General features: G+C 47.7%; 1 protein-coding gene across 1 annotated transcript; it reads right to left on the bottom strand.

Annotated features, from left to right (window-relative positions):
• Nucleotides 1-17,058: 17,058 nt before the first annotated feature.
• LOC143801955 (inter-alpha-trypsin inhibitor-like) lies at nucleotides 17,059-56,158 on the bottom strand. The gene is made up of 6 exons (XM_077281290.1): nucleotides 55,866-56,158; nucleotides 40,580-40,771; nucleotides 35,489-35,665; nucleotides 29,914-29,976; nucleotides 23,984-24,062; nucleotides 17,059-17,168 (listed from the first exon to the last, which is right to left on the bottom strand). Exons 1-6 carry the CDS (start codon nucleotides 55,924-55,926, stop codon nucleotides 17,114-17,116), a joined length of 627 nt encoding a protein of 208 aa, XP_077137405.1. The 5' UTR covers nucleotides 55,927-56,158; the 3' UTR covers nucleotides 17,059-17,113.
• Between the last annotated feature and the right edge of the window lie 15,931 nt (nucleotides 56,159-72,089).

The raw sequence follows: 72,089 nt of genomic DNA, 5'->3' as shown, positions 1-72,089 counted from the left end.
TATGGACTTGAATTGTTGCATTATCATTGCATATTGTTTTCTTCTCTCTCTCCTCTTTTCAGGTTCCATGTCGGCATTAGACAGCAACGATTTATCACGTCTCACAGAGACATTGTGAAATCTGAAGATTTCAGATGGGGAATGTTGTGTCTCATGAATGGGAACAGCTTGTTTTGTGTTTTCTATGTTATGCTTTGTATTTTGTTGTTGCTAGGCGGAAGCCCTGCCTTTTGAAGTCAGCCATACTGGCTTCTAATATTTGAAGATGCTTCGCATGTGAGTACAAGAATCATACAGTTATCTAAGGCATTGAGGGGTAAGGATTTAGAGGCTCATACTGCCTTGAAGACTCAGAATATTCACCCTTCCACTGACTCATCAGGATAATGGCAGATGTTACATCAGAGCTACAAAGATCGCTATCACACCTGTGATACACACACACACACACAGAGGAGGTAATGACAAGCATAGGGGGATGACAGTCCATAGAGTCCTTTCAAGGTCCAAAGCCAGTTGAAATGAGTCACCACCTGGATAATCTGAACATCTCCATGGAACCAAGTGACCAGCTGGTACCAAACCTGGCTTCTCCAAATATATCAATGGTTCAGTTATGGTCAATGGATCAGATCTGTATCCTTCCAACTGGAGCCGAAAACCCTTAAGGTACCTTCACACTCAGCAACTTTACAACGAGATCGACAACGATCCGTGATGTTGCAGCGTCCTGGATAGCGATCTCATTGTGTTTGACACGCAGCAGTGATCTGGATCCCGCTGTGATATCGCTGGTCGGAGCTAGAAGTCCAGAACTTTATTTGGTCTTCAGGTCGGCGTGTATCGTCATGTTTGACAGCAATAGCAATGATGCCAGCAATGTTTTACATGGAGCTAATGACCTGTGAGAACGATAAGTGAGTCGCCGTTACGTCACAGGATCGCTCCTGCATCATTCTGGAGCTGCTGTGTTTGACGTCTCTACAGCGACCTAAACAGCGACGCTGCAGCGATCGGCTCGTTGTCTATATCGCTGTAGCGTCGCTGAGTGTGACGGTACCTTTAGGTTGTTTACTATAGAATGATAGATCCATGTCCCTCATGATGGTGCCATGATGGATTGGATGCAGTGCTGTCTGGTCCGTTGGGTGTTTTGCAGAATGTCCAGCTGTGTCGCCCTCTCTCTCCGCGTCTCTCTGTCTCTGAGTCTCTCTATAGCCAAGTCATGTAATCTATTTTGAGATTTACTCAGTGTCCTTCAGCCCAGCATCAAGATAAGGGAAACAATTGTGATGCGATCAAGTGGCATTACTTGACCATTGAATCTATTTGCAGTCTTTCCCTCTCTGCTTTCGAAGTCAGCAAACTGGTTCCATAATACAAAGCACAATTAGCATATCAGCAAACATTAATAGTCAAAGATAATTGCACACTGTTATAAGAAATATCAGCTTACAAGTCACTATTACAGGCTTACCCTAATAAAAGTTTGTTTTCTTCACCCAATCAACACTTAAATCCAAATGCCAACACACACATAAAAAGTCAATTCTTATTGGTTTGCAAAGCATAGTCGTTTGGGTAATAAAGAAATAATCTGGTTTCTTCACATTGCTACCACACCTTAATTAGCCAGACGTCATATGATTCTGATCATCCTTCCCCACTTATGGGGAACAGTCCACAACATGTCATTAAGCATAGTCATGCATGTAAGAGGTCTCACCTTTATGATACAATCCAGTTTCCTCAGAACATATTCCATGTCCTCCTTACAAAAATAAACTCCACACATAATTGAAGAGTAACAAGTGGTATCCATTGGGTCCACACATGGCTTCTGCTGAATTCCATAGCTCCTGGATTACATTATTATTATTTATTGTTATAGCGCCATTTATTCCATGGCGCTTTACAAGTGAGGAGGGGTATACATAATAAAAACAAGTACAATAATCTTGAACAATACAAGTCATAACTGGTACAGTAGGAGAGAGGACCCTGCCCGCGAAGGCTCACAATCTACAAGGGATGGGTGGGAATACAGTAGGTGAGGATAGAGCTGATCGTGCAGCGGTTGGTTGATCGATGGTTACTGCAGGTTGTAGGCTTGTCAGAAGAGGTGGGTCTTCAGATTCTTTTTGAAGGTTTCGATGGTGGGCGAGAGTCTGATGTGTTGTGGTAGAGGGTTCCAGAGTAGGGGTGATACGCGAGAGAAATCTTGTATACGATTGTGGGAAGAGGAGATAAGAGGGGAGTAGAGAAGGAGATCTTGTGAGGATCGGAGGTTGCGTGTAGGAAAGTACCGGGAGACGAGGTCACAGATGTAAGGAGGAGACAGGTTGTGGATGGCTTTGTACGTCATGGTTAGGGTTTTGTACTGGAGTCTCTGGGCAATAAGGAGCCAGTGAAGGGATTGACAGAGGGGAGAGGCCGGAGAATAGCGGGGGGACAGGTGGATTAGTCGGGCAGCAGAGTTTAGAATAGATTGGAGGGGTGCGAGAGTGTTTGAGGGGAGGCCACAGAGCAGGAGGTTGCAGTAGTCAAGGCGAGAGATGATGAGGGCATGGACTAGGGTTTTTGCAGATTCTTGGTTGAGGAATGAACGGATTTGTGCAATATTTTTGAGTTGAAGTCGGCAGGAAGTGGAAGGGGCTTGGATATGTGGTTTGAAGGAGAGATCAGCGTCAAGGATAACCCCGAGGCAGCGAGCTTGTGGGACTGGGGAGAGTGGGCAGCCATTTACTGTAATGGATAGGTTCGTTGGGGGGGTTACGTGAGATGGGGGAAAGATGATGAATTCTGTTTTGTCCATGTTAAGTTTCAGAAACCTAGCGGAGAAGAAGGATGAAATAGTGGACAGACATTGAGGGATTCTGGTTAGTAGGGAGGTGATATCTGGTCCATAGATGTAGATCTGTGTGTCATCAGCATAGAGGTGATACTGAAAGCCATGAGATTCTATGAGCTGTCCCAGGCCAAAGGTGTAAATGGAGAAGAGCAGGGGCCCAAGGACTGAACCTTGTGGGACTCCGACAGATAGGGGGCGAGGTGAGGAGGTGGTGTGTGAGTGGGAGACACTGAATGTCCGGTCTGTTAGGTATGATGAGATCCAGGATAGGGCCAAGTCTGTGATGCCAAGGGATGAGAGGGTCTGTAATAATAGGGAATGGTCCACTGTGTCAAAGGCAGCCGACAGGTCGAGGAGGAGGAGAACAGAGTAGTGTCGCTTGCTCTTGGCAGTTAAGAGGTCATTGGTGACCTTAATTAGGGCAGTTTCAGTGGAATGGTGTGACCGGAAGCCAGATTGTAAGCGGTCAAAGAGGGAGCAAGAAGAGAGATTCCATTCAATCCGTTAAAGCTGGCACATCTCCTGTAGTTTCCATTTCTTGTTGGTCATATATCCACTCTGGTCTTCTTCCCAAGGCTGAGTTGGTGGGGTTGGACATACTAGCGTCCAAAACCTGCTGTGCATGCCTCATCAATGGTCTGCTGGGTCTGTCTGTATGCCTCCCTGGTTGTGGAGCCCTGGACGGTGTCTACGAACACTAGTCCCCTGCAGCTACTCCAGTTCCATTGGGCTTAGTGTTCCACTGCTACCATCAAGTGTGGGGAAACGGGGGGGTCGGCGGGCGCCCAAGTCTGCTAACCAAAACCGCATGGACCAGGGATTGTTCTGCCTAACGCCTTGAATCCTGTTAAATGTGAGCATAATGCTACTCAGACAACACAGGTCACTATTACAGGCTTGCCCAAACAAAAGTCTGTTTCCTTCACCCACCAGAAATCAAAACTTAAATCCAAATGCCAACATACAGATAAAGTTAATACTTCTTGGTCTGCAAAAAATAGTCATCTGGGTAATTAAGATATAACCTGGTTTCTTCACATACAGTGTAACAGGGTCTACCGTGCTGGAGTACCTCTTTCAGTACCACCCCGTGTTTCAGGAGGTCCACTCTGCTTTGGCTGGAGTCTGAATGAAGGATGCTGGCTGGAATTCCTTGGTTACATGGGCGCATATAAAAGATCACTGCTTCTCCATGTATTTCCAGTATGACAACACTTTACTCACAGGACACCGAATGTATATCACACACGTACAGAGGGCAGGCCCATTGAAAAGCGGCAGGCCAGACATACATTACAATAGCCGCAGGGGGCAGGAGCCTGCCGATATTTACTGTGGGAATTACAAAGGTGGGAGAGGTCAGAAGGGGGATATCTTGTCCCCTCTGCCCAGGGGCACAGCCTGTGGGCTGATGCATTAGGGACATACATCTCACATGGAACCTATTATACATACATATAACTGCACAACATAATCTGGGTGCTAAGGGGTTTCGTAACACGGCTCCCCCTTTTTAGCGACGCGATCGGCATACACAGTCTGATACTTAACGGATCAGTTTCGGGATGACCAAAGTTTATGGGGTTGGTACAAGTTCCGTTTGTCGACTTAGTCCATCGGCGTTACCGTTTTGTTTGCCGGATCTGTAGTGGATGGTGAAGTCCAGAGGTTGTAGGGCTAAACTCCACTGCAGTAATCTGGCGTTGTCTCCGGAGACCTGATTAAGACAGACTAGGGGATTATGGTCTGTTAGGAGGGAAAACTGTCGTCCATACAAATATGGTTGCAACTTTTTGAGTGCCCATACTACTGCCAGGCACTCGATGGCCACACAGCTTACTTCACGGGGCAGTAGTTTCCGACTCAGGTAAGCTACCGGGTGTTCTTGGCCGTCCGGCCCGACTTGGCTCAGTGCTGCCCCCAATCCAAACATAGAAGCGTCTGTGTGAACAAGGAAACGTTTAGTTGGATTGGGTGCGGCCAATACAGGGGTATTGGTGAGGGTGTCCTTTAGCTGGCGGAAGGCTTCCTCACACTCTGGGGTCCAGGTTACCTGGCGAGGTTGGTTCTTATGGATCAGATCAGTAAGGGGCTTGGCTTGTTGTGAATTCCATTCTCGAACTCCCTCCTGTGGTCAAGAATGGTACTTCTGTGAGTTCTGTCCGTGGACTCCCTCTGGTGGCTGAAAGTGGAGCTGCTGGTCTTGAAGCTGCTTTCTCACCTGTCCCCGTTTAGGACTGGGCTGGCTTCTCTATTTAACTCCACTCAGATCGTTACTTGATGCCAGCTGTCAATGTATCAGTACTGGTTCAGATCTCTCTTGGATCTTTCTGATGACCTGTCTACTCCAGCAGAAGCTAAGTCACTGCTAAGCTCATTTGTTGTTCATTTGTGTACTGAATATATTTATTAGTACTTGCTAAGTTCTAGTCCAGCTTGCTATCATGATATTGCCTTGCTAGCTGGAAGCTCTGGGTTGCAGAGTGGCACCACCGCACCGTGAGTCGGTGCGGGGGTTTTTTTGCACACTCTGCGTGGCTTTTTGTAGTTTTTTATGCTGACCGCAAAGATCCCTTTTCTATCCTCAGTCTATTTAGTAAGTCTGGCCTCCTTTGCTGAAACCTGTTTCATTCCTGTGTTTGTGCCTTCCTCTTAACTCACAGTCAATATATGTGGGGGGCTGCCTTTTCCTTTGGGGAATTTCTCTGAGGCAAGGTGAGGCTTTATTTCTATCTTTAGGGGTAGGTAACTCTTAGGCTGTGACGAGGCGTCTAGGCAGAGTTAGGCACGCTCCACGGCTAATTCTAGTGTGTGTGATAATAGGCTTAGGGTTGCGGTCAGCAGAGCTCCCACTTCCCAGAGCTCGTCTTGTTTTGCAGTTTTACTATCAGGTCATTTCAGGTGCTCCTAACCACCAGGTCTATAACAGTACAGCTGGCCTGAAAGTGTTAATGCATCTCAATAGAGGGATAAGAGAAGTTCTGAGACTATTTTTTTTTCTCTGCAGTGTGTTTTGTCTTTCTTTTCCCCTTAACCTCTGGGTGGTTCAGGACTCAGGTGTAGATATGGACATTCAAGGTCTGTTTTCTTGTGTGGATCATCTCACTACAAGGGTACAAAGCATTCAAGATTATGTAGTTCAGAATCCGATGTTAGAGCCTAGAATACAAATTCCTGATTTGTTTTCTGGGGATAGATCTAAGTTTCTGAATTTCAAGAATAATTGTAAACTGTTTCTTGCTCTGAAACCCCGCTTCTCTGGTGACCCCATTCAGCAAGTAAAAATCATTATTTCTTTGTTACGTGGCGACCCTCAAGATTGGGCATTCTCCCTTGCGCCAGGAGATCCTGCATTGCTTAATGTAGATGCGTTTTTTCTGGCGCTGGGATTGCTTTATGACGAACCGAATTCTGTGGATCAGGCAGAGAAAATCTTGCTGGCTTTATGTCAGGGTCAAGATGATGCTGAAGTGTATTGTCAGAAGTTTAGGAAGTGGTCTGTGCTTACGCAATGGAATGAGTGTGCCCTGGCAGCAATTTTCAGAAAGGGTCTTTCTGAGGGCCTTAAGGATGTTATGGTGGGGTTCCCCACGCCTGCTGGTCTGAATGAGTCAATGTCCTTAGCCATTCAGATCGATCGGCGCTTATGGGAGCGTAAGGTTGTGCACCATCTGGCGGTGTCCTCTGAGCAGAGGCCTGAGCCCCTGCAATGTGATAGGACTTTGACCAGAGCTGAACGGCAAGAACACAGACGTCAGAATAGGCTGTGTTTTTACTGTGGTGACTCTACTCATACTATCTCTGATTGTCCTAAGCGCACGAAGCGGTCCGCTAGTTCTGTCACCATTGGTACTGTACAGCCTAAATTTCTTTTGTCCGTCACTCTGATTTGCTCTTTGTCATCCTACTCTGTTATGGCGTTTGTGGATTCAGGCGCTGCCCTGAATTTGATGGACTTGGAGTATGCCAGGCGCTGTGGTTTTCTCTTGGAGCCCTTGCAGTATCCTATTCCATTAAGAGGAATTGATGCTACGCCTTTGGCCAAGAACAAGCCTCAGTACTGGACCCAGTTGACCATGTGCATGGCTCCTGCACATCAGGAAGATATTCGCTTTTTGGTGTTGCATAATTTGCATGATGTGGTCGTGTTGGGTTTGCCATGGCTTCAGATCCATAATCCAGTATTGGACTGGAAATCAATGTCTGTGTCCAGTTGGGGTTGTCAAGAGGTCCATGGTGATGTTCCATTTTTGTCAATTTCTTCTTCCACTCCTTCTGAAATACCTGAGTTTTTGTCGGATTACCGGGATGTATTTGATGAGCCCAAGTCCAGTGCCCTACCTCCTCATAGGGATTGTGATTGTGCTATTAATTTGATTCCTGGTAGTAAGTTTCCTAAGGGCCGACTTTTCAATTTATCTGTGCCAGAACACGCCGCTATGCGGAGTTATATAAAGGAGTCCTTGGAGAAAGGGCATATTCGCCCGTCGTCATCACCGTTGGGAGCAGGGTTCTTTTTTGTGGCCAAGAAGGATGGTTCTCTGAGACCTTGTATAGATTACCGCCTTCTTAATAAAATCACGGTCAAATTTCAGTACCCTTTGCCTCTACTGTCTGATTTGTTTGCTCGAATTAAGGGGGCTAGTTGGTTCACCAAGATAGATCTTCGAGGGGCGTATAATCTTGTGCGTATTAAACAGGGCGATGAATGGAAAACCACATTTAATACGCCCGAGGGCCATTTTGAGTACCTGGTGATGCCATTCGGGCTTTCTAATGCTCCATCTGTGTTTCAGTCCTTTATGCATGACATCTTCCAAAAGTATCTGGATAGATTCATGATAGTATATTTGGATGATATTTTGGTCTTTTCAGATGATTGGGAGTCTCATGTAAAGCAGGTCAGAATGGTGTTCCAAGTCCTTCGTGCTAATTCCTTGTTTGTGAAGGGGTCTAAATGTCTCTTCGGAGTTCAGAAGGTTTCCTTTTTGGGTTTCATTTTTTTCCCCTTCTACTATCGAGATGGATCCAGTTAAAGTCCAGGCCATTTATGATTGGACTCAGCCTACTTCTGTAAAGAGCCTTCAGAAATTCCTGGGCTTTGCTAATTTTTACCGTTGCTTCATCGCTAATTTTTCTAGTGTTGTTAAACCACTGACTGATCTGACCAAGAAAGGTGCGGATGTGGTGAATTGGTCCTCTGCGGCCGTTGAAGCTTTTCAGGAGCTGAAACGTCGTTTCTCTTCGGCCCCTGTGTTGTGTCAGCCAGATGTTTCGCTCCCTTTTCAGGTCGAGGTTGATGCTTCTGAGATTGGAGCAGGGGCTGTTTTGTCTCAAAGAAGTTCTGATGGCTCTGTGATGAAGCCATGTGCTTTCTTTTCTAGAAAGTTTTCGCCTGCTCAGCGTAATTATGATGTTGGCAATCTGGAGTTGTTGGCTATGAAGTGGGCATTCGAGGAGTGGCGACATTGGCTTGAAGGCGCCAAGCATCGCGTGGTGGTCCTGATGGATCACAAGAATCTGACTTATCTCAAGTCTGCCAAGCGGTTGAATCCTAGACAGGCTCGATGGTTGCTGTTTTTCTCCTGTTTCGATTTCGTGGTTTCATACCTTCCAGGTTCTAAGAATGTGAAGGCTGATGCCCTTTCGAGGAGTTTTGTGCCTGATTCTCTGGGAGTTCCTGAGCCGGCTGGTATTCTCAAAGAGGGGGTAATTTTGTCTGCCATCTCCCCTGATTTGCGGCGGGTGCTGCAGGAGTTTCAGGCGGATAGACCTGACCGTTGTCCAGCGGAGAGACTGTTTGTCCCTGATAGATGGACTAGTAGAGTTATCTCTGAGGTTCATTGTTCGGTGTTGGCTGGTCATCCTGGAATTTTTGGTACCAGAGATTTGGTGGCTAGGTCCTTTTGGTGGCCTTCCTTGTCACGGGATGTGCGTTCTTTTGTGCAGTCCTGAGGGACTTGTGCTCGGGCGAAGCCCTGCTGTTCTCGTGCCAGTGGGTTACTTTTGCCCTTGCCGGTCCCGAAGAGGCCCTGGACGCATGTTTCCATGGATTTTATTTCAGATCTCCCTGTCTCTCAAAGGATGTTGGTCATTTGGGTGGTTTGTGATCGCTTCTCTAAAATGGTCCATTTGGTACCCTTGCCTAAATTGCCTTCCTCCTCTGATTTGGTTCCATTGTTCTTCCAGCATGTAGTTCGTTTGCATGGCATTCCGGAGAACATTATCTCGGACAGAGGTTCCCAGTTTGTTTCAAGGTTTTGGCGGTCCTTTTGTGCTAAGATGGGCATTGATTTGTCTTTTTCTTCGGGTTTTCCACCCTCAGACAAATGGCCAAACTGAACGAACCAATCAGACTTTGGAAACCTATCTGAGATGCTTTGTTTCTGCTGATCAGGATGATTGGGTGACCTTCTTGCCATTGGCTGAGTTCGCCCTTCATAATCGGGCCAGTTCGGCTACTTTGGTTTCGCCTTTTTATTGTAATTCTGGTTTCCATCCTCGTTTTTCTTCGGGGCAGGTTGAGCGTTCGGACTGTCCTGGTGTAGATTCTGTGGTGGACAGGTTGCAGCAAATTTGGACTCATTTGGACATTGTCACAGGAGAAGGCTCAACGTTTCGCTAACCGCCGTCGCCGTGTTGGTCCCCGACTTCGTGTTGGGGATTTGGTTTGGTTGTCATCTCGTTATGTTCCTATGAAGGTTTCTTCTCCTAACTTTAAGCCTCGTTTTATTGGGCCTTATAAGATTTCTGAAATCCTCAATCCTGTGTCATTTCATTTGGCCCTTCCAGCTTCTTTTGCCATCCATAATGTGTTCCATAGGTCGTTGTTGCGGAGATATGTGGCGCCTATGGTTCCCTCCGTTGACGCTCCTGCTCCTGTGTTGGTCGAGGGGGAATTGGAGTATGTGGTGGAGAAGATTTTAGATTCTCATATCTCGAGACGGAAACTTCAGTATCTGGTCAAATGGAAGGGCTATGGTCAGGAGGATAATTCCTGGGTTGTTGCCTCCGATGTTCATGCTGCCGATTTAGTTCGTGTCTTTCATTTGGCTCGTCCTGATCGGCCTGGGGGCTCTGGTGAGGTTTCGGTGACCCCTCCTCAAGGGGGGGTACTGTTGTGAATTCCGTTCTCGAACTCCCTCCTGTGGTCAAGAATGGTACTTCTGTGAGTTCTGTCCGTGGACTCCCTCTGGTGGCTGAAAGTGGAGCTGCTGGTCTTGAAGCTGCTTCCTCACCTGTCCCCGTTTAGGACTGGGCTGGCTTCTCTATTTAACTCCACTCAGATCGTTACTTGATGCCAGCTGTCAATGTATCAGTACTGGTTCAGATCTCTCTTGGATCTTTCTGATGACCTGTCTACTCCAGCAGAAGCTAAGTCACTGCTAAGCTCATTTGTTGTTCATTTGTGTACTGAATATATTTATTAGTACTTGCTAAGTTCTAGTCCAGCTTGCTATCATGATATTGCCTTGCTAGCTGGAAGCTCTGGGTTGCAGAGTGGCACCACCGCACCGTGAGTCGGGTCTTTTTGCACACTCTGCGTGGCTTTTTGTAGTTTTTTATGCTGACCGCAAAGATCCCTTTTCTATCTCAGTCTATTTAGTAAGTCTGGCCTCCTTTGCTGAAACCTGTTTCATTCCTGTGTTTGTGCCTTCCTTTTAACTCACAGTCAATATATGTGGGGGGCTGCCTTTTCCTTTGGGGAATTTCTCTGAGGCAAGGTGAGGCTTTATTTCTATCTTTAGGGGTAGTTAACTCTTAGGCTGTGACGAGGCGTCTAGGCAGAGTTAGGCACGCTCCACGGCTAATTCTAGTGTGTGTGATAATAGGCTTAGGGTTGCGGTCAGCAGAGCTCCCACTTCCCAGAGCTCGTCTTGTTTTGCAGTTTTACTATCAGGTCATTTCAGGTGCTCCTAACCACCAGGTCCATAACATTGGCTACGCTGCTGTAATTGGGAACGAATTTCCTATAATACCCCATGGATTCTTGGGGCACCTCCCGATAGGCAAACAGGAGGTGTGGCAAGAATTTCTCCCAGTCCCTGTAGGCCCTGGTAAAAGTCCAAATGAGTTCTTTTAACGTCCCGTTAAAGCGTTCACACAACCCATTGGCTTGTGGGTGGTATGGGGCGCTTCTAAGGGACTTCACGCCGCACAGCTTCCACAGTTGGTTGGTCACCTCTGCTGCAAACTGGGTACCCTGGTCCGAGATAATCTCCCGGGGAAATCCAACCCGTGAGAAAACCTGGAGCAGGGCAGCTGCCACCGTCTCTGCCAGTATGTTAGGTAACGCAACCGCCTCTGGATACCGTGTGGCACAATCTACCACTGTCAATATATACCTTTTCCCTGACTGACTGGGTTTGGCTAAGGGCCCTATCAGATCGACCGCTACTCGGCTAAATGGTTCCTTCACAATGGGGAGGGCGCGTAATTTGGCCTTGCATCGATCTCCCCTCTTGCCAATGCACTGGCAACTGTCACAGGTCTGGCAGTACTGAGTAACATCATAGGTTACCCCCGGCCAAAAGAAGTTTTGTGTCAGACGATGGCTGGTGCGACTGACGCCGAAGTGCCCGGCCAAGGGTATGTCATGAGAGATTCGCAGTAACTCCTGCCTATACTTCTTGGGAACTACCAGCTGTCGTTTTATAGTGGGGCTCGTCCCTGTGTGGTGCTGCTCTGTGATCCAGTAGAGGAGTCCCTGCTTCCATACAAACTGTTCCCCTTCCAGTACCCCTCTCCCCTCCTGTGCCTATCCCTCCAATGAAGGATCCTCAAGTAACTCCCTCTAAAATTCAGCTGGGGTGGCCCAAGAAATGTGTCTGGCTAAGTTAATACGTGTAGGGCTGGGATGTCTTACCTGGGCCTCCTCTGAGTGTGATTCCGCCTCCACAACTCGAGCTTGTCTCCGGGTGGTCACAGGATATGTCTCAGCCAGAGGGGCAACCGAGAAGGCAGATAACATGGGCCCCAAGTCATTTCCCAGCAAGACGTCTGCAGGCAAATCCTCCATGAAGCCGACCTCAACAAGGCCATCCCCGACTCCCCAGTTCAGGTGAATCCTGGCAGTGGGCAGTCGATGTATGGCTCCCCCTGCTACATGGATTGCCACTGTCCGGTCTGTCTTCTCTTGGTCCCGGACGAGATGAGGCTTCACAAGGGTCAAAGTTGCCCCGGAATCTCTTAGTCCCTGCATATGTTTCCCATTAACCCGCACGACCTGTTGATGCTGTTGTCAATTATCTGCCCAGGCTGCCTGCACGGGGTCTACTTCATGCAGCACTTCCTCCATCACTTCCACCCCCTGGTTAGTCATAGCCCCCAATGCCAGGTCAGCTTCGCCTTGGTAGCAGTGTACTGTGGCCCAGCTGAAGGTAGCTGTTCCCGCCTTTGGCCGCTGGGTATGCTGAGTTTGGTTGGCACATTGTCTTTGTAGGTGGGCCAGCTGATGGCAGGTGTGGCATCACGCCCCAGGGGGACTGTAGTAGGCCGGGTTTTTAGCTGGTCCCCCTACAATCTTCGGTGGTTTGGGGGCCTCCAGGTCCATGGGCGGACCCCTAGCGACCATCTTTGATCCGAACAACTGAGGCCTCCTGGCATCATGATGTTCATCGGCCAGACGAGCAGCCTCAAGAGTCGTTGGCCGCCTGTCCCGAAGCCATTCCTGTGTCTCGGGGGTTAGTCCATTAAAGAATCGTTCTAACAAGAAGAACTGGAGGACGTCTGTTGTGAATTCTGCTTCTGGGCTCCCTCCGGTGGTTGTAGGTGGTAATGCAGTTGTCCCTGGGTTGCAGTCCTGGTCAGGTGTATCTGCTGATTGCAGTTCTGACTGGGGTATTTAGGCGTGAAGGATTCATTAGTCCTTGCCAGTTGTCCATGGTTGTTGGGAGGTTTTGGTCCTTGTTTGGTTCCTTCTGCCTTACTGCCAAATCGGCAAAGATAAGTGTCTGGTTTTGTTTTTGTGGCACACATGCTGTGTGCTTAATAATTCTGTGTCTTGTTGGATTCTCTGGAGTGGCAGATATACATTCCATGTCTTTAGTTAGATTGTGGAACTTTTTGTATTATCTGCTGTGGATATTATTGGAAGGGTTTTAATACTGACCGCTTAGTATTCTGTCCTATCTTTCCCTATTTAGCTAGAGTGGCCTCTTTTGCTGAATCCTGTTTTCTGCCTGCGTGTGTCTTTCCTCTCCTACTCACAGTCAATATTCGTGGGGGGCTGCCTATCCTTTGGGGTTCTGCTCTGAGGCAAGGTACATAGTTACATAGTTATTAAGGTTGAAGGAAGACTGTAAGTCCATCTAGTTCAACCCATAGCCTAACCTAACATGCCCTAACATGTTGATCCAGAGGAAGGCAAAAAAAAACCCATGTGGCAAAGAGTAACTCCACATTGGGGAAAAAAATTCCTTCCCGACTCCACATACGGCAATCAGACTAGTTCCCTGGATCAACGCCTTATCAAGGAATCTAGTGTATATACCCTGTAACATTATACTTTTCCAGAAAGGCATCCAGTCCCCTCTTAAATTTAATTAATGAATCACTCATTACAACATCATACGGCAGAGAGTTCCATAGTCTCACTGCTCTTACAGTAAAGAATCCGCGCCTGTTATTATGCTTAAACCTTCTTTCCTCCAGACGTAGAGGATGCCCCCTTGTCCCTGTCTCAGGTCTATGATTAAAAAGATCATCAGAAAGGTCTTTGTACTGTCCCCTCATATATTTATACATTAACATAAGATCACCCCTTAGTCTTCGTTTTTCCAAACTAAATAGCCCCAAGTGTAATAACCTATCTTGGTATTGCAGACCCCCCAGTCCTCTAATAACCTTGGTCGCTCTTCTCTGCACCCGCTCCAGTTCAGCTACGTCTTTCTTATACACCGGAGACCAGAACTGTGCACAGTATTCTAAGTGTGGTCGCACTAGTGACTTGTATAGAGGTAAAACTATGTTCTCCTCATGAGCATCTATGCCTCTTTTAATACATCCCATTATTTTATTTGCCTTTGTAGCAGCTGCCTGACACTGGCCACTGAATATGAGTTTGTCATCCACCCATACACCCAGGTCTTTTTCATTGACGGTTTTGCCCAGAGTTTTAGAATTAAGCACATAGTTATACATCTTATTACTTCTACCCAAGTGCATGACCTTACATTTATCCCCATTAAAGCTCATTTGCCATTTATCAGCCCAAGCTTCTAGTTTACATAAATCATCCTGTAATATAAAATTGTCCTCCCCTGTATTGATTACCCTGCATAGTTTAGTGTCATCTGCAAATATTGAAATTCTACTCTGAATGCCCCCTACAAGGTCATTAATAAATATGTTAAAAAGAAGAGGGCCCAATACTGACCCCTGTGGTACCCCACTGCTAACCACGACCCAGTCCGAGTGTGCTCCATTAATAACCACCCTTTGTTTCCTATCCCTGAGCCAGCTCTCAACCCACTTACACATATTTTCCCCTATCCCCATTACTCTCATTTTATGTATCAACCTTTTGTGTGGCACCGTATCAAAAGCTTTGGAAAAGTCCATATACACTACATCCACTGGACTCCCTTGGTCCAGTCCGGAACTTACCTCTTCATAGAAGCTGATCAGATTAGTCTGACATGAACGGTCCCTAGTAAACCCGTGCTGATACTGGGTCATGAGGTTATTCCTCTTCAGATACTCCAGTATAGCATCCCTTAGAATGCCCTCCAGGATTTTACCTACAGTAGAGGTGAAGCTTACTGGCCTATAATTACCGAGTTCAGTTTTTGTCCCCTTTTTGAATATTGGCACCACATTTGCTATACGCCAGTCCTGTGGTACAGACCCTGTTATTATGGAGTCTTTAAAGATTAATAATAATGGTCTATCAATGACTGTACTTAGTTCCTGCAGTACTCGGGGGTGTATCCCATCCGGGCCCGGAGATTTGTCAATTTTAGTGATTTTTAGACGCCGCGGTACTTCCTGCTGGGTTAAGCAGGTGACATTTAATGGGGAATTTTTGTTATCACTGATCATATTGTCATCATGGGATTTTCTTTTGTAAATACTGATGAAAAAAAGTCGTTTAACATATTGGCTTTTTCCTCATCCTCATCCACCATTTCACCCAGACTATTTTTAAGGGGGCCAACACTATCATTTTTTAGTTTCTTACTATTTATATAGTTAAAGAATATTTTGGGATTATTTTTACTCTCTCTGGCAATGAGTCTCTCTGTCTCAATCTTTGCTGCCTTGATTTGCTTTTTACAGAATTTATGTAATTTTCTGTATTTATTTAATGCCTCCTCACTACCTACTTCCTTTAATTCTCTATATTCTTTCTTTTTGTCCCTTATTGCACCCCTTACAGCTCTATTTAGCCATATTGGTTTCCTCCTATTTCTAGTATGTTTATTCCCATACGGTATATGCTGTGCACAGGTCCTATCCAGGATGCTAATAAACGTCTCCCATTTTCTTTGTGTATTTTTGTGTCTCAGGATATGGTCCCAGTTAACTGCACCAAGATCCTCTCTCATCCGTTGGAAATTTGCCCTCCTGAAGTTTAGTGTCCTTGTCACCCCCCTACTACCCATCAGGTAGTATTCCTATTTCCATCTATAGGGGTATTTAGTCCTCCGGCTGTGTCGAGGTGTCTAGGTTTTGTTAGGCACACCCCACGGCTACTTCTAGTTGCGGTGTTAGTTCAGGTTTTGCAGTCAGTACAGTTTCCACCTACTCCAGAGAAAGTTCATGCGGCTCCAAAGTCACCGGAACATAACAGACATCCTCCTTAGTGGTTGCTTGGCTCCCTTGTACCCACTGTAGCAGTGACCACCGTAATTTACAGGCCCATTTAGTGTGGGTATCGGTTACGCATTTTATAAGTCCGCGGAACTTTTGGCGGTATGCCTCTGGTGTCAGCGCATACCGGGCCAAGATCACTTCTTTGATCCGCTCATAGTCCATACAGTCCTCATCAGGTACCGTGCGATAGGCGTCCGCTGCCCGGCCTGTCAGCTTGCTGGCCAGAATCTGAACCCGTTCCTCCGGCTTCACTTGGTGAAGGGCACACTGCCGCTCAAAGTCCTGCAGAAAGCCATCAATGTCTTTCTCTGCCTCCCCCAACTGTCGGAAGGCATTATACTGGATCTTTTTGTGGCTTACTGTTGAAGGTACCTGGTCGGAGGCCAGAGCTCCCCCTGCTTGCTGACTCTCCTCTCTCCGCTCTGCCATCTCCATCTTGGCTAGCTCTATCCTGGTCCGCTCGGCCATCTTTTCCTTCAGATCAGTACGCACATCAGCCATCTCCTCTCGTATGATCTCTACTGCAGGGTTTGGGCCATAGAACACCAGTCTGTTCTTTACCTCCCTCTGGAATTCAGTCTCCTCCACGTTCACATTGGGGGGCGCTACACTGTCGTGTTCCATGATGGCTGCTATCACATCCGCTTTTGTTTTGTTGCTGGCGATTAACCCTCGGGCTTCCACCAGATATTTTAATGTAGTCCTCTTTAACTTCTGGTAGTTGTAGACGGGGTATCACATCCCGCTGTCTGCCACCAGGGTAACGGGGTCTACCGTGCTGGGGTACCTCTTTCAGTATTACCCCATGTTTCAGGAGGTCCACTCTGCTTTGGCTGGAGTTTGAATGAAGGATGCTGGCTGGAATTGCTTGGTTACATGGGCGCATATAAAATATCACTGCTTCTCCACGTACTTCCAGTATGACAACACTTTACTCACAGGACACAGAATATATATCACACAGGTACAGAGGGCAGGCCTATTGAAAAGCGGCAGGCCAGACATACATTACAATAGCCGCAGGGGGCCGGAGCCTGCCGATATTTACTGTGGGAATTACAAAGGTGGGGGAGGTCAGAAGGAGGATATCTTGTCCCCTCTGCCCAGGGGAGCAGCCTGTGGGCTGATGCATTAGGGACATATATCTCACATGGAACCTATTATACATACATATAACTGCACAACATAATCTGGGTGCTGAGGGGCTCTGCCCCTTGAACAGTATACAAGCTCTGACCTATGTACAGTACGCCGTTATTTATGGCACTATCTACAAGTTCATCCCCTTACTCAGAATAAAATATATATGCTCTGCCTTCATCTACAGTACAACCTACAAGCTCCACAACTCGCTGTTCACACTTTCACACTGTTCACAGATCACACATCGCCTCAGTTTTCACTTTATTTGTAGAAATCTCATATAAAACATTGCATTCTGGGAGATCACTTCATCTCTGTGTCCGGCACCGGCTGGTGCTTCTGCTTCTTCAGTTTCTTCCTGAAAATAATAGAAAATGAGTAAGATGGGAGACGGAGCATTATACAGCAGCTCACTCTGTGGGCTGTAACCTATGGTTGTATGTCAGAGGATTCATGAGGAGGAGCACAGTGGAGTCTGGAGGAGGAGGACAAAATTGGATGAGAAAAATGAGTCTAGAAAAGGAGGATAAAGGAGCCTTGAGAAGGACAGAGGAGTCTGGAGGAAGAGGTGGAGGATAAGTATGTCTGGAGGAGGATTGACAAGGGAGGATAGAGAAGTGTGGAAAAGGAGGACAGAGGAGTGTAGGGTTGGATCAGATCAGAGGAGGAGCCTGCAGGAGGAGGAAGACAAGAGTCTGGCAGCAGACTAAGGTCAGCATCGCGCTCCTGTCGTACCTCTCGGTACTGTTCAGGGCAGAGTACTGCAGTGCGCTGGGCCTCTCTGACCTTACCCAGCACCTGCGCACTGCAGTACTCTGCCCATAACAGGACCGAGAAGTACGCCTGTGCAGGAGCGCGACACGAAGCAAGAAGAAGGACGGCATCGCATGAAGATGGGAGGCGCTGGACCAAGAAGAGCGACACCCATCGGACAGGACCACCTGCCAGGTGAGTATAATAAGTTATTTTTCTTCTCTTACAGGTCGGGTTGGGGGCAGATGTATGGCATTATAGAATTCTGTATATCAGCCCTGAAAGGTGATGGCCGCATCTTATATCGGCCAAAACTGGTGACCGGTAACCTTTAAAACTAATACACATTTTAGTCTTCGCATGTTGCCTCTTACATGTTTTTCACTCTTTTAGTTTGCCGTTTCTATGGTTCCTGATGTAAAGTCATAAACACTTAATGTGGTGTTCACTTTTTTTCACCACTACATGAATTTTATGTAAAGACTCAATATTTCCAGTGTTGGTTTCTCATCAGAGCTCAGAGGTTACCGTAAGTTCTGGGTTTTTGTTAGTCAATTTTTGAAGATCCCAGTGGGGAACATTGTGAGTGAGTCCTTTCCATGGATGAGAAGCCCCCCAAACACTGTGAGTGACCCCCTCCATGGATGAGAAGCCCCCACACATTGTGAGTGACCCCCTCCATGGATGAGAAGCCCCCACACATTGTGAGTGACCCCCTCCATGGATGAGAAGCCCCCGCACATTGTGAGTGATCCCCTCCATAGATGAGAAGCCCCCGCACATTGTGAGTGACCCCCTCCATGGATGAGAAGCCTCCACACATTGTGAGTGACTCCCTCCATGGATGAGAACCCCCGCACATTGTGAGTGACCCCCTCCATGGATGAGAAGCCCCCACACATTGTGAGTGATCCCCTCCATGGATGAGAAGCCCCCACACATTGTGAGTGACCCCCTCCATGGATGAGAAGCCCCCACACATTGTGAGTGATCCCCTCCATGGATGAGAAGCCCCCGCACATTGTGAGTGATCCCCTCCATGGATGAGAAGCCCCCACACATTGTGAGTGATCCCCTCCATGGATGAGAAGCCCCCACACATTGTGAGTGACCCCCTCCATGGATGAGAAGCCTCCACACATTGTGAGTGATCACTCCATGGATGAGAAGCCTCCACACATTGTGAGTGATCACTCCATGGATGAGAAGACTCCACACATTGTAAGTGATCCCCTCCATGGATGAGAAGCCCCCGCACATTGTGAGTGACCCCCTCCATGGATGAGAAGCCCCCACACATTGTGAGTGACCCCCTCCATGGATGAGAAGCCCCCACACATTGTGAGTGACCCCCTCCATGGATGAGAAGCCTCCGCACATTGTGAGTGATCCCCTCCATAGATGAGAAGCCCCCGCACATTGTGAGTGACCCCCTCCATGGATGAGAAGCCTCCACACATTGTGAGTGACTCCCTCCATGGATGAGAACCCCCGCACATTGTGAGTGACCCCCTCCATGGATGAGAAGCCTCCGCACATTGTGAGTGATCCCCTCCATAGATGAGAAGCCCCCGCACATTGTGAGTGACCCCCTCCATGGATGAGAAGCCTCCACACATTGTGAGTGACTCCCTCAATGGATGAGAACCCCCGCACATTGTGAGTGACCCCCTCCATGGATGAGAAGCCCCCACACATTGTGAGTGACCCCCTCCATGGATGAGAAGCCTCCACACATTGTGAGTGATCACTCCATGGATGAGAAGCCTCCACACATTGTGAGTGATCACTCCATGGATGAGAAGACTCCACACATTGTGAGTGATCCCCTCCATGGATGAGAAGCCTCCACACATTGTGAGTGATCCCCTCCATGGATGAGAAGCCTCCACACATTGTGAGTGATCCCCTCCATGGATGAGAAGCCCCCACACAATGTGAGTGATCCCCTCTATGGATGAGAAGCCCCCACACATTGAGTGACCCCCTCCATGGATGAGAAGCCCCCACACATTGTGAGTGATCCTCCTCCATGGATGAGAAGCCCCCACACATTGTGAGTGATCCCCTCCATGGATGAGAAGCTCCTACACATTGTGAGTGATCCCCTCCATGGATGAGAAGCCTCCACACAATGTGAGTGACCCCCTCCATGGATGAGAAGCCCCCACACATTGAGTGACCCCCTCCATGGATGAGAAGCCCCCACACATTGTGAGTGACCCCCTCCATGGATGAGAAGCCCCCACACATTGTGAGTGACCCCCTCCATGGATGAGAAGCCCCCACACAATGTGAGTGACCCCTTCCATGGATGAGAAGCCCCCACACATTGTGAGTGATCCCCTCCATGGATGAGAAGCCTCCACACATTGTGAGTGACCCCCTCCATGGATGAGAGGCCCACGCACATTGTGAGTGACCCCTCCATGGATGAGAAGCCTCCACACATTGTGAGTGATCCCCTCCATGGATGAGAAGACCCCCGCACATTGTGAGTGATCCCCTCCATGGATGAGAAGCCTCCACACATTGTGAGTGACCCCCTCCATGGATGAGAAGCCCCCACACATTGTGAGTGACCCCCTCCATAGATGAGAAGCCCCCACACATTGTGAGTGATCCCCTCCATGGATGAGAAGCCCCCGCACATTGTGAGTGATCACTCCATGGATGAGAAGACTCGACACATTGTGAGTGATCCCTCCATGGATGAAAAGCCTCCACACATTGTGAGTGACCCCCTCCATGGATGAGAAGACCCCGCACATTGAGAGTGATCCCCTCCATGGATAAGAAGGCTCCACACATTGTGAGTGATCCCCTCCATGGATGAGAAGCCCCCACACAATGTGAGTGACCCCCTCCATGGATGAGAAGCCCCCACACATTGTGAGTGATCCCCTCCATGGATGAGAAGCCCCCACACATTGTGAGTGATCCCCTCCATGGATGAGAAGACTCGACACATTGTGAGTGATCCCTCCATGGATGAGAAGACTCGACACATTGTGAGTGATCCCTCCATGGATGAAAAGCCTCCACACATTGTGAGTGACCCCCTCCATGGATGAGAAGCCTCCACATATTGTGAGTGATCCCCTCCATGGATGAGAAGCCCCCACACATTGTGAGTGACCCCCTCCGAGGATGAGAAGCCCCCACACATTGTGAGTGATCCCCTCCATGGATGAGAAGCCTCCACACATTGTGAGTGATCTCCTCCATGGATGAGAAGCCTCCGCACATTGTGAGTGATCCCCTCCATGGATGAGAAGCCCCCACACATTGTGAGTGACCCCCTCCATGGATGAGAAGCCCCCGCACATTGTGAGTGATCCCCTCCATGGATGAGAAGCCCCCACACAATGTGATTGACCCCCTTCATGGATGAGAAGCCCCCACACATGTGAGTGACCCCCTCCATGGATGACAAGCCCCCACACATTGTGAGTGATCCCCTCCATGGATGAGAAGCCTCCGCACATTGTGAGTGATTCTCTCCATGGATGAGAAGCCTCCGCATATTGTGAGTGACCCCCTCCATGGATGAGAAGCCTCCACACACTGTGAGTGATCCCCTCCATGGATGAGAAGCCCCCACACATTGTGAGTGATCCCCTCCATGGATGAGAAGCCCCCGCAGATTGTGAGTGATCCCCTCCATGGATGAGAAGCCTCCGCACATTGTGAGTGATCCCCTCCATGGATGAGAAGCCTCCGCACATTGTGAGTGATCCCCTCCATGGATGAGAAGCCCCCACACATTGTGAGTGATCCCCTCCATGGATGAGAAGCCTCCACACATTGTGAGTGATCCCCTCCATGGATGAGAAGCCCCCGCAGATTGTGAGTGATCCCCTCCATGGATGAGAAGCCTCCGCACATTGTCAGTGACCCCCTCCATGGATGAGAAGCCCCCGCACATTGTGAGTGACCCCCTCCATGGATGAGAAGCCCCCACACATTGTGAGTGATTCCCTCCATGGATGAGAAGCCTCCACACATTGTGAGTGATCCCCTCCATGGATGAGAAGCCTCCACACATTGTGAGTGACCCCTCCATGGATGAGAAGCCCCCGCACATTGTGAGTGATCCCCTCCATGGATGAGAAGCCTCCACACATTGTGAGTGATCCCCTCCATGGATGAGAAGCCTCCACACATTGTGAGTGACCCCTCCATGGATGAGAAGCCTCCGCACATTGTGAGTGACCCCCTCCATGGATGAGAAGCCCCCGCACATTGTGAGTGATCCCCTCCATGGATGAGAAGCCCCCCGCACATTGTGAGTGATCCCCTCCATGGATGAGAAGCCCCCGCACATTGTGAGTGATCCCCTCCATGGATGATAAGCCCCCGCACATTGTGAGTGATCCCCTCCATGGATGAGAAGCCCCCGCACATTGTGAGTGACCCCCTCCATGGATGAGAAGCCTCCACACATTGTGAGTGACCCCTCCATGGATGAGAAGCCCCCGCACATTGTGAGTGATCCCCTCCATGGATGAGAAGCCTCCACACATTGTGAGTGATCCCCTCCATGGATGAGAAGCCTCCACACATTGTGAGTGACCCCTCCATGGATGAGAAGCCTCCGCACATTGTGAGTGATTCCCTCCATGGATGAGAAGCCTCCACACATTGTGAGTGATCCCCTCCATGGATGAGAAGCCTCCACACATTGTGAGTGATTCCCTCCATGGATGAGAAGCCTCCACACATTGTGAGTGATCCCCTCCATGGATGAGAAGCCTCCGCACATTGTGAGTGACCCCCTCCATGGATGAGAAGCCCCCGCACATTGTGAGTGACCCCCTCCATGGATGAGAAGCCCCCACACATTGTGAGTGATTCCCTCCATGGATGAGAAGCCTCCGCACATTGTGAGTGACCCCCTCCATGGATGAGAAGCCCCCGCACATTGTGAGTGACCCCCTCCATGGATGAGAAGCCCCCACACATTGTGAGTGATTCCCTCCATGGATGAGAAGCCTCCACACATTGTGAGTGATCCCCTCCATGGATGAGAAGCCTCCACACATTGTGAGTGACCCCCTCCATGGATGAGAAGCCTCCACACATTGTGAGTGACCCCCTCCATGGATGAGAAGCCTCCACACATTGTGAGTGACCCCTCCATGGATGAGAAGCCCCCGCACATTGTGAGTGATCCCCTCCATGGATGAGAAGCCTCCGCACATTGTGAGTGATTCCCTCCATGGATGAGAAGCCTCCACACATTGTGAGTGACCCCCTCCATGGATGAGAAGCCTCCACACATTGTGAGTGATCCCCTCCATGGATGAGAATCCTCCACACATTGTGAGTGATCCCCTCCATGGATGAGAAGCCTCCACACATTGTGAGTGACCCCCTCCATGGATGAGAAGCCTCCACACATTGTGAGTGATCCCCTCCATGGATGAGAAGCCTCCACACATTGTGAGTGACCCCCTCCATGGATGAGAAGCCTCCACACATTGTGAGTGATCCCCTCCATGGATGAGAATCCTCCACACATTGTGAGTGATCCCCTCCATGGATGAGAAGCCTCCACACATTGTGAGTGACCCCCTCCATGGATGAGAAGCCCCCGCACATTGTGAGTGATCCCCTCCATGGATGAGAAGCCCCCACACATTGTGAGTCATCCCCTTCCATGGATGAGAAGCCCCCACACATTGTGAGTGATCCCCTCCATGGATGAGAAGCCTCCACACATTGTGAGTGATCCCCTCCATGGATGAGAAGCCTCCACACATTGTGAGTGACCCCCTCCATGGATGAGAAGCCCCCGCACATTGTGAGTGATCCCCTCCATGGATGAGAAGTCTCCACACATTGTGAGTGATCCCCTCCATGGATGAGAAGCCTCCACACATTGTGAGTGACCCCCCTCCATGGATGAGAAGCCTCCGCACATTGTGAGTGACCCCCTCCATGGATGAGAAGCCCCCACACATTGTGAGTGACCCCTCCATGGATGAGAAGCCTCCACACATTGTGAGTGATCCCCTCCATGGGTGAGAAGCCCCCGCACATTGTGAGTGACCCCCTCCATGGATGAGAAGCCCCCGCACATTGTGAGTGATCCCCTCCATGGATGAGAAGTCTCCACACATTGTGAGTGATCCCCTCCATGGATGAGAAGCCCCCCGCACATTGTGAGTGATCCCCTCCATGGATGAGAAGCCTCCACACATTGTGAGTGACATCTCCATGGATGAGAAGCCCCCACACATTGTGAGTGACCCCTCCATGGATGAGAAGCCCCCCACACATTGTGAGTGATCCCCTCCATGGATGAGAAGCCCCCACACATTGTGAGTGACCCCCTTGCATGTTGCTGCTTCTGCTCCTATCGCAGCTGTAGGTTTTGTACAGTCGTTTTGTGTCTCAGTCCAGAGTAGAACTCACCTCTGCACCAAGTATAACCCAAGTGTTACCAGAAAAGCGGCTCCAAAGATGACTCCAAACACGATGCCGACAATCAGACCTGCAGGGTCAGAGCAGAACACAGTGATGTCAGACACAGCGCTTACCCAGACCTGTAACATATACAGTTGTGCTCAAAAGTTTACATAGATTTTTTGCATTCGAGGTCTTTTTTCAGAGAATATGAATGATAGCTCCAAAACTTTTTCTCCACTCATTTTTAGTGGCTGCGTGAAGCCATTTATTGTCAAACTGCTGTGTTTTCTCTTTTTACAATGGTGTTATAGATTCCAATATATGTGAATTCTTGATCAATCTCCACCCCATAATACCTGGTTTTTATGTTTTATCCAAAATTCACAAATGCCTGATGTAACCACCAGGAAGGCCAATAGTGGCTTCCACCTATTCCTTACTGTCACCATTGGCCATGAGACTGGAGAAAATTCTGACTCCACTCATGATACATATCACTTCCATCATAAAAGATACCTCGGACTTTCTGGCATAATTCCCACTGTAACAATGGACGTCAACAGTCTCTACACCAGCAGAGATCATGACAAGAACATGGAACCAGTACATCTCTTCCTTGAATTACACACAACCCCAGTCCTGTATGACGCTGTTGAGATCAACCCTGACAAAAACTTTTTTCTGTTGTCTGACCAGTTCTACATTCAAAAAGTTGGTACAGCTATGGGGTCGAACGTGGCACCTCCATATACCAACATTTACATGACATTGTTTGAAGAAAAACACATATACACCCATAGGCTGTATGAAAAACACTTTGTATTGGAAAAGACTCATCGATGATGTTTTTGTGACATTGGTGGTGATGAACTCTCCCTCACAATTTTTTTCAAGAGATCAGTTCCTGTATTCCCAACTTGACCTTCACAATACAGAAAGACATAAACTGAACTTCCTGGATGCATTGGTTTTATTAAAAGAAGATGGTCATCTGGAAATTGATCTATACGCAAAACTAACTGGCAAGAATAGCCTGCTGCATTTCACCAGCTGCCATCCCTCTCAAGTCAAATAGTCTTTACCAAGATCACAAATCATCGGATCAATGTATTGTTACAGATCCTGAGATGAGGACACAACGCGCTATAGAAAAGCAAAATAAATTCGCACAAAAGGGGATACCCACAAAAAACACTAAAGGTGACGTCACCACTGATTCTGTCTCAGAACAAAAACCGCAGAGGATGGCATTTATCATCGCATACCATTCATGAATCTGGAAAAGATTGCATGTGACACCGGTCACTTTGGAGTAAAGCTTATCCGACAATTCCTGAGTTTAACAACCCCCCTTGTTATGCTATATGAAACCACGGAACATCAGAAACATACTAGTGAGGACACATTGGTTCCAAAAGACAGGCACAACGCCAGTTACCAACCCCAACACAGGGAACATTTCCCTGCCTCCACTGTCCACAGTGCTCCAACGTCACAAAGGGTGACACATTCTCTACCCCAGGTCTGGAAAATGTTCTCCAATCGGGATTTTTCACCTATGATTCCACACATGTCGTCTACTTGATCAAATGCCCATGAGGTCTCGGGTTTGTTGGGGAAGCCACCGAACATATTACATTTCAGGTCCTTGAAGACATCACCTTCTCCAGACGTGGTGGTGGTAAGATTCATAAACTGAAAGAAAGGGAGGCGTTGTGGATCTTCACTCTCCAGACACGTCATCCATACGAGGCCCTCCAGCATATCCGTAGATTGTTGCATATATGTTCCTGACAGTTGGGTATGATGTTTCGCTAGTGATGATCTTTAGATCTCTTAGAGATCCCACTATCATTCTACAGATATGGTCTTCCTACTTGGTGACACTTCCTCCTGGTGTGTCTCCTTCCCCCCTTTTCTATTTTTCTTTGATCTATTTCCTACATTTCTTTGTTTCCTAAATCCTCCTCAGGACTTTTAATTCCTCTTCCTTGGTTTCTCCTTTACTTACCTTCCCCTCCTCTTTTTTTTTCTTTCTCTACCTTTCCTGATTTCTTCTGTTTTCTCCACTAACTTTGCATTCTACCCTTGTTTCTTTTCTACATTTTCTTTCAACTACTATTCCTCTTTTTGATACCGTCCCTTTCCTCTCTTACCCTTCATTTGCCCCAATTTTTTCCTTATTTTTTTCCTTTTCTCCTTTTGTTGCCTATTTTTTTCTCCGTCTGTTTTGGGACCATCTAAATTTCTTAATATCTTTGAAATTCCATTTGTTGTAACCACCTTATATCACAACCCTGTAGTCTGTCTCCCCACGATGGTGACAGTGGGTACTGAGCTTTTGCATAAGGATCTCTCCTTTCCCTCCCCGTCCTCATGCTGGGCAAGTTCTTTGCAGAAGCACAATGAGGTTTATCCGGCTTTTTTCCTTCCTTCTTGTTTTGCTGATACTTCACCTAAGCAAGATGTCACAACCGCATAAAGCTCCACACGATTTATTATCCCCCCAAAAAGGGACTGTATATGTTTTATCATTTTTGTTGATAGTGATATTTTCATACTGATTTATGTTTCAAAACTATGTTGACAATACCTTTCTTTCCCTTACTTTTTTTTCTGATAAAAAAATTATGTATGTATATATATATATACAGGTCCTTCTCAAAAAATTAGCATATAGTGTTAAATTTCATTATTTACCATAATGTAATGATTACAATTAAACTTTCATATATTATAGATTCATTATCCACCAACTGAAATTTGTCAGGTCTTTTATTGTTTTAATACTGATGATTTTGGCCTACAACTCCTGATAACCCAAAAAACCTGTCTCAATAAATTAGCATATCAAGAAAAGGTTCTCTAAACGACCTATTACCCTAATCTTCTGAATCAACTAATTAACGCTAAACACATGCAAAAGATACCTGAGGCTTTTAAAAACTCCCTGCCTGGTTCATTACTCAAAACCCCCATCATGGGTAAGACTAGCGACCTGACAGATGTCAAGAAGGCCATCATTGACACCCTCAAGCAAGAGGGTAAGACCCAGAAAGAAATTTCTCAACAAATAGGCTGTTCCCAGAGTGCTGTATCAAGGCACCTCAATGGTAAGTCTGTTGGAAGGAAACAATGTGGCAGAAAACGCTGTACAACAAGAAGAGGTGACCGGACCCTGAGGAAGATTGTGGAGAAGGACCGATTCCAGACCTTGGGGAACCTGAGGAAGCAGTGGACTGAGTCTGGTGTGGAAACATCCAGAGCCACCGTGCACAGGCGTGTGCAGGAAATGGGCTACAGGTGCCGCATTCCCCAGGTAAACAGCGGCAGAAGCGCCTGACCTGGGCTACAGAGAAGCAGCACTGGACTGTTGCTAAGTGGTCCCAAGTACTTTTTTCTGATGAAAGCAAATTTTGCATGTCATTCGGAAATCAAGGTGCCAGAGTCTGGAGGAAGACTGGGGAGAAGGAAATGCCAAAATGCCTGAAGTCCAGTGTCAAGTACCCACAGTCAGTGATGGTGTGGGGTGCCATGTCAGCTGCTGGTGTTGGTCCACTGTGTTTCATCAAGGGCAGGGTCAATGCAGCTAGCTATCAGGAGATTTTGGAGCACTTCATGCTTCCATCGGCTGAAATGCTTTATGGAGATGAAGATTTCATTTTTCAGCACGACCTGGCACCTGCTCACAGTGCCAAAACCACTGGTAAATGGTTTACTGACCATGGTATTACTGTGCTCAATTGGCCTGCCAACTCTCCTGACCTGAACCCCATAGAGAATCTGTGGGATATTGTGAAGAGAAAGTTGAGAGACGCAAGACCCAACACTCTGGATGAGCTTAAGGCCGCTATTGAAGCATCCTGGGCCTCCATAACATCTCAGCAGTGTCACAGGCTGATTGCCTCCATGCCACGCCGCATTGAAGCAGTCATTTCTGCCAAAGGATTCCCGACCAAGTATTGAGTGCATAACTGAACATTATTATTTGATGGTTTTTTTGTTTGGTATTAAAAAACACTTTTATTTGATTGGTCGGGTGAAATATGCTAATTTATTGAGACAGGTTTTTTGGGTTATCAGGAGTTGTAGGCCAAAATCATCAGTATTAAAACAATAAAAGACCTGGCAAATTTCAGTTGGTGGATAATGAATCTATAATATATGAAAGTTTAATTGTAATCATTACATTATGGTAAATAATGAAATGTAACACTATATGCTAATTTTTTGAGAAGGACCTGTATATATATAATGTGTAGATATCCTTGATAAAGGCAATGTTGCCAAAACATTGGATGGATTAAATGTCTGTAATATTCTTGAAGTCGGTTGTGAATTAAACTGCAACTTTTTGAAATACAATTACATCTGACTTATTGAGTGCCAAAGGTTTTCTTCTTATATTTTCTCTTTTTAAATCATATTGACAACCAAAAACATCCAAGTGACCCTGATCTAAAGGTCACATCCCCCATTTCTTAATACTGTGTATTGCCCCCTCTAATATCAATGACAGCGTGAAGTCTTTTGTGGTAGTTGTGGATGAGGGTCTTTATTTTCTCAGATGGTAAAGCTGCCCACTCTTTTTGACAAAAAGCCTCCAGTTCCTGTAAATTCCTGGGCTGTGTTGCATGAACTGCGCACTTGAGATCTCCCCAGAGTGGCTCAATGATATTGAGGTCAGGAGACTGAGATGGCCTCTCCAGAACCTTCACTTTGTTCAGCCAATGACAGGTCAACTCGACCTTCTGTTTTGGATTGTTGTCATGTTGGAACGTCCGAGTACATCCCATGCGCAGCTTCCGGGCTGAGGATTGCAAATTTGCCTCCAGTATTTGCTGATAACGTGCTGCATTCATCTTTTCTTCAACTATGACCAAGTTTCCTCTGCCTTTGTAGCTCACACATCCCCAAAACATCAGCGATCCACCTCCGTGCTTTACGGTAGGAATGGTGTTCCTTTCATCATAGGCCTTGCTGACCTCTCTCCAAATATAACGTTTATGGTTGTGGCCAAAAAGTTCAATCTTGGTCTCATCACTCCACTTACCTTGTTCCAGAAGTTTTGAGGCTTGTCTCTGTGCTGTTTTGTGTATTGTAGGTGAGATACTTTGTGCCATTTGCGCAGTAATGGCTTTCTTCTGGTAACTCGACCATGCAGCCCATTTTTCTTCAAGTGCCTCCTTATTGTGCATCTTGCAACAGCCGCACCGCTAGTTTTCAGAGAGTCCAGTATTTCAGCTGATGTTATTTGTGGGTTTTTCTTTGCATCCCGAACAATTTTTCTGGCAGTTGTGGGCGACATTTTTGTTGGTCTACCTGGCCGTGGTTTTGTTTTTACAGAGCCCCTGATTTTCCATTTGTTAATCACAGTGTGACTGCTGCTGACTGGCATCATTTCCTTGGATATCTTGTTGTATCCCTTTCCTGTTTTATACAGTTCATCTACCTTTTCCTGTAGCTCCATTGACAATTCTTTTGCTTTCCCCATGACTCACAATCCAGAAATGTCAGTGGCTGGATGAAAGATGCAAGAGTCTGTCTGGTCCCAGAAACTCACTCAGCTTTTATGCACACACACTGGTTACAAGCAAACAGGTCACAGGTGAGGATATTACCTTTAGTAGCCATTCACACCCATTTGTGTCAACTTCTGTGCATGTTATCAGGCCGAAATCACCAGGGGGTGTGAACTTTTGATCAGGGTCATTTGGATGTTTTGGGTCGTCATTATGATTTAAAAAGAGAAAACACAGTAGTCTGACAATAATTGGCTTCACCCAACCACTAACCATGAGTGGAGAAAAAGTTTTGGCGTTATCATTCATATTCTCCGTAAAAAGGCCAAGAAAGCAAAAATTCTTCAGGGGTGTGTAAACTTTTGAGCACAACTGTAATGTATGGACCCCAGCCCTGCCCCAGGATGGGAGTACCTGCATCTGTTCCTGAATCTGAGGGCTCCGCATTCTGATCCACGTCTGAGGAACCTGCCCTACCTGCAAACCAGAGAGACATGAAATTACCCTACATTCACCCCAAAATCACCACACCCTCATCCCACCCCACTCCAAACCACTTGCCCCAAACCCACCCTTCTCCCCACAAAATACCCCAATTATCACCCCACGCCTAACACCATACAGTCACCTCACACACTCCAAAAACTTACTCTATATCACAACAACTCCCTTAATCCCCCCCGTAACAAACCGCTCACCTCACCCCACACCAAGCACCTCTCACATCAAACAGATCACACTCACACCACTCCAAACATCACAGCAAACATTCCACACTCTCCAGACACCAAAGAACCCTCAGACTCCCCACAACCACCCCCAACACTCCACACTCGCCTTACCCTGAAATACTCCTGCACTCACCAACCACTGAACTTGTCCCACACCAAACACCCCGTACTGAACTTGTCCCACACCAAACACCCCGTACTGAACTTGTCCCACACCAAACACCCCGTACTGAACTTGTCCCACACCAAACACCCCGTACTGAGCTTGTCCCACACCAAACACCCCGTACTGAACTCACCCCACACCAAACACCCCGTACTGAACTTGTCCCACACCAAACACCCCGTACTGAACTCACCCCACACCAAACACCCCGTACTGAACTCACCCCACACCAAACACCCCGTACTGAACTCACCCCACACCAAACACCCTGTGCTGAACTCACCCCACACCAAACACCCCGTACTGAACTCACCCCACACCAAACACCCCGTACTGAACTTGTCCCACACCAAACACCCCGTACTGAACTCACCCCACACCAAACACCCCGTACTGAACTTGTCCCACACCAAACACCCCGTACTGAACTCACCCCACACCAAACTCCCCGTACTGAACTCACCCCACACCAAACACCCTGTACTGAACTCACCCCACACCAAACACCCCGTACTGAACTCACCCCACACCAAACACCCCGTACTGAACTTGTCCCACACCAAACACCCCGTACTGAACTCACCCCACACCAAACACCCCGTACTCAACTCACCCCACACCAAACACCCCGTACTCAACTCACCCCACACCAAACACCCTGTACTGAACTCACCCCACACCAAACACCCCGTACTGAACTTGTCCCACACCAAACACCCCGTACTGAACTCACCCCACACCAAACACCCCGTACTCAACTCACCCCACACCAAACACCCTGTACTGAACTCACCCCACACCAAACACCCCATACTCAACTCACCCCACACCAAACACCCTGTACTGAACTCACCCCACACCAAACACCCCGTACTGAACTCACCCCACACCAAACACCCCGTACTGAACTCACCCCACACCAAACACCCTGTACTGAACTCACCCCACACCAAACACCCCGTACTGAACTCACCCCACACCAAACACCCCGTACTGAACTTGTCCCACACCAAACACCCCGTACTGAACTCACCCCACACCAAACACCCCGTACTGAACTCACCCCACACCAAACACCCTGTACTGAACTCACCCCACACCAAACACCCCGTACTCAACTCACCCCACACCAAACACCCTGTACTGAACTCACCCCACACCAAACACCCCGTACTCAACTCACCCCACACCAAACACCCCGTACTGAACTTGTCCCACACCAAACACCCCGTACTGAACTCACCCCACACCAAACACCCCGTACTGAACTTGTCCCACACCAAACACCCCGTACTGAACTCACCCCACACCAAACACCCTGTACTGAACTCACCCCACACCAAACACCCTGTACTGAACTCACCCCACACCAAACACCCCGTACTCAACTCACCCCACACCAAACACCCCGTACTGAACTCACCCCACACCAAACACCCCGTACTCAACTCACCCCACACCAAACACCCTGTACTGAACTCACCCCACACCAAACACCCCATACTCAACTCACCCCACACCAAACACCCTGTACTGAACTCACCCCACACCAAACACCCCGTACTGAACTCACCCCACACCAAACACCCCGTACTGAACTCACCCCACACCAAACACCCCGTACTGAGCTTGTCGCACACCAAACACCCCGTACTGAACTTGTCCCACACCAGCACCCCGTACTGAACTTGTCCCACACCAAACACCCCGTACTGAACTCACCCCACACCAAACACCCCGTACTGAACTCACCCCACACCAAGCCCCCCGTACTCAACTCACCCCACACCAGCACCCATAATTTCTCAATACCAAGCACCCCATATTTACCCCAAAATTACTTCTTACCAAACACTTCACACTTAACTTCTCCTACACCACATATCCCATACCAAACACCCTGCACCTAACCTATAGTCACCGACACCAAAAACTACACAGCAAACATCCCACACTCACCCCACATTCACCTTAGCCCACATTTGCTTCACAACAGTCCCAACACCCCACACTAAATACCTCACCCTACCTGACCGTGCAGGAACAGGGTCTGATCACACCACAGCTCCTGGGCAGGAAAGGAGGAGGAAAAACGTATACAGACATTACAGCCGTGGTCACAAGTGATTTTATTGTGAGGTAAAACATTTCACTGCCTGTTTTTAAACAATGTTTTACTTCAAAGAAGGAATCATCTGTGCTCCCCGGCTGTAATACATGTATACTCAGGCTCGGACTGGCCCACCGGAGGATTCTCCGGTGGGCCCAGGCACTGACACCTGCTGGCATACTTGCCAGCAGCTGCCTAGGGCCCCCACTGCTTCAAGGGCCCCCACTGCTCCAGGGGCCCCAAGCCAGTGGCTATGGGGCCCCTGAGTCAAGGGGGCTCGCCCTGTGCCAGCCTAGCAGCAGCTGGAGACAGGATCCTGTCCCCGCTGCTAAAGCAAAATGAATATTCACGCTTCTCCACGCCCCTATGGGCGTGGAGAGGCGTGAATACCATTTCTCTTTAATAGCGGGCAGCGTTAGCCGCAGGGTGAGGCTAACGCTGCCCGCATGTAAAGCCGCACCACACAAAGCACCGTCCACACCACATACACAGGCACACAGAGACAGACACAGTGCAGTTCATCTCCTGGCAGCAGCAGCACATCCCGGCGTCCTGCTTCCTGTCTGAGACAGCCCAGCTGGACGACGTCATCATCCAGCACGCTGTCTCACACAGAAAGCTGCCGGCAAAGAAGAGGCTGCAGGGAGGTGAGCTGTGCTGGGTGAGTGTGCCTGCATGTCTGTGTGTGAGTGTGCCTGCGTGTGAGTGTGCCTGCGTGTGTGTGTGAGTGTGCCTGCGTGTGAGTGTGCCTGCGTGTGTGTGCCTGCGTGTGTGTTGGTGGGGAAGCACAATGATATTGGTGGGGGACGCAATAGTGCAGGCGATGGGCAATGATGGCGGTGGGGGGAGACAGTGATGGAGGTGATGGGCAATGATGGTGGTGGGGGGAGACAATGATGGAGGTGATGGGCAATGATGGAGGTGATGGGCAATGATGGAGGGGGAGGCAATGATGGTGATAAGCAATGATGGTGGGGGAGGCAATGATGGAGGTGATGGGCAATGATGGCGGTGGGGGCAGGCAACGATGGAGGTGATGGGCAATGATGGTAGGGGGAGGCAATAGGCAATGATGGTGGCGATAAGCAATGATGGTGGGGGAGGCAATGATAAAGGTGATGGGCAATGATGGCGGTGGGGCAGGCAATGATGGAGGTGATGGGCAATGATGGTGGTGGGGGAGGGAATGATGGAGGTGATGGGCAATGATGGCGGTGGCGGGAGGCAATGATGGAGGTGATGGGCAATGATGGTGGGGGAAGCAATGATGGTAGGGGGAGGCAATAGGCAATGATGGTGGCGATAAGCAATGATGGTGGGGGAGGCAATGATGAAGGTGATGGGCAATGATGGCGGTGGGGCAGGCAATGATAGAGGTGATGGGCAATGATGGTGGTGGGGGAGGGAATGATGGAGGTGATGGGCAATGATGGTGGTGGGGGGAGGCAATGATGGAGGTGATGGGCAATGATGGTGGTGGGGGAGGCAATGATGGAGGTGATGGGCAATGATGGTGGTGGGGGGAGGCAATGATGGAGGTGATGAAATGGGCAATGATGGTGGGGGAGGAGGCAATGATGGAGATGGTGGAATGGGCAGTGATGGGGTGGTGGGAGAGAAGAAAGCAATGATGGAGGTGGTGATGAGGACAATGAGGGGGGTGGAGAGGGGCTGCATTATACTTTGTGAGGGGGGCTACATTATATTCTGTGGGGGGACTGCATTATTCTCAGGGGACTACATTATATTCTGGGGGCCTACGTCATACTATATGAGAGGGCTACAGTATACTTTATGGGGGCTGCATTATCTGTGGTGGGGCTGCATTATTCTCTCAGGGGACTACATTATATTCTGGGGGCTCCATATTACTATATGAGGGGTCTACAGTGTACGCTGTGGGGGGCTGCATTATATTCTGTGGTGGGGCTGCATTATTCTCAGGGGACTACATTATATTCTGGGGGCCTACATCATAATATATGAGGGGGCTACAGTATACATTATGGGGGCTGCATTATCTGTGGTGGGGCTGCATTATTCTCAGGGGACTACATTATATTCTGGGGGGCTCCATATTACTATATGAGGGGTCTACAGTGTACGCTATGGGGGGGCTGCATTATATTCTGTGGTGGGGCTGCATTATTCTCTCAGGGGGTGACATTATATTCTATGAGGGGGCTACCGCTCTATGATTCTACCCCAACACCTGCTACATAAGTAAGACGTGTACTACCTTATATTATACCCTGATATTAGCGTGTTTTACCACACAATTGGTGGTCTTGTATTTCTAGATAGCTGCATAGTGGGCCCCAAGAATGATTTTCTCTGGTGGGCCCAAGGAGCTCCAGTCCGACGCTGCGTATACTCGTTCTCTTTCTTCCCTGCCCAGGAGCTGTGGTATGATCAGACCATGTTCCTGCACGGTCAGACACGACCATTACACAGCACATAGAGGCACATGTACAGTATCAGATGATCTCAGCACAGGAACATTATATTTATCACATCCAATTGTGAAAATTATTCTTTTTCCAAGATCTATTGATTAAAATCATCTTTTATTTGTGGGAAGACCCCTTTACATGTCTTGTATTGCGCAGTGTCCACCTAGATCAGCAGGGACCTCAGCTGCTAGCGTTCCTAGGACCCATCAGTAATATGGGGGCGGCTGTTCAGCTTCACCTTTCCCTAGTTCACATTCTGCCCCTGCTCCAGTATAATCACTCACTGGGCAGATTGTTATGTGATTACCATGCAGCCAGTCTGAACACAGTGAAGTCATTGTATTGTGCCAAATACTGCTCGTGTAGGAGGGTAGGGCCCACCGGGTGATTCCCCTGTTCACCTGAGGGCCAGTCCGAGTGTCAACAGCACAAATCCTTCCCATATACGCCTGTAATTATGGCAGACCCGCTGATGATACCACCCTGCTGAGGAGAGGACACACGGAGGCATCACAGCCTGGTCACAAACCTTTCTTTGGCACCACACAACGCTGTATACATTCATTCTTCTCCTCAAATCTGTTCCCGTTGCCTTGACATCCGCTATAAAGGAAAGTGCCACAGATCCTCTGCTCCTGGTCATAATACCACTTCAAGATCAAAGCCAAACATTTCCCCGGCTCCTTGGGAAGGTCGCACACGGCATCTAGGGAGGAGAAGCAGGGGTTAATAATAGTGATGTCACCCCTGACACCTGAGCACCATCAACACAGTCCAAGATACTGGCCCCTAGATACCCTCAGCCATGAGCGTTGGATCCACAAAAGACCAGTCACAGTCAGGACACCACAGAGGTGACAGCATTCAGCAGATCAAAAGCTAAGACCCCGTGATGTCATCACCAGGGGGCGGGGCTGAGGCTGACAACCTCTCACAAGTATATGGGCAGGTTGTCAGAAGTAATAGATGAGGGGCGAGTGCTGGAGTATTAGGGGTGAGGGTCATTCTACCAGTGATGTCATCACCAGGGGGCGGGGCTGACAACCTCTCACAAGTATATAGGCAGGTTGTCAGAAGTAATAGATGAGGGGCCAGTGCTGGAATATTAGGGGTGAGGGTCATTAGGGGTCATTCTACCAGTGATGTCATCACCAGGGGCGGGGCTGACAACCTCTCACATGTATATGGGCAGGTTGTCAGAAGTAATAGATGAGGGGCCAGTGCTGGAGTATTAGGGGTGAGGGTCATTCTACCAGTGATGTCATCACCAGGGGGCGGGGCTGACAACCTCTCACATGTATATAGGCAGGTTGTCAGAAGTAATAGATGAGGGGCGAGTGCTGGAGTATTAGGGGTGAGGGTCATTAGGGGTCATTATACCAGTGATGTCATCACCAGGGGGCGGGGCTGACAACCTCTCACATGTATATGGGCAGGTTGTCAGAAGTAATAGATGAGGGGCGAGTGCTGGAGTATTAGGGGTGAGGGTCATTCTACCAGTGATGTCATCACCAGGGGGCGGGACTGACAACCTCTCACATGTATATGGGCAGGTTGTCAGAAGTAATAGATGAGGGGCGAGTGCTGGAGTATTAGGGGTGAGGGTCATTAGGGGTCATTATACCAGTGATGTCATCACCAGGGGGCGGGGCTGACAACCTCTCACATGTATATAGGCAGGTTGTCAGAAGTAATAGATGAGGGGCCAGTGCTGGAGTATTAGGGGTGAGGGTCATTCTACCAGTGATGTCATCACCAGGGGGCGGGGCTGACAACCTCTCACATGTATATAGGCAGGTTGTCAGAAGTAATAGATGAGGGGCGAGTGCTGGAGTATTACGGGTGAGGGTCATTAGGGGTCATTATACCAGTGATGTCATCACCAGGGGCGGGGCTGACAACCTCTCACATGTATATAGGCAGGTTGTCAGAAGTAATAGATGAGGGGTGAGTGCTGGAGTATTAGGGGTGAGGGTCATTAGGGGTCATTATACCAGTGATGTCATCACCAGGGGCGGGGCTGACAACCTCTCACATGTATATAGGCAGGTTGTCAGAAGTAATAGATGAGGGGCGAGTGCTGGAGTATTAGGGGTGAGGGTCATTAGGGGTCATTATACCAGTGATGTCATCACCAGGGGCGGGGCTGACAACCTCTCACATGTATATAGGCAGGTTGTCAGAAGTAATAGATGAGGGGCGAGTGCTGGAGTATTAGGGGTGAGGGTCATTAGGGGTCATTATACCAGTGATGTCATCACCAGGGGCGGGGCTGACAACCTCTCACATGTATATAGGCAGGTTGTCAGAAGTAATAGATGAGGGGCGAGTGCTGGAGTATTAGGGGTGAGGGTCATTAGGGGTCATTATACCAGTGATGTCATCACCAGGGGGCGGGGCTGACAACCTCTCACATGTATATGGGCAGGTTGTCAGAAGTAATAGATGAGGGGCCAGTGCTGGAGTATTAGGGGTGAGGGTCATTATACCAGTGGTGTCATCACCAGGGGGCGGGGCTGACAACCTCTCACATGTATATGGGCAGGTTGTCAGAAGTAATAGATGAGGGGCGAGTGCTGGAGTTTTAGGGGTGAGGGTCATTATGGGTCATTATACCAGTGATGTCATCACCAGGGGGCGGGGCTGACAACCTCTCACATGTACATAGGCAGGTTGTCAGAAGTAATAGATGAGGGGCGAGTGCTGGAGTATTAGGGGTGAGGGTCATTCTACCAGTGATGTCATCACCAGGGGGCGGGGCTGACAACCTCTCACATGTACATAGGCAGGTTGTCAGAAGTAATAGCTGAGGGGCGAGTGCTGGAGTATTAGGGGTGAGGGTCATTAGGGGTCATTATACCAGTGATGTCATCACCAGGGGGCGGGGCTGACAACCTCTCACATGTATATGGGCAGGTTGTCAGAAGTAATAGATGAGGGGCGAGTGCTGGAGTATTAGGGGTGAGGGTCATTAGGGGTCATTATACCAGTGATGTCATCACCAGGGGGTGGGGCTGACAACCTCTCACATGTACATAGGCAGGTTGTCAGAAGTAATAGATGAGGGGCGAGTGCTGGAGTATTAGGGGTGAGGGTCATTAGGGGTCATTATACCAGTGATGTCATCACCAGGGGCGGGGCTGACAACCTCTCACATGTATATAGGCAGGTTGTCAGAAGTAATAGATGAGGGGCGAGTGCTGGAGTATTAGGGGTGAGGGTCATTAGGGGTCATTATACCAGTGATGTCATCACCAGGGGGCGGGGCTGACAACCTCTCACATGTATATGGGCAGGTTGTCAGAAGTAATAGATGAGGGGCCAGTGCTGGAGTATTAGGGGTGAGGGTCATTATACCAGTGGTGTCATCACCAGGGGGCGGGGCTGACAACCTCTCACATGTATATGGGCAGGTTGTCAGAAGTAATAGATGAGGGGCCAGTGCTGGAGTATTAGGGGTGAGGGTCATTATACCAGTGGTGTCATCACCAGGGGGCGGGGCTGACAACCTCTCACATGTATATGGGCAGGTTGTCAGAAGTAATAGATGAGGGGCCAGTGCTGGAGTATTAGGGGTGAGGGTCATTAGGGGTCATTATACCAGTGATGTCATCACCAGGGGCGGGGCTGACAACCTCTCACATGTACATAGGCAGGTTGTCAGAAGTAATAGATGAGGGGCGAGTGCTGGAGTATTAGGGGTGAGGGTCATTAGGGGTCATTATACCAGTGATGTCATCACCAGGGGCGGGGCTGACAACCTCTCACATGTATATAGGCAGGTTGTCAGAAGTAATAGATGAGGGGCGAGTGCTGGAGTATTAGGGGTGAGGGTCATTAGGGGTCATTATACCAGTGATGTCATCACCAGGGGCGGGGCTGACAACCTCTCACATGTATATAGGCAGGTTGTCAGAAGTAATAGATGAGGGGCGAGTGCTGGAGTATTAGGGGTGAGGGTCATTAGGGGTCATTATACCAGTGATGTCATCACCAGGGGGCGGGGCTGACAACCTCTCACATGTATATGGGCAGGTTGTCAGAAGTAATAGATGAGGGGCCAGTGCTGGAGTATTAGGGGTGAGGGTCATTATACCAGTGGTGTCATCACCAGGGGGCGGGGCTGACAACCTCTCACATGTATATGGGCAGGTTGTCAGAAGTAATAGATGAGGGGCCAGTGCTGGAGTATTAGGGGTGAGGGTCATTATGGGTCATTATACCAGTGATGTCATCACCAGGGGGCGGGGCTGACAACCTCTCACATGTATATAGGCAGGTTGTCAGAAGTAATAGATGAGGGGCGAGTGCTGGAGTTTTAGGGGTGAGGGTTTTCTAGGGGTCATTATACCAGTGATGTCATCACCAGGGGCGGGGCTGACAACCTCTCACATGTATATGGGCAGGTTGTCAGAAGTAATAGATGAGGGGCGAGTGCTGGAGTTTTAGGGGTGAGGGTCATTCTACCAGTGATGTCATCACCAGGGGGCGGGGCTGACAACCTCTCACATGTATATGGGCAGGTTGTCAGAAGTAATAGATGAGGGGCGAGTGCTGGAGTTTTAGGGGTGAGGGTCATTCTACCAGTGATGTCATCACCAGGGGGCGGGGCTGACAACCTCTCACATGTATATGGGCAGGTTGTCAGAAGTAATAGCTGAGGGGCGAGTGCTGGAGTTTTAGGGGTGAGGGTCATTAGGGGTCATTATACCAGTGGTGTCATCACCAGGGAGCGGGGCTGACAACCTCTCACATGTATATAGGCAGGTTGTCAGAAGTAATAGATGAGGGGCGAGTGCTGGAGTATTAGGGGTGAGGGTCATTCTACCAGTGATGTCATCACCAGGGGCGGGGCTGACAACCTCTCACATGTATACAGGCTGGTTGTCAGAAGTAATAGATGAGGGGCGAGTGCTGGAGTTTTAGGGGTGAGGGTCATTAGGGGTCATTATACCAGTGATGTCATCACCAGGGGGCGGGGCTGACAACCTCTCACATGTATATAGGCAGGTTGTCAGAAGTAATAGATGAGGGGCCAGTGCTGGAGTATTAGGGGTGAGGGTCATTCTACCAGTGATGTCATCACCAGGGGGCGGGGCTGACAACCTCTCACATGTATATGGGCAGGTTGTCAGAAGTAATAGATGAGGGGCGAGTGCTGGAGTTTTAGGGGTGAGGGTCATTATGTGTCATTATACCAGTGGTGTCATCACCAGGGGCGGGGCTGACAACCTCTCGCACATGTATACAGGCTGGTTGTCGGTACAGAGCCAAGGCTGAAAATCTCTCGCCCATACTACACTGATGGCGGCTGTGTATGAATAGTGGAGTATGTTGGGGAAATATTCACCTGTTACTCCATGTTGGGGAAATATTCACCTGTTACTCCATGTTGGGGGCTCTCAGGTGGGGGCTCTCGGGTGTGGACTCTCAGGTGGGGGTTCTCGGCTGGGGGCTCTCAGGCAAGGCTTCTCAGGTGTGGGTTCTCATTCCCACAGTGCATTGCACTCTTCTGTTACAGACAGGGACTATAGAGGTCATGCGGACTGGTGTTTATGGATCCTTCTCCACAGACTATATAGCAGATTTGGGGTCTGCCCCCATGGTATATAAAGCTCACCTCCGGTGGGGTACAGGCTGCTGTATGATCGAGAGCAGTTCTGTAGGCAATCCTTCTCAGAGCTGAAGGTAATTACTCCATCGGATTTGACCTTTTGTCGGACGATTTTGCAGGAGTCTTGAGAATACTGATATACCCAGTTAAGTTCTGTCCCACTGGGGTCTTCCACCACCGAACCCACACAAGCATTCTCTGTAGGAACAGAAAAATGAAAAGGTTATGCCAGAGCAGGGGAGGTACTGAGGTGCTATCAGAGCGGGGGAGGATACAATACACCATCAGAGCTGGGGAGGATACCAAGGGGTCACCAGTGTAGAGGAAGGTACTGAGGGGTCACCATAGCAGGGGAGGTACTGAGGTGCTATCAGAGCAGGGGAAGTACTGAGGGACCACCAGAGCAGGGGAGGTACTGAGGTGCTATCAGAGCAGGGGAGGATACCAAGATGCCATCAGAGCATGGGAGAATACCAAGGGGTCACCAGTGTAGAGGAAGTTACTGAGGGGCCACCAGAGCAGGGGAGGTACTGAGGGAATACCAGAACAGGGGAGGTAGTAAGGGACCACCAGAGCAGAGGAGGTACTGAGGGAACACCAGAACAGGGGAGGTAGTAAGGGACCACCAGAGCAGGGGAGGTACTGAGGTGCTATCAGAGTGGGGGAGGATATCAAAATGCCATCAGAGCACGGGAGAATACCAAGAGGTCACCAGTGTAGAGGAAGTTACTGAGGGGCCACCAGAGCAGGGGAGGTACTGAGGTGCTACCAGAGTAGGGGAGGTACTAAGGGACCACCAGAGCAGGGGAAGTACTGAGGTCCTATCAGAGCGGGGGAGGATACCAAGATGCCATCAGAGCACGGGAGGATACCAAGGGGTCACAAGTGTAGAGGAAGGTACTGAGGGGCTACCAGAGCAGGGAAGGTACTAAGGGACCACCAGAGCAGAGGAGGTACTGAGGTGCTATCAGAGTGGAAGAGGATACCAAAACACCATCAGAGCACGGGAGGATAAAAAAGGGGTCACCAGTGTAGAGGAAGGTACTGAGGGGACACCAGAGCAGGGGAGGTACTCAGGGGCCACCAGAGCAGATTAGGCTAATGAGGGACCACCAGAGCACGGGAGGTACTGAGGGACCACTAGAGAAGGGGAGGAACTGAGTTGCCACCAGAGCGGGGGAGGATACCTATTGGCCATCTCAGAAGGGGGGGTACTGAGGGACCACCAGAGCAGGGGAGGATACGATAGGCCACCAGATCAAGGGAAGAAAACCAAAGCGCCACCATTGCAGGGAATGATACTGAGGGGCTACCAGAACAGGGGAGGATGCTGAGAGGCCACAAGAGCAGGGGAGGTTACTTAGGGGGCGACCAGAACAGGGGAGGCTAATGAGGGGTCACCAGAGCAGGGTAGGAAACCAAAGGCCCACCAGAGCAAGGGAGGATACCGAGGTACCATCAAAGGAGGGAAGGATACCGAGGGGTCACCATAGTAGGGGAAGATACTGAGGCGCTATAAGAGCAGAGGAGGATACAAAGGCATCAGCAGAGCATGAGAGGATACCGAGGGGCCACCAGTGTAGAGGATGGTACTGAGGGGCCAGTAGAGCAGGGGAGGCTAGGGTGGAGCAACCAGAGCATGGGAATATGCAGAGGGGCCATCAGAGCAGGGGAGGATACTGATGTGCCAGTAGAGCAAGGGAAGATATCAAAGAACCATCAGAGCATGGGAGGTTACCGAGAGGCCACCATAGCAGAGGAGGATATTGAAGCGTGAAGAAAATGGGAAAATCCAGCAACGGCAAAAGTCATAAGGCTATGTGCACACTTTGCGCATGACCTCTGCGGGTTCTCCCGCAGCGGATTTGATAAATCTGCAGAGCAAAACCACTGCGGTTATCCCTGCAGATTTATTGCGGTTTGTTCCGCGGTTTCCGCTGCGGGTTTCCGCCTATACTATTGATGCTGCATATGCCGCAATATGCAGCATCAATAGTAATGTTAAAATAAAAAAAAAAGTTTATATACTCGCCCTCAGACGTCCCGATCTCCTCGGCGCTGCGCCCGGCGGTCCGGTTCCAAAGATGATGTGCGAGAAGGACCTTCGTGACGTCACGGTCATGTGACCGCGACGTCACCGCAGGTCCTGTTCGCACAGCAACCCAGACCGGACGGCCGCGTGCAGCGCTGAGAGGTGAGTATAACATGATTTTTTATTTTAATTCTTTTTTTTACACACAAATATGGTTCCCAGGGCCTGGAGGAGAGTCTCCTCCACCCCGGGTACCACCCGCACATTATCCGCTTACTTCCCGCAACGTGGGCACAGCCCCATGCGGGAAGTAAGCGGATCAATGCATTCCTATGGGTGCAGAATCGCAGCGATTCTGCACAAAGAAGTGACATGCTGCGGAATGTAAACCGCTGCGTTTCTGCACGGTTTTTCCTGAAGCATGTGCACAGCGGTTTGCGGTTTCCATAGGTTTCCATGTAAATGTAAACGCAATGGAAACTGCAGCGGACCCGCAGCGGCAAAATCGCGGCGGTTACGCGGTAAAAACCGCAAAGTGTGAACATGGCCTAAAACTTCACATTTATTAGTACATTTAAAACATGAAAAGGACAAATTAAAAAAAACATATCGGTCGACGCGTTTCGAGCTACACTAGTTCTTAATCACGACAACTAACATACAGGAACAATGAAAATATATAGCATAGGAAATAGGTGTGGAATAGTCAATCACAAATGTGCTTAATTATTAACCCCATGTGTACACAGGAGAAAAGAAAGGAAAAGGAGGGGAGGGGGAAAAAGACTGAGAAGACTCAAAGAACATGTTTCACAAAGATGAGCAATATCCTGTAAAGAAATATCTACAGATAATGTAACAGAAATAAACCAAACACTAGTAATACATAGCTGCCCATTTTCCCACGACCACCTTGCCAATGGATTGCAGCACAGGATGGCCGCTGCTCATATTTTGCTTACCTGCCTGCGCTGCTGTCCCTCACACAGGAGAGGGGCCACATACATGCCCCATGACAGGAAATGGGGCGCAAATTACTGGTTTGCTGGTCTCGGGAAGTTTGGTAACCCTAGTAAGGGCCACCATTCCCCTTCGGCTAATTCCTGACAAGAGGGTGGGTGTCTGCTGTATCCATGGCGACGCTAAGGACTACCCTGTAGCCCAAGTGATTATGAACATGCACTGTGCCACCGAGTCTAATGAGATTTTGAAAAACCGGGGGTGCATTCGTTAGACCAAAAGGCATGACGAGATTTTAAACATTTTCTGAATGATATTTTATCTGATTTGTATTGGGAGATTTATTATGGTGTATTTGGATGATATTCTAATTTTCTCACCTGACCTAGATTCACATTGTAAACTGTCTCGTCTTTTTGGTTTTCCTGACCTCGGCAACATAGTAAGGCCGAAAAAAGCCATTTGTCCATCCAGTTCAGCCGATATTCCATCATAATAAATCCCCAGATCTACGTCCTTCTACAGAACCTAATAATTGTATGATACAATATTCTTCTGCTCCAGGAAGACATCCAGGCCTCTCTTGAACCCCTCGACTGAGTTCACCATCACCACCTCCTCAGGCAAGCAATTCCAGATTCTCACTGCCCTAACAGTAAAGAATCCTCTTCTATGTTGGTGGAGAAACCTTCTCTCCTCCAGACGCAGAGAATGTCCTCTTGTGCCCGTCACCTTCCTTGGTATAAACAAATCCTCAGCGAGATATTTATATTAAAATAAATAAGGCAGCACACTGCAGCGCTAAAATATGCAAACATGAAACATGAAAGTTGAACTGCATTACTGCACTAGAAATATGAAAAAATGAGAGCGTTTAGCTCATAAATTGGCCAATTCATGTGTACCTGGTAGCCACATTAGGGCATTTCTCGTATACCAGGTCCTACACTTTCCTCGCTGAGAATAAACGTATTCATCTGAATGGGTACCTGTGAAACCTCTTCTTAGACTAAAATTCTCTCTCTCTCTCTGTGGAGGGGTAATGGACCTGCTGCGATTAAAACACCTGTGGCTAAGAGGCGGAGGAGTGCTCAGTCAGAAGGCTAGTGAATACAAATTTCAAAAAACTGACTGTCACATCCAAACATAGATCAAGTGTGAACAGGTGCTGAACCTAGAGTCACCAACTCGTACACAGTCAAATAAATAAGGCAGCACACTGTAGCGCTAAAATATGCAAACATGAAACTTGAAAGTTGAACTGCATTACTGCACTAGAAATATGAAAAAATGAGAGATGCCCTAATGTGGCTACCAGGTACACATAAATTGGCCATTTTATGCGCTAAACGCTCTCATTTTTTCATATTCATAGTGCAGTAATGCAGTTCAGTTTTCATGTTTGCATGTTTCAGCGCTACAGTGTGCTGCCTTATTTATTTGACTGTGTACGAGTTGGTGACTCTAGGTTCAGCACCTGTTCACACTTGATCTATGTTTGGATGTGACGGTCATTTTTTTGAAAGAAAGATATTTATATTGTCCCCTTATATACTTATACATGGTTATTAGATCGCCGCTCAGTCGTCTTTTTTCTAGACTAAATAATCCTAATTTTGCTAATCTCCTTGGGTATTGTAGTTCCCTCATCCCATTTATTAGCTTTATTGCCCTCATTTGTACTCACTCTAGTTGCATTATATCCTTCCTGAGCACCGGTGCCCAAAACTGTACACAGTACTCCATGTGCGGTCTAACCAGGGATTTGTACAGAGGCAGTATAATGCTCTCATCATGTGTATCCAGACCTCTTTTAATGCACCCCATGATCCTGTTTGCCTTGGCAGCTGCTGCCTGGCACTGGCTGCTCCAGGTAAGTTTATCATTAACTAGGATCCCCAAGTCCTTCTCCCTGTCAGATTTACCCAGTGGTTTCCCGTTCAGTGTGTAATGGTGATATTGATTCCTTCTTCCCATGTGTATAACCTTACATTTATCATTGTTAAACCGCATCTGCCACCTCATTATGGGTTGCAGCTTCATCTATCTGCTTTAGAAGTAGACTTTCCATGATTTCTGTTATATTTGGGGATCTGTAACAGACCCCAATGAGAATTTTGTTACTATTTTTCCCTCCATGTATTTCAACTCATATGGACTCGACATCCTCATTCCCTTCGCTAATATCCTCCCTTAAAGTGGACTTTAGACAAGACTTTACATAAAGACAAACCCCTCCTGCGCTCCGATTTTGCGATCCTTTCTAAACAGACTGTAACCCTGTAAATTAACTGCCCAGTCATAGCTTTCATCTAACCATGCCTCGGTAATTCCCATCGTTACCTGTAGATATTTCTGCTTCTAGTTCTTTCCTCATGTTTGTCAGGCTTCTGGCGTTTAACAAAGGGTGTTAGACATGCCTCTGAGGAGCTGATCCATATCTTCTCCCGAAGGAGATACTGATGGACCAAGGGACCCCATTCATGTGGAAAGTCATGAGGGAGTTGTGCAAGACCCTGCTAATTTCCCAACTCAGAAACTCAGTGTACCATCCCCAGACTGATGTGCTAGTGGAGAGGTTAAACAAAACCTTGAAGACTATGCTGAAGAAAGCAGTTGAGAAGGACGGCCGAGATTGGGACTGTCTCCTTCTTTACCTGTTGTTCTCCATCTGGGAAGTTCCCCAAGCTTCCACTGGCTTCTCCCCATTTGAACTGCTCTATGGACAGCACCCTCGAGAATTTCTGGATGTGGCGTAGAAATCCTGGGAGGCTGAAACCACCCACTATAGAAGCATGTCACCCAGATGCAAGAGAGGATTGCCAATGTGATGCCCATTGTGAAGGAACACCTCCTTAAGGCTCAGGAAGCCCAGTCTTACTGACACTGTCTCCGATTATTCACAAGTTGGCCTTTTTTTTAGAAAGTTTCTAGAGGAAATGAAACTACAGTAGAAGAGAAAGAGTTGAGGAGGCAGCATAACCCATGATAAGAAATAAACGGCCTACAGAGTTGTCCCCCGAGGAGGAATCCACCACAGAACTAGAAGTCACTCCAGGATTCGAGGAAAAAATATTTGATAAAATACTTAACAGTGATGAACTGACCGTATTAAATAAGGGACCTTCATTCTTCCCTGCAAGAGCCCTGAAATCTGTAAGATGCCCATCGAGGATGCATCAGTTACCATGGATGGGGACAAGCACACTAGAGAAATTAGTGCTGGAGGGGTTTATGTCCCCATCAGGAGACCCTCAGTGGTGAGTTTTGCAGGACCCTCCTGCAGTTATGGAGTGGACAATTTCATATTTTGTGATTGTTGATGGTTTATGTGAATTTCTTGTATAGGAGAAGCTGATTACACCTGTTCTGTATATACTCTTGCGGAAACACAAGGAATGGAGGACCCTCCTGGCACCCCATTGTGGCCAACATGGAGTCACAGTTCTTAACCCTGGTCTATCTTATTGAGTACATCCTTACACCTGTTCTGTATATACTCTCGCTGATACACAAGGATTGGAGGACCCTCCTGGCAGACACATTGGGGCCAGCATGGAGTCACAGTTCAGACCCTTGTCTCTCTTATTGGATATGTCCTTACACCTATTCTGTATATAATCTCGCTGATACACAAGGATTGGAGGACCCTCCGGGAACACCCATCATGTCCAGCATGGAGTCACAGTTCAGACCCTTGTCTCTCTTATTGGATACGTCCTTACACCTGTCCTGTATATAATCTCGCTGATACATAAGGATTGGAGGACAGTCCGGGCACACCCATTGTGGCCAGCATGGAGTCATAGTTTAGACCCTTGTGTATCTTATTGGATACGTCCTTACACCTATTCTGTGTATACTCTCGCGGAAACCTCAGGTGTAAGCTGGTACTTGGTTATCAGGGCCTGCTTGATGGCCTCATAGTCATCATCTTGGTCTGGCGGGCGAGAAGCAAACGCCTCCAGAGCTTTGCCTTTTAGACCTGGGGTCAGGTATCGGGCCCATTCGTCCCCAGGCAGCCGGTACTGGCTGCAGGCTTTCTCAAAGGCCCGCAGAAAAGTGTCCAAGTCCCCGTCTTTTTCCATCACAGGAAAGTGCTTTGGCCGGGGTTTTGGAGTCTGAGCACCACTGGGCTCATGGCTGGACTGGGATGACCCCTGCATTTGGAGTCGGGCTAACTCCAGCTGGTGCTCCCGCTCCTCTTGCCATTCGGCATTCTCAGCCTCCCACTGGGTTCTCTCAGCCTCCCGCTGGGCCTCTTCAAATTGCAGGACCAGCTGCAGACGTCTCTCTATGTCATCTGTGGAGCATTGTTGCAGACTCAGCTGCAGGTGGACATCCGCGCTCCCCTGGTTGCAAGTAGGGCCATCATTCAGCGGTTGGACCTCGGCAGCAGCACCACATGCGCTCTGCTGGGCTCTGAGGCCAGGCTTTGTCTGCTTTGAATTGCACCAGTTTAGTTACCATTTGAGCCTTGGATTTTCCATGGGAGTCCAGGCCATGGTACATGCATACTCCAACAAGAGTGTCCTTCTTCTGCTGGGTGTACCATTCTTCTCCTTTTGCGGCCAACATTGCCAAATAAAAGATAGAATAGAAAAACAAAGAGAAAGGGATAGGGGGTAATTGCAAGTACACACAATTGTCTCAGTACTAGTAAACACTGAGCTTTCTCTCCAAACTTATTTGCGCAGAGTCCTCGCAATAACTTTGCAAGTTTTTAGTGAGAGGAATGATTGCTCAAACCAGATCACTAATGCGCTATTATCCCACCGCTCTGTCACCAATATGTCACGGTTCACACCGTGCTGCCAACTCTAGGTCACGAATCCCAGCAGTATGTCAGGCATCCCGGGGAGGATATCTTTATTGTCCCCACTACTCACACCAATTTGTCACGAACCGGGGTTGTTTGGTTGCCCCTGGTTCCTTCTGAAGGGGATTTATCTATATCCCGCTTCCCAGTTCTGTTTTGGAACTTGCAGCTCTCTGGCGCCCCCCTTTCTCTCAGGTCAGACTAGGTACTGCCCCTAGGGTAATTAGTCGCCAGAAAGGCTTCCTGCTATGTACTGGCTATTGGACACACTGCAGCGAGGGCAGTATAACTACTCCCACACAGGTGGGAACAATCATTATCAACGCCACCATCGCTGAAAAGATTCCCAATTGCACAAAGTATGCTGCCACCAGCTCCAATTAACGGGTCCGAAGCCATCCCAAATCAGTAGCACAATTCACTTCAGAGGACACAGTTTGTTATAGAGCAGAAGAGACAAGCTAGCAATTAAATATTTTACTCCATGAAAAATTAGGCAGTGTTTACAAAGTATAAAAAGTTACTAGAATGGAGACAATTCGTATATACATTACAGATTTCTAAATTAAATAGGATTAATGTTGAAACCAGCACACTTACAGGTTATGTCATGGTATCATCTTAACTGGCCTGTGGCTTAGGAGGATAAATACATCCAGATGCATGGAACATCTTTGCCAAGTTGGTGTTAGATCACTTCCCTGGCCAAGACTGAAGGCTGGGCTAAGAGTATAGTGACTTATACTTCTGAGCTTGTGACATCACTAAAGGACTGGTTAATGATATGCACTGATCTGATAGTTATTTATGTTTTTCCAAAGTCTCAGACAAAGGCATTCCTGAGTGAGAGGGGAGGGACAACGGGTGGCTTTGCAGGATTGTCACTGCAGTTTAAAGCCACACCCTGCTCACACACTAGTTTCAAGTTACCCAGTGTTGCTGCTCTAGGCTTTGCGTTTAAGTGGAGGAATGCAGAGGGGGGAGGGAGAAAGGGGGGTCACAGCTGCATTGTGTGTGTGTAGAAAGCCATGTCCTTCTGAAACTAAGAAACTAAACTCACAATATTATATGGCATTTTTGGCATTATCGTGACACCCTGCAGATAACCAACATACTCTATAGAGTAAGAGATGTCCACCTGCGGATACCCACTATCCTATGTACAGTAAGAGATGTCCACCTGCGGACACCCACTATTCTATGTACAGTAAGAGATGTCCACCTGCGGATACCCACTATCCTATGTACAGTAAGAGATGTCAACCTGCAGGTACTGAACATCCTCTGTACAGTAAGAGATGTCCACCTGCTGATACTCAATATTCTATGTACAGTAAGAGATGTCCACCTGCGGATACTCAATATCCTGTGTACAGTAAGAGATGTCCACCTGCGGATACCCACTATTCTATGTACAGTAAGAGATGTCCACCTGCGGATACCCACTATTCTATGTACAGTAAGAGATGAGATGTCCACCTGCAGGTACTGATCATCCTCTGTACAGTAAGATGTCCACCTGCTGATACCCAATATCCTGTGTACAGTAAGAGATGTCCACCTGCTGATACTCAATATCCTATGTACAGTAAGAGATGTCCACCTGTGGATACCCACTATCCTATGTACAGTAAGAGATGTCCACCTGCGGACACCCAATATCCTCTGTACGGTAAGAGATGTCCACCTGCGGATACCCACTATTCTATGTACGGTAAGAGATGTCCACCTGCGGACACCCACTATTCTATGTACAGTAAGAGATGTCCACCTGCGGATACCCACTATCCTCTGTACAGTAAGAGATGTCCACCTGCGGACACCCACTATTCTATGTACAGTAAGAGATGTCCACCTGCAGATACCCACTATCCTCTGTACAGTAAGAGATGTCCACCTGCGGACACCCACTATTCTATGTACGGTAAGAGATGTCCACCTGCGGACACCCAATATCCTATGTACAGTAAGAGATGTCCACCTGCGGATACCCAATATCCTATGTACAGTAAGAGATGTCCACCTGCGGATACCCACTATCCTCTGTACAGTAAGAGATGTCCACCTGCGGATACCCACTATTCTATGTACAGTAAGAGATGTCCACCTGCGGACACCCACTATCCTATGTACAGTAAGAGATGTCCACCTGCAGATACCCACTATTCTATGTACAGTAAGAGATGTCCACCTGCGGATACCCAATATTCTATGTACAGTAAGAGATGTCCACCTACGGACACCCACTATCCTATGTACAGTAAGAGATGTCCACCTGCGGATACCCACTATCCTATGTACAGTAAGAGATGTCCACCTGCGGACACCCACTATTCTATGTACAGTAAGAGATGTCCACCTGCGGATACCCACTATTCTATGTACAGTAAGAGATGTCCACCTGCAGATACCCACTATTCTATGTACAGTAAGAGATGTCCACCTGCGGATACCCACTATCCTCTGTACAGTAAGAGATGTCCACCTGCGGATACCCACTATCCTATGTACAGTAAGAGATGTCCACCTGCGGATACCCACTGTCCTCTGTACAGTAAGAGATGTCCACCTGCGGATACCCACTATCCTGTGTACAGTAAGAGATGTCCACCTGCAGATACCCACTATCCTGTGTACAGTAAGAGATGTCCACCTGCAGATACCCACTATCCTCTGTACAGTAAGAGATGTCCACCTGCAGATACCCACTATCCTCTGTACAGTAAGAGATGTCCACCTGCGGATACCCACTATCCTCTGTACAGTAAGAGATGTCCACCTGCAGATACCCACTATTCTATGTACAGTAAGAGATGTCCACCTACGGACACCCACTATTCTATGTACAGTAAGAGATGTCCACCTGCGGATACCCACTATTCTATGTACAGTAAGAGATGTCCACCTGCGGATACTCAATATCCTGTGTACAGTAAGAGATGTCCACCTGCGGATACTCAATATCCTGTGTACAGTAAGAGATGTCCACTTGCGGATACCCACTATCCTATGTACAGTAAGAGATGTCCACCTGCGGATACCCACTATCCTCTGTACAGTAAGAGATGTCCACCTGCGGATACCCACTATTCTATGTACAGTAAGAGATGTCCACCTGCGGACACCCACTATCCTATGTACAGTAAGAGATGTCCACCTGCAGATACCCACTATCCTATGTACAGTAAGAGATGTCCACCTGCAGATACCCAATATCCTCTGTACAGTAAGAGATGTCCACCTGCGGATACCCACTATTCTATGTACAGTAAGAGATGTCCACCTGCGGATACCCACTATTCTATGTACAGTAAGAGATGTCCACCTGCAGATACCCACTATCCTATGTACAGTAAGAGATGTCCACCTGCGGATACCCACTATTCTATGTACAGTAAGAGATGTCCACCTGCGGATACCCAATATCCTGTGTACAGTAAGAGATGTCCACCTGCGGATACCCACTATCCTCTGTACAGTAAGAGATGTCCACCTGCGGATACCCACTATTCTATGTACAGTAAGAGATGTCCACCTGCGGATACCCAATATTCTATGTACAGTAAGAGATGTCCACCTGCGGATACCCACTATCCTATGTACAGTAAGAGATGTCCACCTGCGGATACCCACTATTCTATGTACAGTAAGAGATGTCCACCTGCGGATACCCAATATCCTGTGTACAGTAAGAGATGTCCACCTGCGGATACCCACTATCCTCTGTACAGTAAGAGATGTCCACCTGCGGATACCCACTATTCTATGTACAGTAAGAGATGTCCACCTGCGGATACCCACTATCCTATGTACAGTAAGAGATGTCCACCTGCGGATACCCACTATCCTATGTACAGTAAGAGATGTCCACCTGCGGATACCCACTATTCTATGTACAGTAAGAGATGTCCACCTGCGGACACCCACTATTCTATGTACAGTAAGAGATGTCCACCTGCGGATACCCACTATCCTCTGTACAGTAAGAGATGTCCACCTGCGGACACCCAATATTCTATGTACAGTAAGAGATGTCCACCTACGGACACCCACTATCCTATGTACAGTAAGAGATGTCCACCTGCGGATACCCACTATCCTATGTACAGTAAGAGATGTCCACCTGCGGATACCCACTATTCTATGTACAGTAAGAGATGTCCACCTGCGGATACCCACTATTCTATGTACAGTAAGAGATGTCCACCTGCGGATTCCCACTATCCTATGTACAGTAAGAGATGTCCACTTGCGGATACCCACTATTCTATGTACAGTAAGAGATGTCCACCTGCGGACACCCACTATTCTATGTACAGTAAGAGATGTCCACCTGCAGATACCCAATATCCTATGTACAGTAAGAGATGTCCACCTGTGGATACCCACTATTCTATGTACAGTAAGAGATGTCCACCTGCGGACACCCACTATTCTATGTACAGTAAGAGATGTCCACCTGCGGATACTCAATATCCTAAGTACAGTAAGAGATGTCCACCTGCGGATACCCACTATTCTATGTACAGTAAGAGATGTCCACCTGCGGACACCCACTATTCTATGTACAGTAAGATGTCCACCTGCGGATACCCACTATTCTATGTACAGTAAGAGATGTCCACCTGCGGATACCCACTATTCTATGTACAGTAAGAGATGTCCACCTGCAGATACCCACTATTCTATGTACGGTAAGAGATGTCCACCTGCGGATACTCAATATCCTAAGTACAGTAAGAGATGTCCACCTGCGGACACCCACTATTCTATGTACAGTAAGATGTCCACCTGCGGATACCCACTATTCTATGTACAGTAAGAGATGTCCACCTGCGGATACCCACTATTCTATGTACAGTAAGAGATGTCCACCTGCGGATACCCACTATCCTATGTACAGTAAGAGATGTCCACCTGCGGATACCCACTATTCTATGTACAGTAAGAGATGTCCACCTGCGGATACCCACTATTCTATGTACAGTAAGAGATGTCCACCTGCGGATTCCCACTATCCTATGTACAGTAAGAGATGTCCACTTGCGGATACCCACTATTCTATGTACAGTAAGAGATGTCCACCTGCGGACACCCACTATTCTATGTACAGTAAGAGATGTCCACCTGCAGATACCCAATATCCTATGTACAGTAAGAGATGTCCACCTGCGGATACCCACTATTCTATGTACAGTAAGAGATGTCCACCTGCGGATACTCAATATCCTAAGTACAGTAAGAGATGTCCACCTGCGGACACCCACTATTCTATGTACAGTAAGATGTCCACCTGCGGATACCCACTATTCTATGTACAGTAAGAGATGTCCACCTGCGGATACCCACTATTCTATGTACAGTAAGAGATGTCCACCTGCAGATACCCACTATTCTATGTACGGTAAGAGATGTCCACCTGCGGATACTCAATATCCTAAGTACAGTAAGAGATGTCCACCTGCGGACACCCACTATTCTATGTACAGTAAGATGTCCACCTGCGGATACCCACTATTCTATGTACAGTAAGAGATGTCCACCTGCGGATACCCACTATTCTATGTACAGTAAGAGATGTCCACCTGCAGATACCCACTATCCTAAGTACAGTAAGAGATGTCCACCTGCAGATACCCACTATCCTATGTACAGTAAGAGATGTCCACCTGCGGATACCCAATATTCTATGTACAGTAAGAGATGTCCACCTGCGGATACCCACTATCCTATGTACGGTAAGAGATGTCCACCTGCAGATACCCAATATCCTCTGTACGGTTAGTGCAGCACAATTGTACATATTGAAATACATGATGGAGACATCTAGGTTATGACTGAGAACTCGAACTAATGAGATGGATGGTTTATACGATAGAGATATACCCAGCTGTCTGTGGCATTATTGGGGCTTATTTTACCTTCTTGAGGTCATTGCCATCAGTTGTTCTGCTTTTTCTTATTAGTGCTTGTTGAGCTTGATGAACACAGGACTTCATTTAAACTAAATGCTAAATGGAAGGAGCAGAACAGGCCCCACTCATCATCCTACATGGCTCATATGATGGATGGCATGAGCCAGTATAGTGAACTGCTATGGACCGCAACAAATGATGAAGGCGAGCTCATGGTGGCACATGGTTTCTTTGTATGTTCAGCATTTGACCAAAATGACCACTTAGTGGACTGAAAATGTGTATGTAGACAAATCTGGAATGCCTCATGATCTTGCTGTGGACAGCTCCAAAAAGCCTGTTTCCTCTGACATGTATCTACTGTATGTTCTGCTCTGTTCAGTAGAAAGCTTTTTTGCTTGAAGTTCACAATGTTACTGTCTAGAGGTGTCTCAGATACACCACAATTTTATGTTTCAGCTGAAGTGTATTTTTTGCAATAACTTTATATAAAGTGCAGCAAAATTATAACATTTTTTACAGCAAGTTTTCAAAGTTGTAGTTTTTTTGGTGCAGTTGTGTTGTGAATAAAAAAAAATATGCACCGTGACGCAGCTGCACTGTACCATATGAACCCAAGTAAAATGTTGAATAGCATGGTGGTCCACCTCCTATTTCTTCAGTTCAGGTGTTTCATCCACAGTCACAAATGTGTTCTTAGAACTTTGATGTCAAATTCTGAGGTATGTAGTTTGTAAAGATCACATATTATCTTCTACATTACTTGCTTAGCGTTCCAAAATATGCAAGGAAGTGACATCAGCACAAGAAATTCGCAATGTCACAAGACTAACATTGGCCTGCACAATGCCAGGCGTCAGCTGGAGTGGTGTAAAGCAAGTCGGGCCTGCACTCTAGAGTAGTGGAAACATTCAGGGAACCTCTCCAAATCTGGTGCTGTGATGATGGATAAGTCTGGGTTTGGCAAGTGGCTGGAGTGCACAGAGCTTGATGTAAATTTGGCAGGGGAAGTAATGTTCTGAAGCTGTTTTCTCAGGCAATCATGTTTACAGTAGTTTTCAGGCCCAGTTGTCATTGATCTCTTGGTGGTAGGACTCATTTGGGTAAACGTTAAGATATAACGGAAGTTTTCTTTAATGATTGGAATTTGTTGACAAGTCCCAAGTCCACGGTAATAATGCGTCTCCTTCCGGCCAAGTCCTAGATACCAGGTGAGTCATAGATACTGGCGGAGTCATCGATACCAGGTGACTCACAGATGATAACACTCAGATAAGATGCAGAACTTCCCAAACAAGAGACAGGAAGAAGCTTCTGTGTAAAATGGGTCCGAAACCTTCTGATTATTTAGCTACGACCTAAGTACATGACTGCTGTGAATATTCTGCAAGTATAACTGACATCTCCCTCCATGGCCAACAGCCTCCAGACATGGGTGGCACTAGTTACATAAACTGAAAAACTTAGGACACAGATTATAGAGGGAATCAGGTAATCAAAGGATCAGAGCTTAGAAGTGGTCCTCACATAAGTGGATGATGATGGATAATGTCAGAGGCCTCTTACCTTCTGCTCTCGTTACTCCAGTCAGGACAAGTCCCAGGAATATCCACATGGATCCCATCATCTTCGAAGTAGAGGCCCTTCACCAGGGATGGTAATGGGGTATACAACCACCCAACCACAGCTAACAATATCTATATCAAGGATGGTAATGGATTCTACAACCACCTAACCACAGCTAACAAAGTCTATATCAAGGATGCCAATGGGGTCGACAGCCACCTAACCGCTGCTAACAAATTCTATATCCGGAGAAGAAGACTCCGTCCCACGCGTCTCTGAGAGCTGAATGATCTTTGGATCTTGTGTGTGTAGCAGATAATGTGTTCTTCCTGATAACAGCACTAGCCAATAGCTGAAGATTTATGAGGCTAATTCCAAAGAGAACACTGAGGAGAACTGATCCCCAACGTCAGCACAAAGGAGGGATCTGTAGAACTGGAAATGCCGAGACGCCATTATCTCTGGGCGCACATAGTGTGACCACCAGATAATGATATTATGATACATTATAGTGTTTTGTTTATTATAGATTTTGTCACATCATTATATTAAGTTGCATCCATCCTGCATATTGCATTGTGTTGTGATGTTCTGTACCATATTATGTGTGACTTTGGCACTGCTGGAATGAGGAGAAGATGTGTTCTTCAATCTACAGCATCCAGAATGTGTGGTGTGGAAATAGCTTTTTCATTATAAAAGTCATGGTTCGGGGTCTGGAACCTGGAGTGGGGTCAGGCACCTGAGTCTACGCTCTATCACTGAGTGTAAAGTAGGTAAAGCAGCTAAGAATCCCGTGTACAGGACATGGAGTGATTTTTAGGTAAACCATGTGACCATTAACTATCCATTTTGGCCACATTTTTATTGCTCCATGTGGTTTTCCTGCCAGTGACCCTTTTGGTCTTCCGTCTCTGCAGCCATTGTGATCACATCAAGTGGTGCTGATGATATTAACCCCTTCACTACATGGATCACCAGTAATGGTGACATTAACCCCTTCATTTCCCTAGACCAGAGATGATGATATAAACCCATTTTCATTAAAAGGTTGGGCTAGTAGAGTCAGCTCATTATCATTAGGGGGTGGAGTCAGAAGAGTTATTGTATTATAATAGAAGGCAGGGTCATCAATAATCTCATCATTAAGGGGTGGGGTCAGCAGAGTCATCTCATTATCATGAGAGGGTGTAGTCAGAAGAGTCAAATCATTATCATTAGAAAGCGAGGTCAGCAAAGTCATCTCATTATCATTAGAGGGTGGGGTCAGCAGAATTATCTCTTTATTATTAGAGGGCAGGGTCAGCAGAGTCATCTCATTATCATTACAAAGTGAATATCAGGACCTATCAGGTGAACACTCACCAGGAGCCTGAGCGGTCCCAACTGTGGGAGGTCAGAGTCACAGATGCCCCAGGACGGACGGCGGCTCCCACACTGTCCGAGAACTGAGGGCAGCGACTGTGGTGCAGGCAGAGCAGCCAGGAGAGTGAGTAGAATGCAGGAACAGGACCTGCGATCATGTGATGGCAGGTCACAAGGTAAGGGGCGGGGCCTAGCGTAAAGCTGCTGGAGGAGACAGTGGAGCACACAGCAAATACCGGAGGTTGGAGGGGAACGGTAACCATGAGAAAACAGAGAGGGAAGGGCACAAGGGAAGAATAGCCAAAACAAGCCAGGGTCAGGGAAGCCGGGTCATACGAGGAAGTACCGAATCTGAAGACAAGTTGAAAAGCCCTAGGACACAGCCGAAGTCAGAAACCAGAGAAGCAAATGAGGTACAGAATCATTAGGCAAAATCACAATGGGGAACAAACCAGGTCAAAACCAAACATACAGAAGAGGACTCAGGCACAAAGGCACATGCACACGGGGGTCGATGTCCTCCGCCGAGGGCAAAAGTCAACCGACAACGCCTAGATCCACAAAGAGGCTATAAAAAGCCTCACTGAAACCATAGGGAGGCTCCCAAGACTAACCCCAGCAGCTCCAGACCTAAGCATCCCAGGCAAACCATGACAGTACCCCCCTCTCAATGGGGGCCACCGGACCCCCAGTCTTCTCAGGAGGCCTAGCATGAAAGGCTCGAACCAGTCGGTTTCCGTACACCAAACGAGAAGGCACCCAAGACCACTCCTCTGGCCCGTAACTCTTCCAATGCACTAAGAACTGCAATGATCTGCGGACCATGCGGGACTCCACAATGTGTCCCACCTCATACTCCATGTGTCCATCCACCAGCACCAGGGAAGGAACCGATCCCGGCTCTTCCACCACAGAACCTAAGGGTTTCAACAGAGACCTATGGAACACATCATGAAGCTTCAACGAGGCCGGGAGTCGCAAACAATAGGCCACATGATTAATCACCTCAATAACCTCATAAGGACCGATAAACTTTGGAGCCAACTTGGACGATAGTACCCTGAGGCTGATGTTCCAAGTGGAAAGCCACACCTTGTCACCGAGCTGTAACACCTGACCAGTGATTCTTTTCCTATCCGCAAAAAAATTATACTTCCCCTGAGCCCTGGAGATATTACGCCGGACCTCCGACCACAAATTACTGAGCCTACTGATGCATCCCTTTGCCCCAGGACACCCAGAATCTAATCGAGAGAATTCTCCGAAATTAGGGTTAAACCTATAATTGATCAGAAATGGAAATTTCCCCGTGGATTGATTAACTCCATTGTTAAACGCAAATTCCGCTAAGGGCAAAGCATCACACCAGTCGTCCTGCAAAACAGAAGTTAAACACCAAAGGATCTGTTCAAGGGATTGATTGGTACGCTCAGTTTGGCCTTTACTTTCAGGATGATATGCGGAAGAGAAAGACAGGGAGATATCCAACTTCTTACAAAGTGCCCCCCCAGAATTTAGTCACAAATTGCACCCCCATCAGACACCACATTCAACGGCACACCATGCAATCGTACGACATGGTTGTCCACCACAACCCACTCGACAGTATTACCCCGGGAAGGAGGGAGATTAGTAATGAAGCCCATGGACAAATGAGTCCATGGCCTCTCCGGGGCTGGCAAAGTCACCAATCCCTCAGCCGGTCGGCAATGATAGCTTTTGAAACAGGCAGAGACCCCACAGGCAGAAACATTTTTCCTTATATCAGAACACAGACGGCCACCATAAAACCTGTGCCACTGCTTCACGGGTGGCCGAAATACCCAGATGAGCACTCAGCTTAGACTCATGAAATTCCCGCAGGAGCCTAGACCGAAACTGCTCAGGAACAAATAATGTATCTTCCTTTTTGGATGTTGGAGCAAAGGACTGGGCCTCCACAATCTCCTGCTCCAGTTCAGATGAGACACCTACCACTACTACACCAGGATGAAGAATGGAGGACGGCGGTTTGGGGGTGGACACCGGCTTAAAACTAAGCGACAAGGCATCCGATTTAACATTTTTGGACCCTGGATGAAATGTGATAGAGAATTGGAATTGTGAAAAAAATGGGACCAACGGGCTTGCCTGGGAGTTAGCCTTTTGGCGGATTCGATATACACTAAATTCTTATGATCAGTGATCACAGTGATGGGATGAGCCGCCCCCTCCAAAAAATGCCCACATTCTTCAAATGCCAACTTAACTGCAAGAAGTTCCCTATTGCCCACATCATAGTTCCTTTCAGCCGAAGAGAACTTCCTGAAAAAAAAAAGAAGGCACATGGCTTAAGATTGGTTAACGTGGCAGGACCCTGAGACAGCACTGCTCCCAACCCACCTCCGAGGCGTCTACCTCAACAACAAATGGCTTAGACGGGTTAGGTTGCACCAAAATTGGGGCAGACATGAAACACTTCTTTAAGATCAAAAAGGACTCTTTAGCCAACAGAAACCAATTTTTGACCTCCGCCCCTTTACTTGTGAGATCTGTGAGGGGTTTAACTGCCTGTGAAAACCCCTTGATGAATTTACAGTAATAATTAGCAAATTACAAGAAGCGCTGGAGACCCCTGAGATTCCGGGGTTGCACCCAATCTGCAATAGCTTGCACCTTCTTGGGATCCATATGAAACCCCTCACAAGATACGATAAGACCAAGAAATGACAACTCTTGCACGAAAAACGAATATTTTTCAAGTTTAACAAACAACCGGTTCTCTGAATCTCTGGAGAACTGTTTTTAAGTGATGTAAATGAACATAACTGTCAGCAGAATAAAACAAAATATCATCCAAATAAATTACTTAACGGGGGGGTTCAGGGGGCACCAGGGCAACATCCCGACCTCTGGGCCCCTGCAGAAAAGGCCCCTTGCACAGATAAGGTACCTTCACACTAAACGATATTGCTAGCGATCCGTGACGTTGCAGCGTCCTGGCTAGCGATATCGTTTAGTTTGACACGCAGCAGCGATCAGGATCCTGCTGTGATGTCGCTGGTCGCTGAATAAAGTTCAGAACTTTATTTGGTCGTCCGATCGCCGTGTATCGTTGTGTTTGACAGCAAAAGCAACGATACCAGCGATATTTTACACTGGTAACCAGGGTAAACATCGGGTTACTAAGCGCAGGGCCGCGCTTAGTAACCGGATGTTTACCCTGGTTACCAGTGTAAAATGTAAAAAAACCAAACAGTACATACTTACATTCGCGTCCCCCGGCGTCCGCTTCCCACACTGACTGAGCTCCGGCCCTAAAGTGAAAGCACAGCACAGCGGTGACGTCACCGCTGTGCCCTGCTACTGCCGGTGCTCAGTCAGTGCAGGAAGCGGACGCCGGGGGACGCGAATGTAAGTATGTACTGTTTGTTTTTTTTACATTTTACGCTGGTAACCAGGGTAAACATCGGGTTACTAAGCGCGGCCCTGCGCTTAGTAACCCGATGTTTATCCTGGTTACCCCGGGACCTCGGCATCGTTGGTCGCTGGAGAGCGGTCTGTGTGACAGCTCCCCAGCGATCAAACAGCGACGCTGCAGCGATCGGCATCGTTGTCGCTATCGCTGCAGCGTCGCTTAATGTGAAGGAGGTACCTTAACAGCTAAATGCTGCTGAGACTGTGCCATGGTCCGTTGCTCTACATTAAGCTTTTGAAACATTTGAGTCAGGTGTTTAACCTTCTCAGACAGAGCCTGAAGGGGATCCATATTCCCCCCACCCTCCACAGGAGGAAAAAAAAGAGGGAAAATCAGTAGGTAAATTGGGCGGTTATAATATCAGGACCTGCCAGGCAAACACTCACCAGGAGCCTGAGCAGTCCAAGCTGCGGGAGGTCAGAGTCACAGATGCCCCAGGATGGACGATAGCTCCTACACTGTCCAGGAACTGAGGGCAGTGACCGCGGTGCAGGCAGAGCAGCCGGGAGAGTGAGTAAAATGCAGGAACAGGACCTGCGATCACGTGACCGCAGGTCAGGAGGGAAGGGGGCAGGGCCTAGCGCAAAGCTGCTGGAGGAGACAGTGGAGCGCACATCAAATACCTGACGTTTGGAGGAGAACGGTAACCACGCAAAATAGAGAGGGAAGGGCACAAGGGAAGAATAGCCAAAGGAAGCAGGGGTCAGGAAAGCCGGGTCAGATGAGGAAGTACCGAATCAGAAGACAAGTAGAAAAGCCACAGGACACAGCTGAAGTCAGAAACCAGAGAAGCAGATGAGGCACAGAATCAGTTGTCAAAATCACAACGGGGAACAAACCAGGTCAAAACCAAACATACAGAAGAGGACTCAGGCACAAGCACATGGGGTCGACGTACTCAACTGAAGGCAAAAGTGTAACCGACGATGCCTAGATCCACAAAGAGGCTTTAAAAAGCCTCGCTGAAACCAAAGGGAGGCTCCCAAGAATAACCCCAGCAGCTCCAGACCTAAGCATCCCAGGAAAACCATGAAAGCGAGGTCAGCAGTCATCTCATTGTCATTAGAGGACAAGGTCAGCAGAGTCATCCCTTTATCATTAGAGGGCGATGTCATCAGAGTCATCTCATTATCACTAGAGGGCAGGGTCAACAGAGTCATCTCATTACCACTAGAGGGCGGGGTCAGAAAAGTCATTTCATTATAGAGGGCGTCATCAGCAGAGTCATCTTATTATCATTAGTGGATGGTTATCAGAGTCATCTCATTATCATTAGAGGGTGGGGTCAGCAGTCATCTCATTATCATTAGAGGGCAGGGTCAGCAGAGTCATCTCATTATCATTAGAGGGTGGGGTCAGCAGTCATCTCATTATCATTAGTGGGTGGGGTCAGCAAAGTCATCTAATTATCATTAGAGGGTGGGATCAGCAGTCATATCTTTATCATAAGAGGGTGGGGTCAGCAGCGTCATATCATTATCATTAGAGGATGAGGTCATCAGAGTCATCTAATTATCATTAGATGGCTGTGTAACAGATCGGTCAGGGGAAGGGGTGTGTCGACTTCACTCACCTCTGAGGAGGGAAGAGAATGACCCAGCAGGGATCAGCTCTCTGGCACCACCACCTACCCCAGGTCAGTCAGCAAACTGCACTGAGGGCAAATAGTTGCCGGAGAGGCTTCCCTTATCAGTACGAGTTATTGAGGAGCCCCAGTGAGGGGGGATATGTATCACCAGTCCAGGCTGGGGATACATATGTAAACCTCCCGGCAATCACTGTCAGAGTTCCTCCCTAACCCGTTACGGTATGCTGCCACCAGTTCCTCGTTAGATGTAAGCCCTGTCCAACAACTGGCTTATATCAGGTCAGAAACCAACCCCGGGTAGCATACAATATGACCAACCGAACGTGCGGATGTGGGGATTCATGAATCGAGATAAAAGAGCAGCCCAAGATTAGTTTTATATTTAATAACCGAAAGGCGCACTAGAAGATACAGGTGTGTATATATATATATATATATATATATATATATATACACAAGAGCAAATATACAAGTATACAGTCAGGAGTGTAGTACAAGGGTATGGTACAGATAGATTACAATTACTGTGTTACATAGCATGTGACAACAGGGAGGCACTGATGGATCCCAGGTCCAAATCTTTGTTACATGATTCTCTGGCAGCATCAGATAATGGGTCTCCAGCCAGTAGAAAAAGTCCAAAATGAGCAGCTGCCTCTTATCCCCTAGGCTGCTCACTCCCACGTGCTCCGCCAACCCCTGGGCTTTGCAGTCTCTCTTTTTCCATATCTGAGTGCATTGTTTTCTAGCCAAAACCATGAATGTCCATAACTTTCTGCACAAAGCTCTAAATGGGATGGCAGTGGCGCCACTGGGTTCTGCTGGATTTTGTCTGTGCAAGGAGACCAAATACAGCTACCATGGCTGCATGGTATTGGCTTGTGGGGAAAGGAATGCAGATTCCGATTATGTGCTCGGCTAGGTTCAGAGATATTGCATTCTTTTATTATAGGTCATTTTCCAGATTCAATATCTCAGAGCCTTGTGTTGGGAACCTGGGACCTGTGGTGCCACAATGTCTGCATGGCAGCCTGATTCAAACAGAGGAAGCCAGCCCTGTGATAATTGTTGGGGACACAGGGTCTATGCCTTTTGCACCCCCAGGGAGAGTTTCAAAGGCCTAGCTTCTTGAGCTAATTAAAAAAACATTGGTCTGGGAGAATGCCAACGGTGGGGGACTGAGTTTAGAGCAAGTATTTTGGGCCAAACTGTGTCTGCTAGGGAATTCTATCAGATATCAAAATTATATCAATTAGATATCAGTTTCCCATATCTCACAGGCGGGTTTAGCAGTCATCTCTTTATCAGAAGAGGGTGGGGTGAGCAGAGTCATCTCATTATCATTAGAGGGCAGGGTCAGCAGAGTCATCTCATTATTAGAGGATGGGGTTAGCAGAGTCATTTCATTATCATTAGAGGGCGGGGTCAGCAGTGATTTTATTATTATTAGTGGGTGGGTTTAGCAGTCATCTCATTATTATTACAGTGTGAGGTCAGCTGTCACCTCTGGGGAGAGAGACTCCAGGACGGTCCGTGCAATAAATGTAGTGTCCAGCATTTTTTTGAAGCTGAAGAAACTTCTACAGATAATTTTTATTGTAATTTTCATCCTTTTACAGTTTCCAGTGACTGCAGCTGATGTCTAAGATCAGAGTTCTGGGATGCGGACACTGATCACCGATATCATAAGGATTTATTACGGTTTTGCAATGTGTCTCTAACAAATATTGTCTGTCCATGATGTTTTGATGATTCTTTTGGCAAACTTGCTCTGCTTTTCTTTGACTTTTGATCATTTCTACTCATTCTGTCCCATGATGTCACATTTCATCTAAACCATTGTATGAGCTCAACCTCAGGTCTCCTGGACGGACCTGAATCTGACGAATCATGGAGACGATCTCTGAGTATAACAGTGATAATCCTGCGCCTCCGTGTGGTCAGCCGGGACGTCCTCCAGCTGTGGTCGGACGCGACCAGGGCTTAGTCAGAAAGAACATGTTGATATTAGGGATTATTCAGACCCATGGAGAACAGTAAAAATACAAACAGATGAGCGAGGAGGGGGCTGCAATGGATGAAGTGATAAGTGGGGTCCGGCCCCCTTCAGGACCTCACCATCTGATGACATAAATATTTGGTCGCTAACTTTCCACATTTGGCCGCTGGATGTTTGGACGGTCCAGGTTGTTTATCTGGTTGTTTGTTCTGGAGAAGTCACATCTGGGGAAGTAAAATGTGGAGAAGTCACAAGGTTTAAGACTGTAAAATGCTGCACCCAAAATGGAAACCGAACCCGTCCCATTGTAACCATCGGGTGCTGCTGGTATCTGAAATGTCCTGGTCCAGTAAATGTGGCCCTCACATTTACTTGTTCTGCTCTATTAGCAGAGCAAAATGGTGTAATTAACAAACGTAGATGTAACTGAAGGTTTAAATTAAAGTTGAAAGCCTGAAAGGAAATATCTGAAGGCTTAGAGAAAGCTGTCGTCGTCCATCAGTTCACGATTCCTCGAGATTCTAAGTGCAAGACAGCCATGATTCATTACCATCACCATCATCATCCATATGGTGGATGGAATATAGTTTTTTATTATTTTAATTTTTTCAGCAATGGGAAATAGAGGGTCGGGGAGTATTTATAGCAAATAAAGGATTTTATTCTTGCTGTGTATATTTCAAAACTTATAGTCATCCCTCGATTACTAAGCTGTGGGCTTGATGTCCACTGATAATACAAAGATGACATCAACACCAACCTGTTACCTCACTTGCCATCGCTACAGGGCAAGTGAGAGGAGCGAGGCTATGCATTAGATTTAGCACATCTTATGGAGATGCCATGTCTGGGGCAGCTGAGGGCTGATGTTGGTAATTGGTGAGGGGGTGTAATATCCATGGCCCCTTCCCAGGCTATTAATATCAACTCACCACTGTTGTTTAGCCTTTTCTGGTTAGACGTCGCATATCGTTCTGCATAATAAAATCAATCTTTATTTCAACTACTAGTAAAAACGGTAAACACGACAACACACAAATACAAAAAGTGCAAGGTGTATAAGACAGACGACACTAAAGGTTTCTGTGAGGTACGCACTATAACAATGGGGTAAGTAATATGCGCCTTGCACTTTTTGTACTTGTGTGTTGTCGTATTTACCGTTTTTACTAGTAGTTGAAATAAAGACTGATTTTTTATCCAGAACGATCTACGATTTACTAGCAGTTTGGATTCCACTACTTGCTGAACTTACGCTTTTCTGGTTAGACTCTAAATCATTTTTAATGGGGTCCCCCATAAAGTAATTAGTAAAGGCTAGTCAGACAGCTGTGAGCTGCTACTAATGGCTTGGAAGCCTTTTGGAATGTTGGCCCCATCTCGAAATGATTAACATCAGCCCCCAGCCATGGGTTTCCCTCTGCTAGTTATGAAAATTATGTGGGAGCCGAGGCCGTTTTTTTATTTAATTCTTAATTTTACACAACGGGGTCACAGCAGCTACTGACGACAACTCCCATCATTGTGACATAGTGACATAGTTATTAAGGTTGAAGGAAGACTTTAAGTCCATCTAGTTCAGCCCATAGCCTAACCTAACATGCCCTAACACGTTGATCCAGGGGAAGGCAAAAAAACCCCATGTGGCAAAGAGTAACTCCACCATGGGGAAAAAAATTCCTTCCCGACTCCACATACGGCAATCAGACTAGTTCCCTGGATCAACGCCTTATCAAGGAATCTAGTGTATATACCCTGTAACATTATACTTTTCCAGAAAGGTATCCAGTCCCCTCTTAAATTTAATTAATGAATCACTCATTACAACATCATACGGCAGAGAGTTCCATAGTCTCACTGCTCTTACAGTAAAGAATCCGCGTCTGTTATTATGCCTAAACCTTCTTTCCTCCAGACGTAGAGGATGCCCCCTTGTCCCTGTCTCAGGTCTATGATTAAAAAGATCATCAGAAAGGTCTTTGTACTGTCCCCTCATATATTTATACATTAACATAAGATCACCCCTTAGCCTTCGTTTTTCCAAACTAAATAGCCCCAAGTATAATAACCTATCTTGGTATTGCAGACCCCCCAGTCCTCTAATAACCTTGGTCGCTCTTCTCTGCACCCGCTCTAGTTCAGCTATGTCTTTCTTATACACCGGAGACCAGAACTGTGCACAGTATTCTAAGTGTGGTCGAACTAGTGACTTGTATAGAGGTAAAATTATGTTCTCATCATGAGCATCTATGCCTCTTTTAATACATCCCATTATTTTATTTGCCTTTGTAGCAGCTGCCTGACACTGGCCACTGAATATGAGTTTGTCATCCACCCATACACCAAGGTCTTTTTCATTGACGGTTTTGCCCAGAGTTTTAGAATTAAGCACATAGTTATACATGTTATTACTTCTACCCAAGTGCATGACCTTACATTTATCCCCATTAAAGCTCATTTGCCATTTATCAGCCCAAGCTTCTAGTTTACATAAATCATCTTGTAATATAAAATTGTCCTCCTCTGTATTGATTACCCTGCAGAGTTTAGTGTCATCTGCAAATATTGAAATTCTACTCTGAATGCCCCCTACAAGGTCATTAATAAATATGTTAAAAAGAAGAGGGCCCAATACTGACCCCTGTGGTACCCCACTACTAACCGCGACCCAGTCCGAGTGTGCTCCATTAATAACCACCCTTTGTTTCCTATCCCTGAGCCAGCTCTCAACCCACTTACACATATTTTCCCCTATCCCCATTACTCTCATTTTATGTAACAACCTTTTGTGTGGCACCGTATCAAAAGCTTTGGAAAAGTCCATATACACTACATCCACTGGGTTCCCTTGGTCCAGTCCGGAACTTACATCTTCATAGAAGCTGATCAGATTAGTCTGACATGAACGGTCCCTAGTAAACCCGTGCTGATACTGGGTCATGAGGTTATTCCTCTTCAGATACTCCAGCAGAGCATCCCTTAGAATGCCCTCCAGGATTTTACCCACAGTAGAGGTTACTAGTAGGGTTGAGCGACTTTCAGATCGAGTCTGGTTTTGTGAAACCCGATTTAGTCCAGAGTCGAGTCGAGTGAAGTCGGCCGATTATCGCTAAAAGTCGGGGATCGACCGAAACACGAAACCCAATGCAAGTCAATGGGGAAGCATAGCCGGCAGTGAGTGGAGGCCAGGAAAACACCTACAGTGCACATTTTACTGCCAAAAACATCCATTCTTGTTTTCTGAAGCTTGTCAATCTTAATTAACTTTATAATAATAGTTGGGCACTGGAAATTGGGGGTCATTTGGCAAAAGTTGTGGGGGTAGGGCTGGTTCAAGGTTTTAGTGGGCCCAGGAAACATGGACTACGTCATGGTGGTGGAGCAGGGAGAGGTAAGTATTTCAACGTTGCAAGTGCTGTGATCCTGAGCAAGCAGGGGGGGCCCACTCGTTCGCATTGGCACTGGCACAGGGCCCCTCAAAGTACGGCGGTGTGTTTGCATGGCGGGGGCGCCTCCCACCAGCAGCGACACTTTTGCGTACTCTGAGTGGCCCTGTGCCAGTGACGTCGCCAACGAGTATGCCCCCCCACCTGATGAAGGAACCTGCACTTTCATCTGCACCTTCCTCTCTGTCCCTGTGTAAGGTGGTATAACATGCAGGAAGGGGAACCTTACTTTCAGCAGGGTCAGATTCTGGCTGTGTAGAGTATAAGGGGAATGTAGTGGTCTAGGTCAATGTACCAGCAGACTCATCTAGCAGTGGCTGGGCAATGGGCAGGATGAGGAGGAAACAGATATAGGGCCAAAGAATAAAGTAGGCTAAATGCAGATCAAAATTGGTAACAGGACTAAACAGGCGGCATTGCTTTGTTCAGTGGAGTAGCAAACCCAAGAGCAGCAGACACTGTTTCAAGGGCCTAACCACACTAGTAGGCCAAATGCAGTTTAATATCTGATAGTATAGGCCGAAAGCCAGAATGTGGAAGCTCAGCTTTGTTCAGTTGAGGACAACACCAGGGAGGGGCAGACACCGTTAGTAGGCCCTAACCACCATTTTGTTTTTTAAAAAACACTTAATGAGAGCCGGAAGGTAGAAGCTCAGCTTTATTCAGTTGAGGGCAACACCAGGCAGGGGCAGACACCGTTAGTAGGCCGGAACCACCATTTTGTTTTTTAAAAAACACTTAATGAGAGCCAGAAGGTTGAAGCTCAGCTTTATTCAGTTGAGGGCAACACCAGGCAGGGGCAGACACCGTTAGTAGGCCGGAACCAGCAATGTGTTTAAAAACAGCAGTTAATCAGAGCCGGAAGGTAGAAGCTCAGCTTTATTCAGTTGAGGGCAACACCAGGGAGGGGTAGAAGCCGTTAGTAGGCCCTAACCACCATTTTGTTTTTTAAAAAACACTTAATGAGAGCCAGAAGGTTGAAGCTCAGCTTTATTCAGTTGAGGGCAACACCAGGCAGGGGCAGACACCATTAGTAGGCCGGAACCACCATTTTGTTTTTTAAAAAACACTTAATGAGAGCCAGAAGGTTGAAGCTCAGCTTTATTCAGTTGAGGGCAACACCAGGCAGGGGCAGACACCGTTAGTAGGCCGGAACCAGCAATGTGTTTAAAAACAGCAGTTAATCAGAGCCGGAAGGTAGAAGCTCAGCTTTATTCAGTTGAGGGCAACACCAGGGAGGGGCAGAAGCCGTTAGTAGGCCCTAACCACCATTTTGTTTTTTAAAAAACACTTAATGAGAGCCAGAAGGTTGAAGCTCAGCTTTATTCAGTTGAGGGCAACACCAGGGAGGGGCAGACACCGTTAGTAGGCCCTAACCACCATTTTGTTTTTTAAAAAACACTTAATGAGAGCCAGAAGGTTGAAGCTCAGCTTTATTCAGTTGAGGGCAACACCAGGGAGGGGCAGACACCGTTAGTAGGCCCTAAACACCATTTTGTTTTTTAAAAAACACTTAATGAGAGCCAGAAGGTTGAAGCTCAGCTTTATTCAGTTGAGGGCAACACCAGGCAGGGGCAGACACCGTTAGTAGGCCGGAACCACCATTTTGTTTTTTAAAAAACACTTAATGAGAGCCAGAAGGTTGAAGCTCAGCTTTATTCAGTTGAGGGCAACACCAGGCAGGGGCAGACACCGTTAGTAGGCCGGAACCAGCAATGTGTTTAAAAACAGCAGTTAATCAGAGCCGGAAGGTAGAAGCTCAGCTTTATTCAGTTGAGGGCAACACCAGGGAGGGGCAGAAGCCGTTAGTAGGCCCTAACCACCATTTTGTTTTTTAAAAAACACTTAATGAGAGCCAGAAGGTTGAAGCTCAGCTTTATTCAGTTGAGGGCAACACCAGGCAGGGGCAGACACCGTTAGTAGGCCGGAACCAGCAATGTGTTTAAAAACAGCAGTTAATCAGAGCCGGAAGGTAGAAGCTCAGCTTTATTCAGTTGAGGGCAACACCAGGGAGGGGCAGAAGCCGTTAGTAGGCCGGAACCAGCAATGTGTTTAAAAACAGCAGTTAATCAGAGCCGGAAGGTAGAAGCTCAGCTTTATTCAGTTGAGGGCAACACCAGGGAGGGGCAGAAGCCGTTAGTAGGCCCTAACCACCATTTTGTTTTTTAAAAAACACTTAATGAGAGCCAGAAGGTTGAAGCTCAGCTTTATTCAGTTGAGGGCAACACCAGGCAGGGGCAGACACCGTTAGTAGGCCGGAACCACCATTTTGTTTTTTAAAAAACACTTAATGAGAGCCAGAAGGTTGAAGCTCAGCTTTATTCAGTTGAGGGCAACACCAGGGAGGGGCAGAAGCCGTTAGTAGGCCGGAACCACCATTTTGTTTTTTAAAAAAACACTTAATGAGAGCCAGAAGGTTGAAGCTCAGCTTTATTCAGTTGAGGGCAACACCAGGCAGGGGCAGACACCGTTAGTAGGCCGGAACCAGCAATGTGTTTAAAAACAGCAGTTAATCAGAGCCGGAAGGTAGAAGCTCAGCTTTATTCAGTTGAGGGCAACACCAGGGAGGGGCAGAAGCCGTTAGTAGGCCCTAACCACCATTTTGTTTTTTAAAAAACACTTAATGAGAGCCAGAAGGTTGAAGCTCAGCTTTATTCAGTTGAGGGCAACACCAGGGAGGGGCAGACACCGTTATTAGGCCCTAAACACCATTTTGTTTTTTAAAAAACATTTAATGAGAGCCAGAAGGTTGAAGCTCAGCTTTATTCAGTTGAGGGCAACACCAGGCAGGGGCAGACACCGTTAGTAGGCCGGAACCACCATTTTGTTTTTTAAAAAAACACTTAATGAGAGCCAGAAGGTTGAAGCTCAGCTTTATTCAGTTGAGGGCAACACCAGGCAGGGGCAGACACCGTTAGTAGGCCGGAACCAGCAATGTGTTTAAAAACAGCAGTTAATCAGAGCCGGAAGGTAGAAGCTCAGCTTTATTCAGTTGAGGGCAACACCAGGGAGGGGCAGAAGCCGTTAGTAGGCCCTAACCACCATTTTGTTTTTTAAAAAACACTTAATGAGAGCCAGAAGGTTGAAGCTCAGCTTTATTCAGTTGAGGGCAACACCAGGGAGGGGCAGACACCGTTAGGAGGCCCTAAACACCATTTTGTTTTTTAAAAAACACTTAATGAGAGCCAGAAGGTAGAAGCTCAGTTTTATTCAGTTGAGGACAACTTGAATTAGGGACTGCATACAGACTTAGCAGGCTGTCCCCTGTGTGGACCATGCATCCAATACATTAACCCATTGAGCCACAAAGGACACGTAACCTTCCGTGGCCATGCCTACAGGTCCATGTGTCTGTTGTCAGGTGTACCTTTGTCAGTGTAGGCCTATTGGAAGGAGGGACCGCAGACAGGCTTCGAAGGCCTAACACAATAAAATGGGCTGGCTGTAGGCACTTTAAAATTGGTTCCAGGGGTACACGGGCAGCAGTGGTCTGGTCAGTGGAGGCCTAGTGGAAGGAGGGACCGCAGACAGGCTTCGAAGGCCTAACACAATAAAATGGGCTGGCTGTAGGCACTTTAAAATTGGTTCCAGGGGTACACGGGCAGCAGTGGTCTGGTCAGTGGAGGCCTAGTGGAAGGAGGGACCGCAGACAGGCTTCGAAGGCCTAAAATAACAAACAATAGGCTCATGGCAGTTTTACAGCGGTTACATGGATTACACGGGCAGGCAGCTTGGTGGTGAGTGGAGGAGTATTTAAAGTAGGGACCGCAGACAGGCTATCAAAGGCCTAAAATAACAAACAATAGGCTCATGGCAGTTTTACAGCGGTTACATGGATACACGGGCAGGCAGCTGGTGATGAGTGGAGGAGTATTTAAAGTAGGGACCGCAGACAGGCTATCAAAGGCCTAAAATAACAAACAATAGGCTCATGGCAGTTTTACAGCGGTTACATGGATACACGGGCAGGCAGCTAGTGATGAGTGGAGGAGTATTTAAAGTAGGGACCGCAGACAGGCTATCAAAGGCCTAAAATAACAAACAATAGGCTCATGGCAGTTTTACAGCGGTTACATGGATACACGGGCAGGCAGCTGGTGATGAGTGGAGGAGTATTTAAAGTAGGGACCGCAGACAGGCTATCAAAGGCCTAAAATAACAAACAATAGGCTCATGGCAGTTTTACAGCGGTTACATGGATACACGGGCAGGCAGCTGGTGATGAGTGGAGGAGTATTTAAAGTAGGGACCGCAGACAGGCTATCAAAGGCCTAAAATAACAAACAATAGGCTCATGGCAGTTTTACAGCGGTTACATGGATACACGGGCAGGCAGCTTGGTGGTGAGTGGAGGAGTATTTAAAGTAGG

The sequence above is a fragment of the Ranitomeya variabilis genome, chromosome 1, assembly GCF_051348905.1.
Source record: "Ranitomeya variabilis isolate aRanVar5 chromosome 1, aRanVar5.hap1, whole genome shotgun sequence".
NCBI classification, from domain to species: Eukaryota; Metazoa; Chordata; class Amphibia; order Anura; family Dendrobatidae; genus Ranitomeya; species Ranitomeya variabilis.
This window is presented reverse-complemented; position numbering and strand designations above follow the sequence as displayed.

Bases quoted from the DNA above. Each gene is read 5' to 3' on its own strand.
- LOC143801955 (XM_077281290.1), bottom strand. From the start codon at position 55,926: ATGATGGGATCCATGTGGATATTCCTGGGACTTGTCCTGACTGGAGTA. The intron at 29,977-35,488 runs GTTTGTGACCAG...TCTGGTTTGCAG, and splicing joins TTGTGTGGTGCCAAAGAAAG to GTAGGGCAGGTTCCTCAGAC. The intron at 17,169-23,983 runs GTGAGTTCTACT...TATTATTTTCAG, and splicing joins GGGTTATACTTGGTGCAGAG to GAAGAAACTGAAGAAGCAGA.